The 72,089-nt window shown below is 42.2% G+C and overlaps 2 protein-coding genes and 1 pseudogene across 2 annotated transcripts; all 3 read right to left on the minus strand.

The window, feature by feature from the left end:
• Window positions 1-6,392: 6,392 nt before the first annotated feature.
• Window positions 6,393-8,834, minus strand: LOC139379395 (cerebellin 11). Its single transcript, XM_071122202.1, has 3 exons — window positions 8,498-8,834; window positions 7,364-7,498; window positions 6,393-7,083 (listed from the first exon to the last, which is right to left on the minus strand). The coding sequence occupies exons 1-3, from the start codon at window positions 8,718-8,720 to the stop codon at window positions 6,797-6,799; spliced, it is 645 nt and encodes a 214-aa protein (XP_070978303.1). The 5' UTR covers window positions 8,721-8,834; the 3' UTR covers window positions 6,393-6,796.
• A 2,791-nt stretch (window positions 8,835-11,625) lies between these two features.
• On the minus strand, window positions 11,626-14,707 carry LOC139379184 (kelch-like protein 33). The gene is given in 6 exon segments (XM_071122006.1): window positions 11,626-12,148; window positions 12,284-12,404; window positions 12,407-12,453; window positions 12,578-13,517; window positions 13,998-14,326; window positions 14,328-14,707. Coding segments are annotated over 6 exon segments (2,340 nt in total).
• Window positions 14,708-35,997: 21,290 nt separating this feature from the next.
• LOC139379185 (gastrula zinc finger protein XlCGF57.1-like) lies at window positions 35,998-37,376 on the minus strand (annotated as a pseudogene).
• Window positions 37,377-72,089: the final 34,713 nt, after the last annotated feature.

The following is a 72,089-nucleotide window of genomic DNA, read 5'->3' on the forward strand; positions in this document are numbered from 1 at the left end:
TGGTGCGGCTGGCTTCTGGGTTGGATGCGCGCTGTGTTAAGAAACAGTGCGGCTTGGTTGGGTTGTGTATCAGAGGACACATGACTTTCAACCTTCGTCTCTCCTGAGCCCGTACGGGAGTTGTAGCGATGAGACAAGATAGTAGCTACTAACAATTGGACACCACGAAATTGGGGAGAAAAAGGGGGTAACATTTTTAAAAATATATCTTATATATATATATATATGTATATATGGTATATATCAATGGTATCTCCTAGCATACTAGCATTTACCATAGACTTCCAGTCATTGCACTAATACTAGCTAGCAATTGCGCTAACGCTAGTTAGCAACTTCCTTCAAACTGCATGCAGAGACATAAGAATGGTATCCACAAGTTAATCTGACTCTGGGGATGTAAATATAGGGCTTCATCTGTTCTGGAAACATTGTCTCTTTGTCAGATCGAGCGTGTGCAAAATGTATTTCTGTGGCAGGCGTATGCATTGAGTGAACTCCGGGCCAAGAGTGGACCAGGTGAGATGGAGAAAAGAAACTACCACGGGACAGCAGCAACTACCTGTGATGCCATTGAAAGGAATTCATTCAACAGGAGACTCGCTAATTAGTGGTATTGCTATTACAATACATTATTTTCCAATGCCATGCGCTGTGTGTTGGTTATGGTGATGAACAGAGTAATGTCTGTTTTTTTTAAATAATTTATAGCACAAGGTTTACATTTTATATTGACCTTTATTAATTTATTAACACACTCTGGCTCAACACTTTTTCTTGCTTTGTTTAGCAGCAACATATGTACTGGGTGTGTATTTTTCTGTGAATGCAAGCTATTCAGTCAATCCCACATATCCCTACTGATGGTGCTGGCCACAGTTGTTATGTACGTGGCACGTGTCCTGAGTTACCCAGGGCGCTATACCCTGGGTAACTCCACCATGATGTTTACCCCTCCTCGCTCCACCACAGACCCCACTGACTGCTATGACAGTCTAGTGAACAACCAGCAGACATGATGACCAAACCATAGTACCTCATCATATTCAGCTAATAGTGACCCTTTATTATCATTTACAAACATTTATAAGCTTTTTTAGAGGCCTAGTTATAAACAAGTGTTACCATGTGCCAAATTTTATGTGAGTATAATTCTCACTTCTATTGTTATCATCAGCTGTCAAAATCATTATCATCAGTGCTTTCAGAAAGCATTAACTTTTTCTACACTTTGTTGTGTTAGAAAGTGGGATTAAAATTGATTTAATTGTCATTTTTGTCAACAAGCTACACAAAACTTTAATGTCAAATTGAAAGAAAAATGCTATTATTAATGGAAAATAAAACAATCTTGATTAGAGAAGTATTCAACTCCCTGAGTCAATGCATATTAAAATCACATTTGGCAACGATTACAGTCTTTCTGAATAAATCTCTTAAAAGCTTTGCACACCTGGATTGTACAATAATTGCCCACTATTCTTTAAACACTTCTCCAAACTCTATCAAGTTGGTTGTTGATAATTTTTAAAGTGCCAATATATAACTTTTTTGGGCGAACCGACCAAATTCACATACAAGAGTTATAGATCGATCATTCTACTTTAAAGCAAGTCTAAGAAGCGGCAGATCTGTTCTATGTGTGCTGTTTCTATGCATACCCTTCTTAATGTTTGTTTTTGCATCTTTTACTTTCGGTTTTGTACACCAGCTTCAAACACCTGAAACAACAACATTTTTTGGTTATGAAAATACTTTTCACAGCGGTTTAGATGGTTCAATGATTCTCTATACTATACTAGCACATGTTTTCACATAAACTTAAATTAGGCAAACTATTAGAGTTTTAGCAACCAGGAAATGGCAGAGTGATTTCTGCATAGTGCAACTTTAAGCCTTGCCATAAATGTTCAAGCCGATTTAAGTCAAAACTGTAACTAGGCCACTCAGGAGCATTTATTGTCATCTTGGTGAGCAACTCCAGTGTATATTTGGCCTTGTGTTTTAGGTTATTGTCCGGCTGAAAGGTGAATTTGTCTCCCAGTGTCTGTTGGAAAGCAGATACAACCAAATTTTCCCAGAGGACCTTAACAACACTGTCATCTCAGATTTTCAAAATATGCTTTTGAACCATAGCTAAACAAGCATTTGTGTAAGGGTATTGATAGCTAGCATACCATTAAGCCTGGCATTCAGCATGCAACATTTTCACAAAAACAAGAAAAGCATTCAAATAAAATCATTTACCTTTGAAGAACTTCAGATGTTTTCAATGAGGAGACTCTCAGTTAGATAGCAAATGTTCAGTTTTTCCAAAAATATTATTTGTGTAGGAGAAATCGCTCCGTTTTGTTCTTCACGTTTGGCTGAGAAAAAAACCCCAAAATTTTCCAAATTAACTCCATAATATCGACAGAAACATGGCAAACGTTGTTTAGAATCAATCCTCAAGGTGTTTTTCACATATCTATTCGATGATAAGTCACTCCTGGCAGTTTGGTTTCTCCTCTGTTCAAAATGGATAAATGCGCGCACCTGGAGATTGCGCAATAGTTTCGACGGAGGACACCCAGCGGACACCTGGTAAATGTAGTCTCTTATGGTCAATTTTCCAATGATATGCCTACAAATACGTCACAATGCTGCAAACACCTTGGGGAAACGACAGAAAGTGTAGGCTCTCTCCTTGCGCATTCACAGCCATATAAGGAGACATTGGTACACAGCGCATCAAAAATCTGGCTCACTTCCTGTATGAAATTTCATCTTGGTTTCGCCTGTAGCATTAGCTCTGTGGCACTCACAGACAATATCTTTGCAGTTTTGGAAACGTCAGAGTGTTTTCTTTCCAAAGCTGTCAATTATATGCATAGTCGAGCATCTTTTCGTGACAAAATATCTTGTTTAAAATGGGAACGTTTTTCATCCAAAAATGAAATACTGCCCCCAGAGTTTCATGAGGTTAACTGTGCTTAACTGTCCATAAGTATTATTTTTAACTCCCTAGTCTTGCCAATGACAAGCATAACCATAACATGATGCATGTTTGAAAACATGAAGAGCTTGTACTCAGTGATGTGTGTTGGATTTTCCCCAAACATAACGCTTCGTATTCAGGACAAAGAGTTAATTTATTTTGCAACATTTTTTACAGTATTACTTCAGTACCTTACGGACACATCAAATAAATGTTTATTTGTCACATGCGCCGAATACAACATGTGTAGATGTTATAGGAATTTTTATCAATGATGACTAATTATGTATACATTTCAATCAGGACTGACTAATCAGAATACTATTATGTTACTGTATATGTACTAATCAGAATACTATTATGTTACTGTATATGTATGACTTTTCTTTTTAATCTTAGTATTGAATATAATGTGTGTAAATATAATCAAGAATTAGAACAATGACTGTCTGTTCCTTGGTAGAAATGAATGAACTATATCGCCAGACTGGGTAGAATGCTTATCTACACTGGCTGACCTTGGCTCTAGGCGAGGTGGGAAGGCTTGAGAACTATAGAGCCTTTCTACCAGCGTCAAGAAGAGACGGAACATTTAGAAAATGCTGACGTCATTTTCAGTTTATAACCTGTGGTAAAATGTGTAAGGAGCAGTACTCTCGTGAATAAAGGCTGCTGTTTGACTTTAAGACTGGGCTCTGTCCATTTTTATACTAATAACGGTCATACACATCCTTATGAATTGACAGAGTGTTTCATTTTAATTGGGTGTTAAAACATAGAGGAATTTAATTCCTACAACAGTAGACCTAACAGTGAAATGCTTACTTACAAGCCCTTAATAAAATACTGCCAAAAAAGAAAATAATTAAAGAGCAGCAGTAAAATAACAATAGAAGGTTATGCACAGGGTACATTTTCGGGGGAACCAGTTAGTCGATGTAATTGAGGTAATATGTACATGTAGGTAGAGTTATTAAAGTGACTATGCATAGATAATAAACAGAGAGCAGCAGCAGTGTAGAAGAGGGGGGGGGGGGGGGGGGGTAATGCAATTGTCTGGGTAGCCATTTGATTAGATGTCCAGGAGTCTTATGGCTTGGGGGTAGAAGCTGTTTAGAAGCCTCTTGGACCTAGACTTGGCGCACCGGTACCGCTTGCCATGCGGTAGCAGAGAGAACCGTCTATGACTAGTGTGGCTGGAGTCTGACAATTTTTAGGGTCTTCTTCTGACATGCCATACCAGGCAGTTGCCATACCAAGCAGTGATGCAACCAGTCAGGATGCTCTTGATGGTGCAGCTGTAGAACCTTTTGAGGATCTGAGGACCCATGCCAAATATTTTCAGTCTCCTGAGGGGGAATAGGTTTTGTCGTGCCCTTTTCACGACTGTCTTGGTGTGCTTGGACCATGTAGTTGGTTGGTGATGTGGAAACCAAGGAACTTGTAGCACTCAACCTGCTCCACTACAGCCCTGTCGATGAGAATGGGGGCGTGCTCGGTCCTCCTTTTCTTGTAGTCCACAATCATCTCCTTTGTCTTGATCATGTTGAGGGAGAGGTTGTTGTCCTGGCACCACACGGCCAGGTCTCTGACCTCCTCCCTATAGGCTGTCTCGTGGTTTTTGGTTGATCAGGCCTATCACTGTTGTGTCATCATCATACTTAATGGTGTTTTTGGAGTCGTGTCTGGCCATGCAGTCATGAGTGAGCAGGGAGTACAGGAGGGTACTAAGTACGCACCCCTGAGAAGCCCCCGTGTTGAGGATCAGCGTGGCAGATATGTTGTTACCTACCCTCTCCACCTGGGGGCGGCCCGTCAGGCAGTCCAGGATCCAGTTGCAGAGGGAGGTGTTAAGTCCCAGGGTCCATAGCTTAGTGATCAGCTTTGAGGGCACTATGTTGTTGAACGCTGAGCTGTAGTCAATAAATAGTATTCTCACATAGGTGTTCCTTTTGTCCAGGTATGAAAGGGCAGTGTGGAGTGCAATAGAGATTGCATCATCTGTGGATCTGTTGGTATGCAAATTGGAGTGGGTCTAGCGTTTCTGGGATAATGATGTTGATGTGAGCCATGACCAGCCTTTCAAAGCATTTCATGGCTACAGACATGATTGCTACGGGTCGGTAGTCATTTAGGCTGGTTACCTTAGTGTTCTTGGGCACAAGGACTAAGGTGGTCTGCTTGAAACATGTTAGTATTACAGGCTCAGACCGGGAGAGGTTGAAAATGTGAGTGAAGACATTTGCTAGTTGGTCAGCGCATACTCTATTGTACATAGGCTGGTCATCTAGGCATGTAGAATTTCAATCACCATGAAGAAAAACAATGCACAATATGATAATTGAGTACATTGAGACATCAAGTGGTTTGTGATTATGCAATGTGATGATGTGGCTCAGTTGGTAGAGCATGGTGCTTGCAATGCTAGGGCTGTGGGTTCAATTCCAAAGTGGGACCAGTATGAAGAAAATGTATGCACTCACTACTTACTGTAAGTTGCTCTGGATATAAGTGTCTACTGAAAAGGAATGAATAGACCATTTCAGTTTTCCCACAGAAATGAATGGTCCATTTCAGTTTTCACTTAGAAATAAGTTGCAAAAAGTATTTCAAGAAACTGGAAAACATATATCAAGCAAGTATTATCAGATAATCTGTTTTGTACAGATACTTATCAGACTTAAAACTTCTCTAGGATAGGGGGCAGCATTTGGAATTTTGGATGAAAAGCATGCCCAAATTCAACTGCCTGCTACTCATCCCCAGATGATAATATATGCATATTATTGGTATATTTGGATAGAAAACACTCTGAAGTTTTTCTAAAACTGTTTGAATCATGTCTGTGAGTATAACAGAACTTATGTAGCAGGCGAAACCCCGAGGACAAACCATTCAGATTTTTTTTTTAGGTCACTCGCTTTTCAATGGATTTTCATTGGGAAACCAGGACTTGCTTGCAGTTCCTACCACTTCCACTGGATGTCACCAGTCTTTAGAAATTGGTTGAGGTTTTTCCTTTGTGTAATGAAGAAGCACAGCCATCTTGAATGAGGGTCACTTGAAGTGGACTGTTTGATAGATGCGCGTGACCAGAAAAGCAGCGTCAGTTTGTTTTCTTTTTGTATTGAACACAGATCATTCCGTTTTCAATTGTATCGATTATTTACTTTAAAAATACCTAAAGTTGTATTACAAAAGTCGTTTGAAATGTTTTGGCAAAGTTTACAGGTAACTTTTGAGATATTTTGTAGTAACTTTGCGCAAGTTGGAACCGGCGTTTTTCTGGATCAAACGAGCCAAATAAATGGACATTTTGGATATACATGGACGGAATTAATTGAACAAAAGGACCATTTCTGATGTTTATGGGTCATATTGAAGTGCCAACAAAAGAAGCTCGTCAAAGGTAAGGCATGATTTATATTTTTATTTCTGCTTTTTGTGTCGCGCCTGCAGGGTTGAAATATGTTCTCTCACATTGTATACTGAGGTGCTACCCTCAGATAATAGCATAGTTTGCTTTCTCAGAAAAGCCTTTTTGAAATGTGACATGTTGGCTGGATTCACAATAAGTGTAGCTTTAATTGAGTATCTTACATGTGTGATTTCATGACAGTTAGTTTTTTATAGTATTTTATTTGAATTTGGCGCTCTGCATTTTCCCTGGCTATCGGCCAGGTGGGACGATTGCATCTTTACTAGTCCTGTATTATCAGACCGATATAAACATCTTCAAAACAGGATATATACATATATATTTTCTGCATCTGGGTTTTATCTCATGACAGAGGAAAATTTGACATTGTGCTGTCTGCTTCACATAGGAAAGAGCAGGAAGCCACTGAAGGAGCAGTAGTCATATCGCCCATCGATGAAGACCCATGTGTTGATCCAGAGGCGCATATAGACCACTTCGCCCTTCTCCAACTGCAGTGTGACTCCATTGGACGCATGGTCATTCTGTTCTCCACTGGATTGGTATTCGTACACAGACATCATCCTTTGGCCATCCTTGAATATGCTCAGACCCATGTCATGGCCTGCAAAGCCATTTCCAGAAAATCTGAAGTAGTAGACCCCTCTCACTGGCGCTGTGAAGACACCTGAGGCATAGAAGGAGTCGATAAATAGTGGTGGCATTTGGCCATTGCTACTAGAGGCTTAAATCAGGTGGACCAGTCGTACGCACAAAGGAACCCTAATGGTGCAGGCTTTTGTTCTAGCCAAGCAGTAACACACCTGATTCAACAAATCAAAAGTATTTAGTATTAGTTGAATGAGATGTGTCATGACTGGCTGGGGACAAAGCCTGCACCTCACTGGCCCTTTTTGACCATCCCTGCTATACATAATGATGTAGATACAGTATGTTCAGTGCGAGACCTGTGATTGGGTTGTATGCACTGCCAATGTTGGTCAGGACCTTTCCGAAAATGAGGTTAGTCTCTGCGTCGATGGGCCCGTGGTGTTTACTTTCTGATGACAGCAAGGCTGCTGAGAAGGCTACCTTTGGTTGCTCTGCCAGCAAAGATAGTAGCAACAACAACAACATCAATCAACAACAACACAGCAATGAGAACATCATCATCCCTAACAACGGACAAGTTCGTTTTGCATGGCCTGGTGCCCCAGGTGGGTGGAGATTTCACTTTAGGACTAATGGGATGGTCTAGAATGAGCAAACTCCGCCCACCCGATGCAAAACAAACTTGCGCATTGGTAGAAAAAAGGAGTAAGGGGGAGCAAGAAGAGGACTTTCTTATTTGTGAGCATTATTGATCTGTTAAGCATTGGGTAACACTTTATATACACATTTATATACACTTATATACATTTATATATACTTATATACATTTATATATGTTGACCTGTAAAGTATTGGGTAACACTTTATGTGCATTTTCATGATAATAAGCCAATCCTGAGGACTTGAGCCCTAGGATCATGTCTCCGGACTACATGGCCTGATGACTCCTGGCTGTCCCCAGTCCACTTGGTTGTGCTGCTGCTCCAGTTTCAACTGTTCTGCCTGCGGCTAGGGAACCCTGACCTTTTCACCTGACGTGCTGTTTTCAACTCTCTCGCTCTCTCTACCGCACCCGCTGTCTCGACATCTGAATGCTCGGCTATGAAAAGCCAACTGACATTTACTCCTGAGGTACGGACCTGTTGCACCCTCTATAACCACTGATAATTATTTGACCCTGCTGGTCATCTATGAACATATGAACATCTTGAAGAACAATCTGGCCTTAAATGGCCATGTACTCTTATAATCTCCACCCGGCACAGCCAGAAGAGGACTGGCCACTCCTCAGAGCCTCTAGGTTTCATCCTAAATTCCTGCCTTTCTAGGGATTTTAGGCTGGGTTTCTGTATTGTACTTTGATGACATCTGCTGATGTAAAAAGGGCTTTAGCAATAAATTGGATTGATTTGATTGAGTACATGTTTATAAATGCTTTAGAAATAACTGCTTATAAATACTCATTCATTTATATTTACAATTTACTGTACCTTCTCTCTCTTTATTCAGCTTATCCACCATAGCTCTCTGCTCTTTCAGGTCTGCCTCTGCTGTATGGAGCTTAGTGCTCAGCTCTCCCACCAAAGACCTAAGCTCCTTCAGTTCAGTGTAGATATTCACCACAGAACCCAAAACCTCCTCTTCTTGAGCCAGACACACGTAGCCCAGCAAGACCAGCCAGCCAGTAGCCGTCCTCTTCATCATCATTTTCATTATCCTCTCGGGAGAGTGGAGTAGCTCTCAGCGTTTCCTTAGTAATCTTATTCGCTATGATCTAAGAGGGAAAACCAACCCTTGCTCAGTACTTCTACTCTGAGAAGCTTTGTAAATACTGAGTGAATAGGGCTACAGTTGATCATTAACGCCAGACACATGGATATTGGTGCTCATTGGCTGGCTGACTTGAACTTGCTCTTTTGCTCTCGTTGTCTCTCTCTTTCCTATTGGACTTTCATTTGTTTCCAAATTTAGGCTTTTCCAAATTCTGTTCATGATTTCATCACTGTAAGAACGAGTTTAAGAACTAGTAAATGCCTACAATTACATAAGCAGAATAATATTACAGTGTACAGTATTTACTTCTGAACGCAAATCAGGCTATTTGTAACGTCATAAGGTATTTAATAATATCATCACACATCTTTACATTTTTCAGTCAAAAAATTATATCAGTGATAAAGAATGAGACTAATTTCTGGCATACAATACATTTTCTCTCACCTGTAGATTAATGGCAGCCAAGCTCCTTCTCTGTGTTGTTGTGTTGTATAGTCATAACAAGGGTTGAGATCAATTCCACAAATTCCAATTCCATTCCAAGGATGATTTTCTTCTTCAATGTCAATTAAATTCCAGTTCAGACAGCCTAAATTCCAAATCAATAGCAATTACGTTTTCTGAAAGTTGCTGCAATATCAATTAAATTCCAAGTAAATTCTCCACTTCCTGCTTGATTTCCGGAATCTAATTTGGAATTATAAATTAAATTGGACCCCAACCTCTTTCTCACCCTCTAAAGTTCCCTTTCTCATTGTCTTAAGTGGTTGGACAGGCGGAGCAGACAGGCTCGTATGTCTGTGTTGTGTCCGGGCATCTTGCCCAAATTCTCCCAATGTTGGGTAATGAGTTCATAACAGTTAAGATTTTCTGGGCTAACAATGTAAGAAATAATACATTAAAAAACAAAATACTGCAAAGTTTCCTAAGGACTAGAAGCAAGGCGTTCGTCTCTGTAAGCACCATCTGGCAGTGAACATAGTACTGAGAGAGGTGAGCTTGGACAATCTAATCTATCAAAAAGAGATGAAAATATTTTTTTTAATTCAAAATTAACAAAAGCCCCTGTTGAGGGTACTCCTAGAGCGAGGTTTTCCTTAAGAGGGCCACAGCTGAGGTAACTAGCAGGACTGAGTTGAGTTGATAAGAGTGTTCTTAAGTGAGGTATCCTTGGACATAATTGCTAATTAGCCAGTTGCGGGCAATCAAAAGTCCAGATCCGTGGTACTGGGTTGATTATATTAGGACTGGTGAGGTTAATGTGTAGAACCGGGGGATGGGAGCGCAGGTGATGCCTTGTGAGGGCCTCTGGCTTGGTGTAGTTCAATTATAATTACACTTATTGGCATTGGGCGAAACATATACACAATTACAAATACCACTCAATTGGGGGGCAATTGGTCCAAAACATATTGCAAGTGGAACATGGCAAATGTCGGGTGTAATTAACCAAAAATTCCAAAGGGGGCAAGCGTGCAGGATTCTATATGGGAAATGGTCAGAAAGTCAGGTCTCAAGGGTGTAATCTTCTAAATCTGTTTTTTTTCAAACTTTAAAACCCCGTAAAAAGTGCGTTTTGGACAAAAAAAATAAATTGAATGCTAGTTTGTCCATAAGGCCAATGTTTTGTCCATTTGCCATATATGAACATAGCAAGTCGGTTACTGGCCCAATGCTCTAACCACTAGGCTACCTGCCGCCCCCAAGTGACATATATTGAAAGTACTAAATCAGGATTTTATGTCCATTTGCCATATATGCCCAATAGGAAGTTGGCTACCGAACCCAAAGTAAGTGAACCATGTCCAAATGGCATAGGAAATGTCCAAATGGCATACATAAGAATTGAAAGTACTAAATCAGGAGGTTATGTCCATTTGCCATATATGATCATAGGAAGTTGGCTTCCAAACCCAAAAGTCAGTGAACCATGTGCAAGTAGCATATATAATGTTGAGATGGCCTATATACATACCAAATGAGATATATCACTATGTTAAGCCCTGAATCGACCTAGAAGGTCTATTTGTCAAGTTTGATCATAGGAAGTCATAAGAAGTTAGAATTTCTCGTTGGTGTTGATTCAGCATGTCCATTTCGTAATGGGAAGTCCTTATGAATAGATATTGGCAATGGACACTGTCAACTTGCTAAAGAGCATGTTCACACTGACAATATAGCATATGTGTAATGGACACTGTCCAATTGCTATATATTAGCAATGGACACTGTCCAACTGCAGTATAACATGTTAAGACTAGCAATGTATTATGTGTATTGGACACTGTCCATTAGCAATACATTAGTGGGCATTTACCATCACAAATTGGACATGCTGTTATATATTGCTGAAATGCCCAATTGTCTGGCTTGTTGAACTCGGGATGGCATAGCAGTGATAGTGGTTCCTCTCCATCGCTCGTTGGTGTTGATTTCAGCCTGTCCATTTGGTGATGGTAAATCACAAGTTGTCTGCCACAGTTCCTTGCCTGCTAACAGTCCCTCTTTCTTATGGACAAACATTATTTATCATTATACAGAGACAGGGTAGAATTCTGTTAGTTATAGTTCTACGTTAAATGTATACATAATTTAGTAATTATTCATAAAATTCATACACTAGCTAACAAGCTTCTGTGTTCACAGCGGCACAAGGATTCAAAACATGCTTTGTTGCATATTTTTGTGGGACAATACCCGGAACATAAAAAACGTTAAATACCAGCCCCATGCGTTTAAAATAACGGTTCTGTTCCAGAACACTATGACTCACTTTCATTCCCGGTTCCGTTTCTGTTCCCTGACAAATGTAGTGTAGTCTTATGGGATTTATAGTGATGTGTCATTGTCTTAAGTGGTTGGGTAGGTGCAGCAAACAGGCTCGTATGTCAGTGTTGGGTCCTGGCATCTCACCCATATTCTCCCAAAATTGGATGGTGGGATCATAATGATGAACCAGTCTGGTCTCCCTGTAGTCCTCTTGGCAGTATCCTCCCAGCACATAGAGCATCCCCTCCAGAACCACAGAGGCTGCTCCAACATGGGGGACGGCCAGGGGTGTGAGAGCACTCCAAAAGTCACTAGCCGAGTCATAGACCTCACAGGCCAGCTGGTCGATAGACGTCATGTTTTCATCAACAGTGACACCTCCTGCCACGTAAAGATTGCCGTTTAAAGTCTCCATGCAGTGACGGGCTCGAGGTTGGCTCATCTCGGCCAGGTAGGTGGTTCCTCTCTCAGGGTGGTACAGAAACATGGATACTCGACACTGGTGCCTGCAGTCCAACCCCCCTGAGATGAAAATCTTTCCATCCAACATTGTGGCAGCATGGCAGCTCAATGTCATATCCAAGGGTTGTGAAAAGCTAACAGGGAAGGCCAAAGTTGGTAATGATAGCAACAAAGAAACAACGTTTTACTTAAATATCCAATGGAACATGAACTACTGCAAGCAATTCTGTGTTACCCTTCTCTTTTGAGTTACCAAAAAAAAAACCTACCTCCAGGTATCTGTGTTTGGACAGTAGCGCTCCACACTATCCAGGTTAGTTTCTGGATCAATGTCCCCTCCAATGGCATATATCATCCTGTCCAGCACAACCATGGAAAAGTTGCACCTGTCTTATGCAAGTCAGCCAACCTCTCCCAGAGGTTCTGAAGCGGATCATATCTGAAAGACAATAAAGAATGAGAGATGAAGGAAGGAAATCATGTAAAAACATAAAAATATAAATCATGTCATACCTAAAAGACTCATTGGTTAGTAGATACAAACCCAAAGCGTCTTATCTCACCTGTATGTCGAGTTGAAAACGTCAAGTGTGCCTTCATAACTCTGTCCCCCGACCACGTACAACTTCCCTGTGAGTACCGCCACCTCGTGACTTAGCCTTGGTGGCTTTGGCATCTCTCCAAGCAACCTCCATTCCACATTCTTTACAATGCCTGTGTAGTTCCTCAGAGAGTTTCCGAACCACAGTTCTCGGCTGGGAGATCGGCGGCTAAAGTCGGCAGAGATCTGATCTCCACCCACCAAGACTAGACTGTCCTTTGGCAAGTAAACCCTGCACAGGGTTTGAGGTGCAACGTGATGGGAGTGAAAGTCCACTAGTATAGTCAGGTAGAGACCTTCCGTGTTGTGTTCAGACCACAGTTTTGTGGTTATAACTTCATTGAACTCCTTGACGTTCATGAGGGGAAAGTGGACTTTCTTCATCAGCTCTTTGGTGAGTTTAAGCCTTTTGCTGGGACACGCCTCGATCCAAGCCACCACAGCCTTGAAGACGACAAGCTCAGAGGGCACAAAGAGGGAATCGCTTTTCAGATATCTTCTAAGCTTCTTGGCTGGCAGGTCTTGAAATTTAGGGGTGGCTGCCACGTTTTGGAAGTGTCTCAGGACAAAACTGTTTGCCACTTCGAGGAGTTCCGGCATCCCATAAGCCTCAGCGAAGGAGGCCACGTCCAGGCAGGAGTGAGCATCGATTTCCTGTTCCAGGAAGTTGAGGCACAGCGAGAGGGCGGGCTGGAACTGGAGCTGGAGGGCGGTGCAGGTAATCTCAAAGACACGCCCCCAGCTGAGGGGGAGGGACCCACTGTAGGAGCAGCCAATCATGGCCTCCAGCTCAGCAGCCTCCAGGAAGGGAAGGGCCACACAGGGCTGCTGGGATTCCTTCATCCCGCTGGTGAACATTCCCCGGAAGAAGTCACTACTGGCAGCCATGAGCACTTTGTGGACTTGGAGGAGACAGGAGAGAGAAGAGAAAATGGATTATTGATGTTATCATCCTTATTATAATCAGGTAGCTCATAAATAGACTACTTCCCCATCTGGTTTATCATGACTCTTCTGAATTCAGATTTAAGACAGAAAGTAGGAATATTTGAAGTCAACATCATTTTATTTTGTTGATCCCGGACGAGCCCCCAACAATTATTACAAAAATATAAACAATTTATTTTTCATTTATATATTTTCTCATTATAATATCATGTTGTAATATATTAATATATTAGTAATATTAATATATTATATATCATCCTATTATTATTTCAAATCATATTATTATATGCTAAAAATCAATATTATTACCATTATAAGCATGCATGGGTTATTTAGCTTGATCTCGGACGCTCCCACCTACAAAATAAATGAATTGTCTTCTCTATCATTGTACAGTACATAGTCATGATGTGTTTTGACACCAGTTTACTAACCATGGAATGATGTCCCATCAACCTCCAGCTCCACATCACAGCCCACTCCCTCTTTCCACAGCTGTCTGATTGACTGAAGAGTGAGCTTCATCTGTTCTCCAGCAAATACCTTCTTTTCTTCAGCCCTCTTCTCTACTCCCTTCTTCATCTTCCCCTCCTCTTTCCTGCAGAGTTCTAGAACTCTGGGGACCCCTAGTGTTTTAGCTGCAGTCTGTTTCTGGGCCAGTGAATCTCTGTTCAGAGCTGATATGGCACCAGTGTAGGCAAACTCGGTCACCCCTGCCAGCCCTACACACCTCATCTCAGAACCCAGACTGATGAATATCTCTGTCTGTATCTCTCCTCTCCCTCATCTTCTCCATCTCTTCATCCCACTTAGGCAGCCTCTGGTGTGTTAGGGAGTGATGTACCAGGGAGCTGACAGCAGCCAGGACAAGGGAGTGTGCGTGGAGACGCTGTCCATTCTCAGTGCTCAGAGTCAGGTCAGTGAGGAGAGACGAGTCCCTGAGCTGCTCCAGGGCTTTGAACGTATCTCTGGCATATGAGTCTCTGCTGTATACCCTTGTTGTATCCACATCATCTATTACCCCTTTCTGCTCTCCATCAACTGCCCGCTCTTCTTTCACTTCTTTCACTTCTTGAACCTTATTATCATCTTTTTCAGCTAGCCCTCTCTCTAGAGCTATCTTACTGTACTGACTCCCTTGCATGCCCTTTTCCCTCTCGATCTGCCTCTATATTGTGCCCTTCCCCCATCAATTCTTTATCTTGTCTCCATAGAGTCTCCAAGCCCCCTTGGAAGCTTGATCCAGCTAAAGCCATCGCTTATGTCAACAAATGTCCAACAGTCTCCCTACCTACAGCTTACCAATAAATCTAGGAAAAAATACCACAAAGAAAAAACAGTAAAATCTGTTGTCACACAAAAAAAATCAGAAAGTCACTTACTTGACACAGGTTTTTGTGGAGAAATACAACAGAACAGTATAGTCGTATCAGTGTTCAAGCATCTGTAGTGGCTCTTAGCTATAGAATGTGTGTGATCTTTATACTGCAGTCTTCTCTTCCACCCCCCATACAGGGTCAGTTATCTCTGTTGTTTCCTCTTCCCCTTCCTTCTACTCGTGTGTACTGACCCCTATTTGACAGAACCCTTTATAAACCCCCCGAACAAGCAGCTATATATATACTCATAGTCATACAGAGCAGATCTCACAGTAAACTATTGTCTCTGTTTCTGGTCCAGGTTCTCATTCCTCAAAGTCTTTCCACAGTACGAACTAAACAATAATAGATAATAAAGGGTTTGGGTTTCAGAGTGGCAATGTCCACAATTTTACCATGTGATAGATAGATTGTTGTGTTAGTGATGGAGAGATGTCTTACAGTAGAATACACAAGACTGCATCTTGCCATTCTCCCATTTTCTCTTCATCATTTCCCCACACACTCCTCCATCATTATTTCCTGTTTTCTCAATACATTTCTCACAGTTTTTAATAATTTTCCTGCCGTTTTTACTATGTATAACATGTGAAGCATAGAAGATCAAAACCCTAGAACCGTAAAAAAGGGGATTGTTTTAGGCTGAGCTCCCCCAATCCCAAGGCTTCTCCTAGACATCCCAAGGCCTTGGCCGCCACCTCCCAATGCATTCTGGGGCATGTTACTAGGGGATCAGTAGGGGTATGGCATGCGTAGAGGGTCAGCGGGATTGTGTTGCTCCTCCACAGCCAAACACTGGGGAATCTGGGTCAAGGAGGTAGGAAAAAGGAGTGTGAAGGGCAGAGAATAGGACATTTACCCTTCAGCCTATTGAGTCTATACATAAAAAAATATATAAAAAAAACAGTTGACCCCTATTTTAACCCTGGCCCTTTACAGCACAGCCTGGTCATTACTGTCAGTTACTCCTTGATAATGCTCACTCCAATTATTACATTACCACCATATGTGTAGTTCATGTTGCTTTGCTCTTTTGATTGCTCTTGGTTGGTTGGGGATAACATTTTCATGACCTTGTGTAACAGGTTGAAGTTCGTAGCCGCTACGTCACTTTGTTTAACGAGGCGAGGTACTCGGATACCTATTAAATACAACGAAACATGAACAAAACACAGGTTCTTCACATCAAAGGTGAAGCATGGACGTGATAAGACCTTATTATTATTATTTTCTGTTGCAGCAATGAGATCAATATCACCATAAATAGTCAACAATAGGAGCGGTCTGCACATATCAAACATGATCTTCAGCGCTGACACTTGAACAACAGGCTATCCAATAGTTAGATTCAATATCAGCTTTCAATAACAATTACAAAAGTGCATAGTTGAGGAAGGCCTGCTCAGGAAGACAGAGAGTGGATCTGGAGGGAGAGGGGCACTCACGGATAAAAAGGGATCTGCCGAACACAGGGAATCACTGGGCATTTATACACAAAACCCCATCACTGGGCATTTATACACAAAACCCCATCACTGGGCATTTATACACAAAACCCCATCACTGGGCATTTATACACAAAACCCCATCACTGGGCATTTATACACAAACCCCCATCACTGGGCATTTATACACAAAACCCCATCACTGGGCATTTATACACAAACCCCATCACTGGGCATTTATACACAAAACCCCATCACTGGGCATGTATACACAAAACCCCATCACTGGGCATGTATACACAAAACCCCATCACTGGGCATTTATACACAAAACCCCATCACTGGGCATTTATACACAAAACCCCATCACTGGGCATTTATACACAAACCCCCATCACTGGGCATTTATACACAAACCCCATCACTGGGCATTTATACACAAAACCCCATCACTGGGCATTTATACACAAAACCCCATCACTGGGCATTTATACACAAAACCCCATCACTGGGCATTTATACACAAAACCCCATCACTGGGCATTTATACACAAAACCCCATCACTGGGCATTTATACACAAAACCCCATCACTGGGCATTTATACACAAAACCCCATCACTGGGCATTTATACACAAAACCCCATCACTGGGCATTTATACACAAACCCCCATCACTGGGCATTTATACACAAAACCCCATCACTGGGCATTTATACACAAACCCCATCACTGGGCATTTATACACAAAACCCCATCACTGGGCATGTATACACAAAACCCCATCACTGGGCATGTATACACAAAACCCCATCACTGGGCATTTATACACAAAACCCCATCACTGGGCATTTATACACAAAACCCCATCACTGGGCATTTATACACAAACCCCCATCACTGGGCATTTATACACAAACCCCCATCACTGGGCATTTATACACAAACCCCATCACTGGGCATTTATACACAAAACCCCATCACTGGGCATTTATACACAAAACCCCATCACTGGGCATTTATACACAAAACCCCATCACTGGGCATTTATACACAAAACCCCATCACTGGGCATTTATACACAAAACCCCATCACTGGGCATTTATACACAAAACCCCATCACTGGGCATTTATACACAAACCCCATCACTGGGCATTTATACACAAACCCCATCACTGGGCATTTATACACAAAACCCCATCACTGGGCATTTATACACAAAACCCCATCACTGGGCATTTATACACAAAACCCCATCACTGGGCATGTATACACAAAACCCCATCACTGGGCATGTATACACAAAACCCCATCACTGGGCATTTATACACAAACCCCATCACTGGGCATTTATACACAAAACCCCATCACTGGGCATTTATACACAAAACCCCATCACTGGGCATTTATACACAAAACCCCATCACTGGGCATTTATACACAAAACCCCATCACTGGGCATTTATACACAAAACCCCATCACTGGGCATTTATACACAAAACCCCATCACTGGGCATTTATACACAAAACCCCATCACTGGGCATTTATACACAAAACTCCATCACTGGGCATTTATACACAAAACCCCATCACTGGGCATTTATACACAAACCCCCATCACTGGGCATTTATACACAAAACCCCATCACTGGGCATTTATACACAAACCCCATCACTGGGCATTTATACACAAAACCCCATCACTGGGCATTTATACACAAAACCCCATCACTGGGCATTTATACACAAACCCCCATCACTGGGCATTTATACAAAAAAAAACATCACTGGGCATTTATACACAAAACCCCATCACTGGGCATTTATACACAAACCCCATCACTGGGAATACACAAAACCCCATCACTGGGCATTTATACACAAACCCCATCACTGGGCATTTATACACAAAACCCGGGCATTTATTTATTTTTTATTTTATTATTTTTTTTACCTTTATTTAACTAGGCAAGTCAGTTAAGAACAAATTCTTATTTTCAATGATGGCCTAGGAACAGTGGGTTAAGTGCCTGTTCAGGGGCAGAACGACAGCTGGGGGGTTTGAACTTGCAACCTTCCGGTTACTAGTCCAACACTCTAACCACTAGGCTACCCTGCCGCCCCATCACTTATTTATACACAAACCCCATCACTGGGCATTTATACACAAAATCCCATCACTGGGCATGTATACACAAAACCCCATCACTGGGCATTTATACACAAAACCCCATCACTGGGCATTTATACACAAAACCCCATCACTGGGAATACACAAAACCCCATCACTGGGCATTTATACACAAAACCCCATCACTGGGCATTTATACACAAAACCCCATCACTGGGCATTTATACACAAAACCCCATCACTGGGCATTTATACACAAAACCCCATCACTGGGCATTTATACACAAACCCCATCACTGGGAATACACAAAACCCCATCACTGGGCATTTATACACAAAACCCCATCACTGGGCATTTATACACAAAACCCCATCACTGGGAATACACAAAACCCCATCACTGGGCATTTATACACAAAACCCCATCACTGGGCATTTATACACAAAACCCCATCACTGGGCATTTATACACAAAACCCCATCACTGGGCATTTATACACAAACCCCATCACTGGGCATTTATACACAAACCCCATCACTGGGAATACACAAAACCCCATCACTGGAAATACACAAAACCCCATCACTGGAAATACACAAAACCCCATCACTGGAAATACACAAAACCCCATCACTGGAAATACACAAAACCCCACACTCACAGGCAACACCTGGAACTAATCACAATTACGTGACGCATGTCACACTTATCTTGATGTCATGATCTTGGTTACACTTTACATGAAGGTGCCATCTAAGTGTTTCAATACTGCGCTTATTTGCTTTATTAAATACTTTATAAGTTGTGAATGAACATGAATGAATTCATGGCTTAAGTCATGAGATCATTGTCTGGAGTTTGTCAAATAGCGGAGAGTGTATATGGCTACTAATAATGAATGAATAAGTGCTTATTGGTTGCACCACAATGTGCTGTGATAAACAACATCTTTAGATGAAACGGTCTGTCTCAGCGATAACAGAGCCAAGTTGCAAAAGAATGCCTCCATGCATGTCTCCTTGCATGTTTTAGGTACTGCAATGTATTGACTTTGCAGCAATGTGCATATGTAACAGATATAGAAGAATTCAACAAGATTCTTATATATTCTACATGGAACGTCGATTCTTGTAACACAGTATCTGATTTACATGGGTGGTTAATATTCAGACATAACAGAAATGTTGCATGTATTGTGTAAAAAAAACATACAAGAGACATGGAAGCTAAGCTTTCTAATGTCTCTTACATGGGACATAAGAATGTCAAAGCACTTGCACCCCACTGTCTGACATGCTTGACACATGCAATGGGACACCTATTGAAAAAATAAGCAAAGTCCTCCACGAGGAGGAGCAGATGGAGGAGGAAGGGGGAAAGAAGAAAGAGGGGGAGAAGAGTAGGAGGGGAAGGAGGACAAGAGAAGCGAAGTAGAGGAGGAGGACAGGAGGAGGAGGAGGACTGATCGCAGCAGGGAATCTATTTAGTTATTAAGTGGAGATCTCACAACAACTCATTGATACTCGTCAGCGGCAAATATCAAAGCTGAGCTTGGTTAAAGCCTTGGATGGGATACCAAAGGCATAGCTGTATATAAATCAACTGTTCAGTAGGTGGTGCTGCATAGCCTTAACCATGGAAACTCATACCTGAAAATGTACAGTGCCTTGCGAAAGTATTCGGCCCCCTTGAACTTTGCGACCTTTTGCCACATTTCAGGCTTCAAACATAAAGATATAAAACTGTATTTTTTTGTGAAGAATCAACAACAAGTGGGACACAATCATGAAGTGGAACGACATTTATTGGATATTTCAAACTTTTTTAACAAATCAAAAAAAAACTGAAAAATTGGGCGTGCAAAATTATTCAGCCCCCTTAAGTTAATACTTTGTAGCGCCACCTTTTGCTGCGATTACAGCTGCAAGTCGCTTGGGGTATGTCTCTATCAGTTTTGCACATCGAGAGACTGACATTTTTTTCCCATTCCTCCTTGCAAAACAGCTCGAGCTCAGTGAGGTTGGATGGAGAGCATTTGTGAACAGCAGTTTTCAGTTCTTTCCACAGATTCTCGATTGGATTCAGGTCTGGACTTTGACTTGGCCATTCTAACACCTGGATATGTTTATTTTTGAACCATTCCATTGTAGATTTTGCTTTATGTTTTGGATCATTGTCTTGTTGGAAGACAAATCTCCGTCCCAGTCTCAGGTCTTTTGCAGACTCCATCAGGTTTTCTTCCAGAATGGTCCTGTATTTGGCTCCATCCATCTTCCCATCAATTTTAACCATCTTCCCTGTCCCTGCTGAAGAAAAGCAGACCCAAACCATGATGCTGCCACCACCATGTTTGACAGTGGGGATGGTGTGTTCAGGGTGATGAGCTGTGTTGCTTTTACGCAAAACATAACGTTTTGCATTGTTGCCAAAAAGTTCAATTTTGGTTTCATCTGACCAGAGCACCTTCTTCCACATGTTTGGTGTGTCTCCCAGGTGGCTTGTGGCAAACTTTAAACAACACTTTTTATGGATATCTTTAAGAAATGGCTTTCTTCTTGCCACTCTTCCATAAAGGCCAGATTTGTGCAATATACGACTGATTGTTGTCCTATGGACAGAGTCTCCCACCTCAGCTGTAGATCTCTGCAGTTCATCCAGAGTGATCATGGGCCTCTTGGCTGCATCTCTGATCAGTCTTCTCCTTGTATGAGCTGAAAGTTTAGAGGGACGGCCAGGTCTTGGTAGATTTGCAGTGGTCTGATACTCCTTCCATTTCAATATTATCGCTTGCACAGTGCTCCTTGGGATGTTTAAAGCTTGGGAAATCTTTTTGTATCCAAATCCGGCTTTAAACTTCTTCACAACAGTATCTCGGTCCTGCCTGGTGTGTTCCTTGTTCTTCATGATGCTCTCTGCGCTTTTAACGGACCTCTGAGACTATCACAGTGCAGGTGCATTTATACGGAGACTTGATTACACACAGGTGGATTGTATTTATCATCATTAGTCATTTAGGTCAACATTGGATCATTCAGAGATCCTCACTGAACTTCTGGAGAGAGTTTGCTGCAATGAAAGTAAAGGGGCTGAATAATTTTGCACGCCCAATTTTTCAGTTTTTGATTTGTTAAAAAAGTTTGAAATATCCAATAAATGTCGTTCCACTTCATGATTGTGTCCCACTTATTGTTGATTCTTCACAAAAAAATACAGTTTTATATCTTTATGTTTGAAGCCTGAAATGTGGCAAAAGGTCGCAAAGTTCAAGGGGGCCGAATACTTTCGCAAGGCACTGTATATACAAATATAGTAGCAGTGAAGCTGTTTGTTGACATTCATTATTGTTATTATTATTATTACGGTTCTGACAATTTGGCAAACAATTCAAATAATAAGGCCAAGGAGGATAAAACGTTGCATAAGAGGACCCATAAGATCCTCCATGATGGGTTTTCTGCCTTTTAGAATTTTGTGAAAACCACTCAAAACTCTACTCCCTCAAATGCTACTGCTCAAAACAATATGTGGCATCTACTGTATGGACAAAGGTCTCTCAATGCAATATTTTCCAAACTAGTCCCTAAAACAACATGGCCACTATTAATCAATAAGCATTAATGGAAGTGGTCTGGAACATAAATGCATAGAAATCAGTCACGGATATTCGTATTGTAACAAAACTTGGTACATATGTTGCAAACACTGTCAAGACTAAACTCATGCGAGCACCTTCATATCGACCACACGATATGACTCCCCTCCTGTACTCCCTGTTCACTCATGACTGCACGGCCAACAAACAAAATGGTCCAAACAAACCAAGACAGTCGTGAAGAGGGCACGACAAAGCCTATTCCCCCTCAGGAAACTAAAAAGATTTGGCATGGGTCCTGAGATCCTCAAAAAATTCTACAGCTGCAACATCGAGAGCATCCTGACTGGTTGCGTCACTGCCTGGTACGGCAATTGCTCGGCCTCCGACCGCAAGGCACTACAGAGGGTAGTGTGTACGGTCCAGTACATCACTGGCGCTAAGCTGCCTACCATCCAGCACCTCTACACCAGGCGGTGTCAGGCCCTAAAAATGGTCAAAGACCCCAGCCACCCCAGTCATAGACTGTTCTCACTACTACCGCATGGCAAGCGGTACCGGAGTGCCAAGTCTAGGACAAAAATGCTTCTCAACAGTTTTTACCCCCAAGCCATAAGACTCCTGAACAGGTAATCAAATGGCTACCCGGACTATTTGCATTGTGTGCCCCCCTCCAACCCCCCTTTTACGCTGCTGTTACTCTCTGTTTATCATATATGCATAGTCACTTTACCTATACATTCATGTACATACTACCTCAATTGGGCCGACCAACCAGTGCTCCCGTACATTGGCTAACCGGGCTATCTGCATTGTGTCTTGCCACCCACCAACCCCTCTTTTACGCTACTGCTACTCTCTGTTCATCATATACACATAGTCACTTTAGCATATCTACATGTACATACTAGCTCAATCAGCCTGACTAACCGGTGTCTGTATGTAGCCTCGCTACTTTTATAGCCTCTCTACTGTATATATAGCCTGTCTTTTTACTGTTGTTTTTATTTCTTTACATACCTATTGTTCACCTAATACTTTTTTTCCACTATTGGTTAGAGCCTGTAAGTAAGCATTTCACTGTAAGGTGTATTCGGTGCACGTGTGTAACGGTTTTCTTGGTGAGAAGGAGAGTCGGACCAAAATGCAGCGTGTAGATTGCGATCCATGTTTATTCAACAAACGAAATACGAATCTAAATACAAACACTACAAAAACAATAAACGTAACGAAAACCGAAACAGCCTATACTTGTGTAAACTAACTCCGAACAAGGACATCAGGACACTAAGGACAATCACCCACGACAAACTCAAAGAATATGGCTGCCTAAATATGGTTCCCAATCAGAGACAACGATAAACACCTGCCTCTGATTGAGAACCACTTCAGACAGCCATAGACTTAGCTAGAACACCCCACTAGCTACAATCCCCATACATACACACCACATACAAAAACCCATGCCACACCCTGGCCTGACCCAATACATGAAGAAAAACACAAAATACTTAGACCAGGGCTTGACAGAACCCCCCCCCCCTAAGGTGCGGACTCCCGAACGCACCTCAAAACAATAGGGAGGGTCCGGGTGGGCGTCTGTCCATGGTGGCGGCTCCGGCGCGGGACGTGGACCCCACTCAGTCAATGTCTTAGTCCCCTCGCGTCTCTGGATAGTCCACCCTCGCCGCCGACCATGGCCTAGTAGTCCTCACCCAAAACCCCACTGGACTGAGGAGCAGATCGGGACTGAGGCAGCTCGGGACTGAGGGGAAGCTCGGGAGTGAGAGGAAGCTCGGGAGTGAGAGGAAGCTCGGGAGTGAGAGGAAGCTCGGGAGTGAGAGGAAGCTCGGGAGTGAGAGGAAGCTCGGGAGTGAGAGGAAGCTCGGGAGTGAGAGGAAGCTCAGAAGTGAGAGGAGGCTCAGGAGTGAGAGGAAGCTCAGTTGATGAATCTACCAGATCCTGGCTGGCTGGCAGATCCTGGCTGACTGGCAGATCCTGGCTGACTGGCGGTTCTGGCAGATCCCGGCTGACTGGCGGATCTGGAAGAGTCTGGTTGACTGGCAGATCTGGAAGAGTTTGGTTGACTGGCAGATCTGGAAGAGTCTGGTTGACTGGCAGATCTGGAAGAGTCTGGTTGACTGGCAGATCTGGAAGAGTCTGGTTGACTGGCAGATCTGGAAGTGTCTGGCTGACTGGCAGATCTGGAAGAGTCTGGCTGACTGGCAGATCTGGAAGAGTCTGGCTGACTGGCAGTTCTGGCTGCTCCATGCTGACTGGCTGCTCTGGCTGCTCCATGCTGACTGGCTGCTCCATGCTGACTGGCAGCTCTGGCGGCTCCTTGCAGACTGGCAGCTCTGGCGGCTCCTTGCAGACTGGCAGCTCTATGCAGACTGGCAGCTCTATGCAGACTGACAGCTCCGTGCAGACTGGCAGCTCCGTGCAGACTGGCAGCTCCGTGCAGACTGGCAGCTCATTGCAGACTGGCAGCTCGGGCTGCTTCATGCAGACTGACAGCTCTGGCTGCTCCATGCAGACTGGCAGCTCTGGCTGCTCCATGCAGACTGACAGCTCTGGCTGCTTCATGCAGACTGACAGCTCTGGCTGCTTCATACAGACTGACAGCTCTGGCTGCTTCATTCAGACTGACAGCTCTGGCTGCTCCATGCAGGCTGGCAGCTCTGGCTGCTCCATGCAGGCTGGCAGCTCTGGCTTCTCCATGCAGGCTGGCAGCTCTGGCTTCTCCATGCAGGCTGGCAGCTCTGGCTTCTCCATGCAGGCTGGCAGCTCTGGCTGCTCTATGCAGGCTGGCAGCTCTGGCTGCGCTGAACAGGCGGGAGACTCCGGCAGCGCAGGAGAGGAGAGAGGCTCTGGCTGCGCTAAACAGGCGGGAGACTCCGGCAGCGCAGGAGAGGAGAAAAGCTCTGGCTGCGCTAAACAGGCGGGAGGCTCCGGCAGCGCTGTAGAGGAGAAAGGCTCTGGCTGCGCTAAACAGGCAAGGCGCACTGAAGGCCTGGTGCGTGGTGCTGGAACTGGTGGTACTGGATCGAGGACACGCACAGGAAGCCTGGTGCGGGGAGCTGCTTCCGGAGGACTGGAGTGTGGAGGTGGCACAGGATGGGCTAGACCGTGAAGGCGTACTGGAGATCTTGAGAGCAGTGTTGGCACAGGACGTGCAAGTCTAGGGATGTGCACAGGAGGCCTGGTGCGTGAGGCTGGCACCGACTTCACCAGCCGACTAACACGCACCTCAGGACGAGTATGGAGCGCTAACCCAGGTGCCATCAAATCCCCGACACGTTCCGTCGGGCGAATTCCATGCAAAAAGCACCAACACAGCAACTCCCTCATTTCTCTCTCCTCCAATTTCCCCATTAACTCCTTCACAGTCTCTGTTTCGCTCACCTCCAACACCGGCTCTGGTTCTGGTCTCCTCCTTGGCTCCTCACGATAAACAGGGGGAGTTGGCTCAGGTCTGAACCCTGACTCTGCCACACTCTCCCTGAGCCCCCCCCCCAATAAATTTTTGGGGCTGACTCTCGGGCCTCCGTCCGCGCCGCCTTGCTTGCTTCGCAAACTCCATTCTCCTATATCCTTCCGCGCACTGCTCCATCAAATCCCAGGCGGGCTCCGGCACTCTCCCTGGGTCGACCGCCCACCTGTCTATCTACTCCCAAGAAGTATAGTCCATACTGTACTCCTCTTTGGGCTGCTCCTGTTGCCTCTTCTCCTGCTGCACCTTTGGGCGGCTACACTCCCCTGGTTTAGCCCAGGGTCCTCTCCCGTCGAGGATTTCCTCCCATGTCCAGAAATCCTTATTGCGCATCTCCTCTTTGGGCTGCTCCTGCCTGTTGACACGCTGCTTGGTCCTTTTGTGGTGGGTGATTCTGTAACGGATTTTCTGTATGAGAAGGAGAGTCGGACCCAAATGCAGCGTGTAGATTGCGATCCATGTTTATTCAACAAACGAAATACGAATCTAAATACAAACACTACAAAAACAATAAACGTAATGAACGAAAACCGAAACAGCCTATACTTGTGTAAACTAACTCCGAACAAGGACATCAGGACACTAAGGACAATCACCCACGACAAACTCAAAGAATATGGCTGCCTAAATATGGTTCCCAATCAGAGACAACGATAAACACCTGCCTCTGATTGAGAACCACTTCAGACAGCCATAGACTTAGCTAGAACACCCCACTAGCTACAATCCCCATACATACACAACACATACAAAAACCCATGCCACACCCTGGCCTGACCCAATACATGAAGAAAAACACAAAATACTTAGACCAGGGCGTGACAACGTGACAAATAAACGTTGATTTGATTTGACAAAATGTTAATCTAAAACTTAAAAAATGTATGTTCACTAACAAGAGAGGCAGCTAAAAATTGTGGTGAGAGGGGGGTACTTTATATGAGTCATCATCCCATCCCGTTCCAGGAATTTTGCAACCCTAGTCCTGTCACTGGTTCATAATGATAGTTAAGTGGTGCCCTCACTTTTCTTTCCATTCTCCTCCTCACCTTCGTGCCTTTCTTTCTATCTCGCTCATTCACTAGTCTATTACCTTAAACTCCAATTCAAATTCCCCAATAATCTACTGAGTGAACATCATGTTTCAGTTCTCATTTCCCATCATCAAAACGTGAACATATGTTGTCAAAATACAATGTAGCTGGATTTGATTAATCTGTCTGGCCCCATTGAAACAAAGACACACATACATTGTTGGAAGAATACAGAAAAAATGGCAGAGAAAGACATTTAAGCATAAGCAGTTGTCAAAGTGGTATACAGACACCTAGCCTAAAACCCAGAAGAGCAAGTAATGCAGATGTAGAAGCACAGTGTCTTGGAAAAACTCCCTAGAAAAGCAGGAACATAGGAAGAAACCTAGAGTGGAACCAGACTCTGAAGGGTGACCAGTCCTATTCTGGCTGAGATTATAGGAGTACACAGCCATTAAGGCCAGATCGTTCTTCAAGATGTTCATAGATGACCAACATGGTCAAATAATAATCACAGTGGTTATAGAGGATGCAACAGGTCCGCACCTCAGGAGTTAATATCAGCTGGCTTTTCATAGCCGAGCATCTAATTTTTATTTATTTTTTAAACTAGGCAAGTCACTTAACAACAAATTCTTATTTTCAATGACAGCCTAGGAACAGTGGGTTAACTGCCTGTTCAGGGGCAGAACAACAGGTTTGTACCTTGTCAGCTCTGAGATTTGAATTTACAACCTTCCAGTTACTAGCCCAACGCTCACTAGCCCAACCCTCTAACCACTAGTCTACCCTGCCGCATTGCGGTTGAGACAGCAGGTACGGTAGAGAGAGAAAGAGAGAGAGGGAGGAAGAGAGAGGGTGGAAACAGCAGGTCCGGTACAAGGTAGCATGTCCTGTAAACAGGTCAGGGTTCCATAGCTGCAGACAGAACAGCAGAAACTGGATCTGCAGCACGATCAGCTGGACTGGGGAAGGGGACAGCCAGGAGTCGTCAGGCCAGGTACTCCTGAGGCATGGTCCTAAGATCACACAGGACACCAGATAAGACAGGATAATTACACCAGATAGGACAGACTGACCATAGCCCACCGGCACGTAGACTATTGCAGCATAGATACCGGAGACTGAGACGGGGGGGTCACCCCAGAAAGGCCAACCAGGTAGGACATAACCCCAACCACAGCCCGCACACCACCAAAGGGATATCAACAGACCACAAACGTACTATTCTGAGACAAGGCATAGAATTTCCCACGAAGATCTCCCTAACCACACAAGCCCGAGGGGGCGTAAACCCAGACAGGAAGATCACGTCAGTGGCTCTAAAGAAAAGCTTGGCACAACGTGATGCACCCCTCCTATGGACGGCGTTGGAGAGCATGAGCATGCCAGTGACTAGGGTCAGAGGCAGAGAATCCCAGTGGAGAAAGGGGAACCGGGCAGGCAGAGACAGCATTGGTGGTTCGCCACTCCAGTGCCTTGCCATTCACCTTCGCACCCCTGGGCCAGAGTACACTCAATCATAGGACCTACTGAAGAGATGAGTCAAGTCATGGATGAATTGGAAACATTTTCCAGAAAACAATTGGTCATAAACCAATATACTCACATACAGTGGATAACAGCAGTGAATTTCACACATACTGTACAAGCAGGGGGTGAAAATATACTTCACACCATCACAGCTTATTGAGAAATCGACACGAATTAGCCTACTTATTCAAAATTCATGACAGGCACACAAAGAAGTATAACACGATTCTATACACCATGCATTTCATGTGTATTGTAGGATTTTCATTCTTCATAATGCATTCGTGTACATTACAGTACATTTGTTGTGGCTAACGTTAGCTAGTCTAGCTAGGTGGGTAACGTTAGCTATGCTAGGGGTTAGGGTTAGATTTAGGGGTTAAGGTTAGGGTTAGGTAACATGCTAGCAAAGTAGTTAAAGGTTTAAAAAGTATGGATTTCAGCAAACAAAGAAAGGCCAGACTTTACACAGGACAAACATAGGTACGTGATAAGGGTTTAAAATTGTACATTTTTACAAGCATTGACTGATAGCAACTTGATGTAGTCAGAGATCCAGTCCACCCACAATCGTTGCCACTCAACTCCCTTGACCAGTGTGTTGTGAGCAACATTAGCATGAGCAACAATAGTGGAATCGGCGGTGCGCCTTCGAAATAAGTCCCCTATTGAAACTGCTGCAAACGGATACAATTTGTGGAATCATATAACAATTGGACTAGATAATGCTAAACAAGGTCAGAATGTTGTTATATAAATTCAGCAAGACAATAATTAGTTAATTTGACACAAAGTAAAAATCTGTTTAAATTACACTGTGGATGTATAGACTTCAGAATTGCAATGGAAGCATACTTATATTGCAATGTACAGCCTTACCTATGGATCATATCTCCATTAAATGGGGTATCAGCCTACTCAGTAACACCAACAATACACAACTGTAAAGAGTTTTCAGAAATATTACTGCCTTGCCTATGGATCTTAAGTCAATGCAATGGGGTATCAGCCTACTCGGTGACACCTGCATATTACAATTCTAAAGAGTTTACACAAATATTAGCTTTGTGGCTCTTAATGCAGGACTCTGAAACCACTACGAAATGAGCAACATTAAGCTCACCAGTCAACCTATGTCTATTGAACATTCATATTTATATGCACAGCCTTACCTATGGATCTTGGGTCCATGAAATGGGGGTACTCAGCCTACTCAGTGACACCCACAGATTACAATTCTAAAGAGTTTTCACAAATACTGGCATCGTAGCTCTTATTGTGGGATTTTAACTGTGGAAAAATCACCTCACAATTCAGTCTAATGTGCCTTGAAATGCATTCCAGGTGACTACCTCATGAAGCTGGTTGATACAATAAATATGTTGAAATGACGATATCACTGGAGCCATTGCAAATCAATTTGTGCCACATGTGTAGCCTACCTGGAGCTGGCAAACAGATTGAGTAAAGAGCCTATAACTCAAGTTTGTTGTTGTAGCCTGGTGTTATTATGCAATTTTTCATGGTCATGTTCAGTTAATTAAATTGGAAGTTATCAATTGTGATCATGGTTACAGCTCTATCGCAAATGTATCATTCTCCACAGTTAATGTCAGTTTCATTGTGGACTTTTCTCTGAAATTCGATGTTGCCCTATCAGGGGCTATAGGCTACCTTTATCTAGCTCAGCAAACCATGGCAAAGTTGAATGACAATTATAAACCCAGATTTTAGTCAATAGCCTATGCCTATTGGAATAACAAGTAAATCTTGCCAATAGGCAATATATAAGGGTTTGTAGTCTTAACATCTGGCACATAATAGTGGCACAATTGCCAGAAAATTGCCGAACATTCATGTTTGAAGTTCATCCAAGTGTTTCTTGCGCAAAGATTTTGAGATCCTCGGTCCAACTTTCATCACGCACACTCTCCTGTTGGATTTATCTATAGTTATGCACATGAGCAAATACAAATTGGGTGGTTTGAGCCCTGAATGCTGATTGGCTGACAGCCGTGGTATATAAGACCCTATACCACGGATATGTCAAAACAGTTCAAATTACGTTGGTAACCAGTTTATAATAGCAATAAGGCACCTCAGGGGTTTGTGGTAAATTGGCAATATATCACACTTCCTCTGGCCTTATTGCTTAATCATAGAAGTCAAAACAATTTAGAATGACATCCGTTGATCGAAAATCATATGGAGAGTTTAATAAGGGGGATTTATGTTTTCTCTTTCTACATTATTAAACTCACAATAATTATTATTTTGATGGAAAACAGGATTTTGCTTCTTAGCCTACGTTGTAAAAAATGACGTTGATATACCTAACATTATGGGAAAAGTGTTTACTGGATAAATGTGGCAAGTCCTCTCTTGCTGCCAAATTTTTGGGGGGCTAGTTTTCAGGCCTTGTGGATGGGTTTTCAGAGGTCATTGGGCTAGAAATTTTAGCTAGGCCTGGCAACCCTGTCTATGACGTTAATATTTGTGTAAACTCTTCAGAATGTAAATCGGTGGGTGTCACAGAGTAGGCTGACATGCCATTTCATGGACCCAAGCGCCATAGGTTAGGCTGTACACTGCAATATGCAGTGTCTTCAGAAAGTATTCATACCATTTGACTTTGTTCACATTTTATTGTGTTACAAAGTGGGATTCTAATGGATTTGTCTTTTTTTAATCAACAAAATACTCTGTCAAACAGAAAGAAAGATTTTAACATCTGTAAAAAAATTAAAACACTAATATATCTTGATTAAGGTAAGTATTCAACCCCTTTAGTCAATGCATGTTAGAATCACCTTTGGCAGTGATTACAGCAGTGAGTATTTCTGGGTCTCTAAGAGATTTTCACACCTGTATTGTGTAACATTTGCCAAATTTTTTTTTCAAAATTCTTCAAGCTGTCAAATTGGTTGTTGATCATTGCTGGACAACCATTTTCAGGTCTTAACATAGATTCTCAAGCAGATTTATGTCAAAACTGTAACTGAGGAACATTCACTGTCTTTTTGGTCAGCAACTCCAATGTAGATTTGGCTTTGTGTTTTAGGTTATTGTCCTGCTGAAAGGTGAATTCATCTTCCAGTGTCTGGTGGAAAGCAAACTGAATTTTGCGTGTGCTTAGCTCCATTCCATAAATGTTTTATCCTGAAAAACTCCCCAGTCCTTAATGATTACAAGCATACACATAACATGATGCAGCCACCACTATGCTTGAAAATATGTAGAATGGTACTCAGTAAGGTGTTGTATTGGATTTGCCCCAAACATATTACTTTGTATTCAGGACATGAAGTAAATTGCTTTACCAATTTTCTTTTTCAGTACAACTTTAGTGCCTTGTTACAAACAGGATGCATATTTTGGAATATTTGTATTCTATACAGGCTACCTTCTTTTCACTCTGTTCATTAGGTTAGTATTGTGGAGTAAGTGCAATGTATCTTTGTAGTGACTGGGTGTATTGATACACCATCCAAAGTGTAATTAATAACTTCCATTCTCAAAAGGCATATTCAGTGTGTGCTTTTTTTCTTCATCTACCAGTAGGTTCCATTCTTTGCAAGGCATTGGAAAACTGCCCTGGTCTTTGTGGTTGAATCTGTGTTTGAAATTCACTGATCGACTTAGTGATCTTTCAGATAATTGTACAGTGAGGGAAAGAAGTATTTGATCCCCTGCTGATTTTGTACGTTTGCCCACTGACAAAGAAATTATCAGTCTATAATTTTAATGGTAAAATCATTGCAACTCCACGAGGTGAGATCTTGCATGGAGCCCGAGGGAGAGTGACAGTTATTTTGTGTTTCTTCCATTTGCACCAACTGTGTCACCTTCTCACCAAGCTGCTTGGCGATGGTCTTGTAGCCCATTCCAGCCTTGTGTAGGTCTACAATCTTGTCCCTGACATCCTTGGAGAGCTCTTTGGTCTTGGCCATGGTGGAGACTTTGGAATCTGATTGATTGATTGCTTCTGTGGACAGGTGTATTTTACACAGGTAACAAATTGAGATTAGGAGCACTCCCTTTAAGAGTGTGCTCCTATTCTCAGCTCGTTACCTGTATAAAAGACACCTGGGAGCCAGAAATCTTTCTGATTGAGAGGGGATCAAATACTTATTTCCCTCATTAAAATGCAAATCAACATGCGTTCTTCTGGATTTTTGTTGTTATTCTGTCTCTCACTGTTCAAATAAGCCTACCATTAAAATTATAGACTGATCATTTCTTTGTCAGTGGGCAAACGTACAAAATCAGAAAGGGATCAAAAACGTTTTTCCCTCACTGTATGTGTGGGATACAGTGATGATGTAGTCATTAAAAATAAATAATGTTAAATACTATTATTGCACACAGAGTCAGTCCATGCAACTTCTGTGACTTCTTAAGCAAATTTTTACCCTAAGTCGATCAGTGAATTGCCATAACAAATGGATTGAGTACTTATTGACTCAGGACATTTCAGCTTTTAATATTTTATTAATTTGTAAACATTTCTAAAAACATAATTCCACTTTGACATTATGGGGTATTGTGTGTAGGTCAATTTTTTTTTAAATTCAGGCTGTAACACAACAAAATGTGGAAAAGGTCAAGGGGTGTGAATACTTTCTGAAGGCACTGTAAGTATGCCCCCAATGCAATTCTGAAGTCTATACATCCACAGTGCGATTTCAACAGATTACATTTTTTTGTCAATTAACTAATGGTCTTTTATTGATTTTATGTAACATTCCAACCTTGTCCAATTGTGGCATGATTCCACTATTTTCCACTATCAAATCGGGGACTTTAATTTTGAAGATGAACCGTTGATTCCACTAGTGTTGTTCACGACACACACGTTCTCTATTGTATGTGTGGAGCTGAGATTTCTCAGCAAGCCAGCGTATATTCCATTTCAAATCGTTTTGTGACATTTAAATGTTATTAAAAAAAACAGTTCTGTAAAATGGATGAATTAGTGATCACTGTTAGCCTGAACAGTTTATTAATAGAGTAGAACTATAGCTAGCGATCAGTAGATGTACATACACACCTATTCCGCAGTTCTCTCTGGTGTAGTCCGCAGCAGTCTCTATAGCACCTCCGTTCCGCCAGCAAGAATAAGCAAGACCAATCAAGAATAAGACCATGACCTCAGCGATTTTCCTCCAAAATAAAAGTCCCGCAATGGTGAAAAATACAAATGGTCGAAATGTATAACATTTAGGGAAGATTTTCTTTTCATATGGTTGAATAATGATAGATTAATCTCCTTTAAAGCACAAATAATATAGCATTGACATTCTTGTTAGGACTAACAACATTAAAAGTAATGATTTCTATTGTAGATAATTATCATGGTAATATAAATAACAAAACATTTAATGCTACTATTAATAATAGTAATAACAATATTATAATAATCAACTTTGGAAAACACTTAAATCCTATTGTTAATTAGCCCATTCGCATTGTACGATGTTCAGTAAGTTTTTCATATTGGACATACTACTCCGTAGCACACAGTTTCCTGTACATCGTGTTGCAGTAAAAGGGGGGCCCATTCTACTCAGGGGCACCGCTAGTTTCCAAATCCACAGTGTATAACCCAAGGAGCATCACTGCTCATTCTGCGGCCCTTAGCTTAAATGAAGTAGGTTTTTCATAATAGACATACATATTGCGTCGTACACAATTTCCTGTACATTGTGCCATTCTACTTAGAACCTCAGCTTTCCACATCGAGTTAATATTTTATTTTCTATTAAAAAAAAGACATGCACACAAAACAACCAATTATAAACCATTATTATTGATCTGCTCACAGAGGTCAAATAAGAAAATGAAAAAAATAAATAAAAACATGATAAACAATGTTAATCCTACCAACAATGGCCTCTAGTCTTATGTCGAGGGCCTCCTTCGCAACAGGTCAAAATAGGTAAGTAGAATGTGTAAGAAAACTTATGAGCTTACTGTACATTTGCATACAAAACACATACTTATTAGCTAGCCAGCGTAACGAAAACAGAGGCTGCATTTCTACATTTCAATGGGGCTAGCAAACAGCTAGACTAAACACAATACATCTGACAACGGCTAACAGCTAAGACCGTTTGGACATGCATGAAAGGGATGTCATCAATAGAACTACCTAGTATTAAGCCATCGGGTTACATCTGAGCCGCTGCAATATTTGTAACTATTAGGCCGACAGTGTCCTGTTATCTAAAAGCTCACACATTTCACTGTAGCTTAACCAAGAACCTATTAGGTCTTATGACAACGTCGCTTTAGACCTACTTGAAGCCCAATTACTGCCTGCCATTAAGGCTACAATGGTTTGTTGAGCAATTACAAGAACCATTGTTATCATATCCTACTTTTAGGTCACCTTGATATTTTCTAAAATGGCAACCGAGGGGAACGAGCGAGCGACTGACTTCACTCATTCTTGTTCAGTTACACAAACTGAAGAAATGCAGATTTGACATAAATCAAACATGGTATACAAAATAGCACGAGAAAACACTTATACATAAACACATGGAAAGCTCTTCAGCCTATATTCTGGAATCATTTTCAGCACGGGAAAGCTCCTGTACACTGCATGGCGTTTTGGGAAACGGGTGTGACATCTGTCGTTAAGCCTAAGTTCCAACGCTAATCGGGAAACCGGGCCCTGATGACTACTGAAAAGACGGCGTAGTCTGGCTGAAGATTCGTAACTACTTATTCACTATACAAACAAGCACTAGAAGCTCTGACTATTGAACAGATGTTGTAGTGAATCTATAGTATTTTGACTACTTATTTACTAAATCTGCAAGTTGTAAAATCTCTACCTGATTACTACAGGAAACACTAGTGTTTTCCTATTGAACCCTTCTTTTGTATCTTGAATAGTGCATAAACTACACAATTCCTACAAGTCTCTACATAGTCACTACTGCACAAATATGTTTTGTGTGGTGATTAAGTAGTACTTTTTTTTCACAACGGTCAACACCACCACTCTGGTCTAGAAGGCCCAGTCCATCATTGGGACCGTGGTCCCACCCATACAGGGCGTTTTCCCCAAGCAGTGCCCGAGAAAGGCCCGTAATATTATCAAGGACCCCACACATCCCAGCCACTGACTGTTCACTCCCTTAAATGTCGGGCAGACGGTATCAGAGCGTTGTGTCTCAGACAGCCAGGCTCAGAGACAGTTTCTACCCAAAAGCCATCAGACTGCTGAACACCTGAACTGGCACTGACCACCAACAGCTCCTTTGCACCGACTCGCCACACGGTGGCACACATGCACGTACACCATGACTGCTGCTACTACTAAACATCAACTTATTATTGCTTAACTATTGCACAATGCAACACTTTGCTCTCCACATTCCCCTCCCTTAACACACGTGTAAATATTCTACTGTAAATTTGTTTGAGTGGCCTCCTTGTATTTATATTTATTTTATTGTTATTCAATTGAGCCTTTATTTGTATTATTGGTTATACTTGTATTCTATTGTTGTTGCATTGTCAAGGAGGTGAACCTGCAAGTAAGCATTTTATTGTACACCATGTAGATCCTGTGCATTTACATTTTTAAAAAAGGCACTCGCACATCTGCGCCATCTTTGTTGCAGGTGCATGGTAACAGTTGAATAAGATAAGATCAAAGAAGAAACCCGCACACTGCTCTTGCTAGCATCACCGCTCCTTATTAAAGCTTTATGGATCGGCCTCAAAGCTCTAACAAAGGCCTTGAGGCCGATACGTAAAGCTTAATAAAGAGAAATGATACTAGCAAGAGCAGTGTGCGGGTTTTCTTTTTTCTTATCCTGTGGACATGACAAAAACGTAAAACTTGAACTTTTATTCCCATCTGACAGAAGACGCTATGTCCTAATTTTCTTTCTTTCCCCCTTTATCCCGATTTCTTTCTTCGTGGATGTGATTCACGTGTTTCAGCAGATGAGCCTTACGAATGAATGTTCACCCACAAACTGAGCAACCGTGTGCTTATCACCTGTGTGAGTCAATATATGCCTCCACCCTTAAACCGTTTAGCTGTGACGACTGCTCCCCTGTATGAGTCCGTAACTGATCAGGTAGTATGATTGCGACTGAAACATTTCCCACAGTCACCACAGCTAAATATTTTCTCTCCTGTGTGCGTCAACATATGCTTCCCTAGGTCACCCTTCTGCCGGAATCTTTTCCCACAGTCGCCACAGCTAAATGGTTTCTCTCCTGTGTGAGTCCGTATATGCCTCCCTAGGGCTCCCCTTTGACTGAAGGTTTTCCCACAGACGCCACAGCTAAATGGTTTCTCTCCTGTGTGAGTCCGTATATGTTCGGTTAGGTACTCTTTGCGATTGAAACTTTTCCCACAGTCACTACAGCTGAATGGTTTCTCTCCTTTGTGAGTCTTCATGTGCCTGGACAGATCTCCTTTGTATCTGAAGGTCTCGCCACAAACAAGGCAGGGTTTCCCACCCTGACAGAGTCGAACATGGGTCTTCAGTTCACAGGTGGAGTTGTAGTGTTTTTTGCACAAGCGGCATTCATTGGGTCTCTTCTTGGGGTTAGTCAAATGCCTCTGCAGGTCAGCTTTCAGAGCAAATGTTTCACCACAGTCATGGCAGCAGTGAATATGTATAGATGTGGTGCTGGGTTTAGAACGGCGTTCCCCCAATGGTGCGTTGGCATCCATTGGTGGGCTGCTGTAAAGTCCTACTGGGTGGCTGCTTACGGCTGAGCTGTGGCCGGAGGAATTGTTTTGATCACTTGGACGGTCACAAGGAATGTCAAGACCCTTCAGGTTGGTAACAGTGCCACAAGGTTTGAGATCCACTGGTGTAGAGTCACGCTCTCTGTTCTCCATAGTCTGGGTTAGGGGAAGAGTTAACGACTGAAGTGAGACCTCCTGATCACATTCACTTTTCACACAGGAAGGAGTAAATTTGAACTCTATGATATCAGGCTCCAGCCCTTGAAGCTGTTCTTCCTCCTGACTGGTCCAGAGTTCCTCCTGTTCCTCTTTAATCTGTGTGTGCCCTGTGTCCTCCTGCTCCAGACTGTGGCTCCACTCCTGCTCACAGTGCTGCTGCTCAGGGGGAACCGCCTCTTCAGAGACAGCAAGAGAGAGCTGCAGGGAGCCTGGAGGGAAGGAAAGGAAGAGCAGAATGAAATAGAACACTTGAATCATACAGGTGAATTATAGATCTCTATGATCTATACAGCCTTTAGACGTGCCTGAAGGCAGATAGCGGACTATTTGCTCTCATTTGCACAAGCCCTAGGCCTATAGCCACATGCCTACTATGAAATACACCATGGCTAATGTGTACCAAAAGTTCAGACACTAACTGTTAATAATCCTGACTTTCAATACAGTTTAGATACACTTTCTGCGTGTCGTTTTAACACGGATTCCCCATAGAGGTGCTTTGCGTTGCACCTTTACCTGAACTACGACACTTCCTGAGCTAATGGAAACAAGGTAGGGACACACAAACTTTGATTCAATCTTTGTAAAGTTATTTTATGATAATTAAGTTGCGCATTCAAAGTTTCCAAAACTGTTCCGCAGTCAAGGATAAATTGTTCTTAGATAGACCGTTTCCAGCCCTGACGTTGCTATGCTGTCCCTTGGTCAACATCGCCATATGCTCGGAGAAGATGGGAGAGGAGCGGATGGGCCGAGAACAGAGGAGAGAAAATGCAAGAAAATCAAGTTGTGCAGTGGCAGCAGTACAGATAATACATCCAAAGGGCTTTGATGGCAGAAAGCTAACACAATAACATGCCATCACCTTATTAATTCAGCCACTTACTTAGATAACTAGCAAGTTAAACTTAGGGGCCACGTTAACACAGAGCAAAACATAAGGAAATGGATGACACACAAATCAGATGCAAAAAAGACCTTGCTTTTTCATTGTAAGCTCATTTACTTGTGTGGCTGCCAGCCAAAGTGTTGCACTTCCGTTGTCATCTGATGACAATGAAGCTATTTTCTGCCGAATGTGTTGCACTAATGTATTTTCTATGAAGGAAAACTATAGTTGCACGTCCCTGATCACTCTATTGAAGAAGAAAATCACTTGTGACTTTCAGTATAAAAACGCAACCCCTGTCAATACACAGCTGTACTGTTCCGGCTTTCTCCCGTTGTGCTATTTACAAACAAACGCTTGACTGGCTCTATTCTGTGGGACTACTGTTCGTTAAACTAAATAATGTAAAATAATGTGACAGGTAAAATGAAAAACGCATCTAATGTATTGCACAAGTTGATTGCAGGTATTTACTTAAAAAGGAGCTGCAAATATAAAAATGTAGAGAAATAGTTAACAGTATTTGGCGGTATTGAAAAAAAACATCCCGTGGCTATTTCCAAATACCCCAGTATACGGTATACTGTCCAAGCCTAGCGTGTTCTACTGTCTTGTTAAGATAGGGGGTGACTGGGACAGGTAATCCATCAAATGTTTTGGATAAAGTTTTTGTAAAACATGCACCTTACATCAGATCATCATGAAACGTTCCCTGTGTAAAGCTAACTTTCATCAAGGTTTTGAAAGGTCTACAATTGGTCTCTCTCTTTTCATTGTCAGTATCCTTTTCCAGCGTTATGATATTCGTAACATCCAGGTAGGTAGCCTAGCGGTTAAGAGCGTTGGGCCAGTAACAAAAAGGTCGCTGTTTTGAATCCGAGCTGACGGAAAGTGACAAATCTTTTGATGTGCTCTTGAGCAAGGCACTTAACCCTAATTGCTCCTGTAAGTCGCTCTGGATAAGGGAGTCTGCTAAATGACTCAAATGTTAAAATGACATCTTGATGCATCATACCTTTGCTTCAGAAGTCTTTCACCAAATTTGTTGAACTTGTTCTGAGATGTATTCGTCAGACTTTTGCTGAAGCAATTGTTCATATCTTGAAAATGATGTGTTCTAGCTAAGATTCTCTTGGAAATATATGCTGAAATGCATCTCATACATGGCAGGTACAGTTGAAACCAGGATTCATCCGTGAAGGGCACAGAAACCAGCATGCCAGTGGCCATCAAAGTTATGACGCCGAACTGCAGTCAGGTTAAGACCCTGGTGTGGACGATGAGCACGCAGATGACCTTCGCTGAGACGGTTTCTGCAGAAATTCTTCAGTTGTGCCAACCTACAGTTTCATCAGGGGCGGCAGGTAGCGTAGTGGTTAGAGTGCTGGGCCACTAACTGAAAGGTTTCCGGATCAAATCCCCGAGCTGACAAGGTAAAAAGCTGTCGTTCTGCCCCTGAACAATGCAGTTAACCCACTGTTCCTAGGCCGTCATTGTAAATAAGAATTTGTTCTTAACTGACTTGCCTAGTTAAATAAAGGTCAAATACATTTTCTTTAAATCAGCTGTCCATGTGGCTGGTCTCGGACAATCCCGCAGGTGAAGAAGCCAGATGTGGAGGTCCTGGGCTGGTGTAGTTACACGTGGTCTGCAGCTGTGAGGCCTGGTTAAACATACTGTCAAATTCTCTAAAATGACGTTGGAGGCAGCTTATGGTAGAAAAAAAAACATTAAATTCTTTGGCAACAGCTCTTGAAAACATTCCTGCAGTCAGAATGGCAATTGCACACTCCCTCAAATCTTGGGACATCTGTGGCATTGTGTTGCGTGACAAAACGGCACATTTTAGAGTAGCTTTTTATTGTCCCCAGCGCAAAGTGCTGTTCATCTTGATATGCCACACCTGTCAGGTGTATGGATTATATTGGCAAAGGATAAAGGCTTACTAACAGAAATGTGAACAAATTTGTGGAGAAAATTTGAGAGAAAAGCTTTTTGTGGGTATGGATCATTTCTGGGGTCTTTTATTTCAGCTCATGAAACCAACACTTTACATGTTGCATTTATATTTGTTTAATAATATATATTTTTCCCTTGACGGAGTGATGCTGAATGTAAAAAAAAAAAAAAAATTCTACTTATCCCACTCTCCCCCACTATGTTTTAGATAGAAAGATGAGACGAGTGTTCATCAACAATCTGTGAATAGTCCTGGCAGAGGCATCATGTAAACAGGGGTATGTCCCCCCCATAATATGTCCTGTTTATGGTTTTAAACATTTTAAATAAATCAACAAATATTTCTCAATAATAATACTAGTCATGTAGCAATTTTATAAAGTTGGCTTTAGCTAGGTTCCCCAATCTGCCAAACTCATAACTATCTACCAAGAAGCCATTTCAGGCTATCAATCAAGTTAGAGTAGCTAGCTTGTCTAACTATCTGAGCTGGCATGCCTGCTGGCAAGGTTGATATACTTTAGAAAAGCAAGCAACAAAAAAAATACTGAAAAAATAACTTACAATCCTTTCAATCTTTTCCCCAGATTTGAGCAGCTATACAGAGAAGCATATTTAGTTTATTTTTGACATATAATTTAGCATAGTTATTATGGCTCTAGACTGCAGGAAAAAGCTGTTTCGGGTATTTGAAAAATGAAAAACTATTCTCCAACTTCTGGATAGGGGGGGGACCACCCCCCAGCCATCCTCATGTACTTTGATCCCCCTCAGATATTTGGGGTGATTGACACCCCTGAGTCCTAGAGTATCTTTTTCAAATGAAAGCCCTCCAAAATATACTGACTACATCCAGTGTCCAGAAAGATGGATTGGCAGTATAGGTACTAGGGTATAGGTACTTTTTTTATGACAAGACTGGGGAATTACACAAAAAAGCCCCAATGTCACACTAATTCAATTCCACAAAATACACAACATGCGCAGCAGCAGATTATATATTTTTTAAATAAATAGCACATTATCCAATTCTCACTTGGAAGCCTTCAGCCTAGTGTATTTACTTCACACAAAGTTACCAGGCAGTTAAGATGGCGAGGAATCTTGCTGTGCAGTAAGAAATAAACGTGGATTTAATACCTTTCAGAATTTTCTATTTCTTTTTTTACAATCTGCAACTGGACACATTTATAAGATCAACTTTTCCCTCGAAACGAGAATGAAGAAAGTATCGCCAAGACCAGGTTAGTTTAACCCATAAGGGTCTAAATCCTGCCTATGCCGGGGGAGGGGGGTTTCTACCAAAATATAGGAATTGTTTTAAGAAGGTCATACCAAGGACCACTTAGCTATTTGATTTGGAATATCCCAAAAAAATCTTGAGTAGTTGTAGATCTTCTTGGCGTCATCATTTTACAGGAACATGAAGGCTATCAAATGTGTACTGTAACAACTGTGTAGCCTCTCTGGATTAAAACCAAAATTATGATAAGTGTACTACGTATTGGATCACTAAAAAAAATTCAAATTTTACATTACCATGTAGTTTACCAATAAAATGGTCTGACGGAGATGTGGACATACTCGGTATACAAATCACCCAAAAAAGAAATGTTCTCATATTTTTATAGAAAGTTTGCAAAAATAGATAAGATCTTGCTTCCATGGAAAGGAAATACCTGTCTATTTGTGGAAAAATCACCCTGATTAACTCTTTAGTCATATCACAGTTTACCTATTTGCTTATGGTTTTGCCTACACCTAGTGACCTGCTTTTTAAATTATATGAACATAAAATATTACATTTGATTTGGAACGGCAAGCCAGATAAAAATAAAAGAGCCTATTTATATAACGAATATGAATTTGGTGGGCAGAAATGATTAAATATTAAAGCATTAGACCTCTCACTAAAGGCATCAGTCATACAAAAGTTATACTTAAATCCATACTGGTTCTCTAGTCAATTGGTACAAATGTCTCATCCTATGTTCAAGAAGGGCCTTTTCCCCTTTATTCAGATTACACCGGCCCACTTTCAATTGTTTGAAAAGGAAATAATCTCCAAAATATCTTTATTTTTTAAACAAGCCTTAGAACGTTGGTTGCAATTTCAGTTTAATCCACCTGAAAAGACAGAACAAATAATATAACAAATATTGTGGTTAAATTCAAATATACAGTGCCTTGCGAAAGTATTCGGCCCCCTTGAACTTTGCGACCTTTTGCCACATTTCAGGCTTAAAACATGAAGATATAAAACTGTATTTTTTTGTGAAGAATCAACAACAAGTGGGACACAATCATGAAGTGGAACGACATTTATTGGATATTTCAAACTTTTTTAACAAATCAAAAACTGAAAAATTGGGCGTGCAAAATTATTCAGCCCCTTTACTTTCAGTGCAGCAAACTCTCTCCAGAAGTTCAGTGAGGATCTCTGAATGATCCAATGTTGACCTAAATGACTAATGATGATAAATACAATCCACCTGTGTGTAATCAAGTCTCCGTATAAATGCACCTGCACTGTGATAGTCTCAGAGGTCTGTTAAAAGCGCAGAGAGCATCATGAAGAACAAGGAACACACCAGGCAGGTCCGAGATACTGTTGTGAAGAAGTTTAAAGCCGGATTTGGATACAAAAAGAATTTCCCAAGCTTTAAACATCCCAAGGAGCACTGTGCAAGCGATAATATTGAAATGGAAGGAGTATCAGACCACTGCAAATCTACACAGACCTGGCCGTCCCTCAACTTTCAGCTCATACAAGGAGAAGACTGATCAGAGATGCAGCCAAGAGGCCCATGATCACTCTGGATGAACTGCAGAGATCTACAGCTGAGGTGGGAGACTCTGTCCATAGGACAACAATCAGTTGTATATTGCACAAATCTGGCCTTTATGGAAGAGTGGCAAGAAGAAAGCCATTTCTTAAAGATATCCATAAAAAGTGTCATTTAAAGTTTGCCACAAGCCACCTGGGAGACACACCAAACATGTGGAAGAAGGTGCTCTGGTCAGATGAAACCAAAATTGAACTTTTTGGCAACATTGCAAAATGTTATGTTTGGCGTAAAAGCAACACAGCTGAACACACCATCCCCACTGTCAAACATGGTGGTGCCAGCATCATGGTTTGGGCCTGCTTTTCTTCAGCAGGGACAGGGAAGATGGTTAAAATTGATGGGAAGATACAGGACCATTCTGGAAGAAAACCTGATGGAGTCTGCAAAAGACCTGAGACTGGGACGGAGATTTGTCTTCCAACAAGACAATGATCCAAAACATAAAGCAAAATCTACAATGGAATGGTTAAAAAATAAACATATCCAGGTGTTAGAATGGCCAAGTCAAAGTCCAGACCTGAATCCAATCGAGAATCTGTGGAAAGAACTGAAAACTGCTGTTCACAAATGCTCTCCATCCAACCTCACTGAGCTCGAGCTGTTTTGCAAGGGGGAATGGGAAAAAATGTCAGTCTCTCGATGTGCAAAACTGATAGAGACATACCCCAAGCGACTTACAGCTGTAATTGCAGCAAAAGGTGGCGCTACAAAATATTAACTTAAGGGGGCTGAATAATTTTGCACGCTCAATTTTTCAGTTTTTGATTTGTTAAAAAAGTTTGAAATATCCAATAAATGTCGTTCCACTTCAGGATTGTGTCCCACTTGTTGTTGATTCTTCACAAAAAAATACAGTTTTATATCTTTATGTTTGAAGCCTGAAATGTGGCAAAAGGTCGCAAAGTTCAAGGGGGCCGAATACTTTCGCAAGGCACTGTACTTATTGATTAAAAAAAAACTATTTTTCGAAGAAATGTTTAAAAAAGGTATAATTTTTGTGAATGATATCATAAATAGGACTGGTGGAGTTATGTCACACATGCAGCTAACACAGACATATGGAAATGTCTGCTCTACCCAAAATTACAACCAATTAATTGCAGCATTACCACAAAAATGGAAGAGGCAAATAAAAGGGGAAAAAAGTAAGGAACTTGTATGTCGGCCATGTATTAAAGAACATAAATGGTTAAAGAAAAGTATGATAAATAAAAACATATACCAATTTCATTTAAGGACCAAAAAAACTGACAGCTGTGCCATATAAATAGCAAAATAGTTGGGAAGAGATTTGCGATGTGCCCATTCCATGGCACATGGTTTATGAATTGATATGCAAAATAACACCGGATGCAAAACTTTGAATTTTTCAATTTAAATTACTATACAGAATTCCTGCATCTAATATAATGTTATATATATGGGGGATACAATCTTCCCAGCTCTGCAGATTCTGCTGCGAGGAGGCAGAGTCATTAGATAATTTATTTCGGTATTGTCCATATGTAGCTCGTTTTTGGTCACAGGTCCAGGAATGGCAGAAGAATTGCAACATTTGCCTAGAACTAATGCTGCAGACAGCAATACTGGGTGATTTGAACAGCCATAGTCAATTTTAGCAAAAAAAAGTATTTTCAATTTACAATCTGTAGAAGCTATGAGAATAGAAAGGTTCAAGTCGTTTGCGAAGCATCACAGCACAGTTGAAAAATATATGGCAAATAGAAATCCAAAATGGATGCTGTTGAGAGACAGATGGGAGGGGTTGAATGGAGCTGAAGGGTGGGACTAATAGCAAGATAAAACATGTAGAACATACGGGGTCTGTAAAATGTATTTAGGTTCGGAACTTTTGTGAAATAGCACAATTACAAATAGAAATCATCAAACTGGATGGACAGAAATAGAGGAAGGACTAAAAACAAACAAAAAATAACTATTGTAAAATATATATAAATTGAAGGTAAAAGCAGAAGTGTTTATTAGTTTACTCCAATTGGGGGATCGGTGGTAGGGTTTGCGGGGAATAATAATAAAGGTATATTCTTTTAAAAATGTATGTCTATGTATGTCTATATAGGTATGTGTATGTATATGTGTATATGTGTGCATATTATATTATATTTTATATATATATATATATATATATATATATATATATTTACCCCAAAAATATATGGGGGATTGGAAATTATGCAGACAATTACATTGATGGAACCAATATTCTTTCTGCAATATTTAGCTGATCCACCGCTTTAAAAACAAAAACAAAACAACTGTGTAACCTACGCTTTACAAATACATCCTGCCATGTCACTTATGTGAGGCATATAATTACGTCTATATTGGTAGAATTTTCACATCATATGTATGTGAGAATATATATGTTATATGTACACTATATATACACACAAAAGTATGTGGACACGCCTTCAAATTAGTGGATTCAGCTATTTCAGCCACACCAGTTGCTGACACACCAGTTGCTGTGTATAAAATCGAGCACCCGGCCATGCATTCTCCATAGACAAACATTGACAGTAGAATGGCCTTACTGAAGAGCTCAGTGACTTTCAACGTGGCACCATCATAGGATGCCATCTTTCCATCAAGTTAGTTCATCAAATTTCTGCCCTGCTAAAGCTGCCCCGAACAACTGTTAGCGCCTTTATTGTGAAGTGGCAACGTCTAGGAACAACAACGGCTCAGTCGCAAAGTGATAGGCCACACAAGCTCACAGAACGGGAGTTCCAAGCAGAACGGGAGTTCCAAGCAGAACGGGAGTTCCAAGCAGAACGGGAGTTCCAAGCTGAACGGGAGTTCCAAGCTGAACGGGAGTTCCAAGCTGAACGGGAGTTCCAAGCCTACCGAGTTCCAAGCTGCCTCTGGAAGCAACGTCAGCACAAGAACTGTTCGTTCGGAGCGTCATAAAATGGGTTTCTATGGCCGAGAAGCCACACACAAGACTAGGATCACCATGCGCAATGCCAAGCTTCGGCATGGTGTAAAGTTCGCCGCCATTGGACTCTGGAACAGTGTAAACGCGGTCTCTGGAGTGATTAATCACGCTTCACCATCTGGCAGTCCGACGGACAAATCTGGTTTTGGCGGATGCCAGGAGTATGCTACCTGCCCCAATACATAGTGCCAAATGTAAAGTTTGGTGGAGGAGGAATAATGGCCTGGGCTAGGCCCTTTAGTTCCAGTGAAGGGAAATCTTAATCCTACAGCATACATTGACATTCTAGACAATTCTGTGCTTCCAAATTTGTGGCAACAGTTTGGGGAAGGCCCTTTCCTGTTCCAGCACGACAATTCTCCTATGCACATAGCGAGGTCCATACAGAATTGGTCTGTCGAGATCTTGACTTGACTGGCCTGCACAGCGCCCTGACCTCACTAATGCTCTTATGGCTGTATCGAAGCAAGTATCCGAAGCAATGTTCCAACATCTAGTGGAAAGCCTTCCCAGAATAGAAAAAGGCTGTTATAGCAGCAAATGGGGGACCAACTCCATATTAATGCCAATGATTTTGGAATGAGATGTTCAACAAGCAGGTGTCCACATACCTTTGATAATGCAGTGTATATATAGCTGCGTTTTCCATTAGCTAAGCCGTAAGTTGGGTATATTCCATTCCAATGATTAGCTTACTATTGACATTTTCCACAGGAAACCTGGTCTTATTTCTGGTGGAAAAAGGCATTCACGTGCTGTCGAACACTAATGATGTTTTCAAACAGCAAGACCAAGATCAACATGGCGGTGTTGCCATTGATTTATCAAAGTTGTTCTTTATAACGTCTAAATAAAACAGGCCTAGTGCAACCCCCATATCAAATCAAATTGTATTTGTCACATGCGCCGAATACAACAGGTGTAGTTATAGTGAAATGCTTACTTAACTGCATTGTTGGTTTAGGGCTTGTAAGAAAATAAAAAGTAAGAGATAAGAATAACAAATAATTAAAGAGCAGCAGTAAATAACAGTAGCGGGGCTATAAACAGGGGGTACCGGTACAGAGTCAACGTGCCAATGTGCGGGGGCTCCGGTGACGAGGTAATTATGTACATGTAGGTAGTTATTAAGGTGGCTATGCATAGATAACAGCAGAGAGTAGCAGCAGTGTGGGGAGGGGGGGCAACGCAAATAGTCACACACTCACTAAATGCAGGCGAAGGCTGCAAGATGAAGTTGGTGAAGAGCAACAGAAAAAAACTTGCAGTCAACTTCATGACCTTCGATCACGATTTTTGAAAAAGTTCACGCAGTCGACATGTAGGAGCAAATAGGACAATTTTCATCCCCATAACGCGACAAATTTTGAAAAGACTTGACAAAAGTGTTCCGCTCAAACGCACCCATTCACTTTGAATGTAAGGAAAGCGAGAGAAACAGAGTGGGTGGGGAACGTTGAGCGATACGAGCATGGGCGAGCAGGGCGGGACTAAAGTTGGGGAAAGCTGAACGTCGTGCAAATCCTGCCCGATATTGTGGTGCAAGTGACCAATCAAAGCTCACCATAGCCTCCAACCCCAAATGGATTGGCTGAAAATGGCTGTTGATAGGTAGCACTACCTAGTTTGCTTGCTAGCTTGTTAACGTTAGCAGCCACATGAGGTCACTAGGTGAGTGTTGATTGTATAGTGTATCTTATGCAAACGGAGCGCAACGGAGTACGTGAAGGTGGTTTTAAAATCACAAAATGGCTGTCCCTTTGCAGTACGTAGTCCTGCCTACATTGTTTGCATAGTCCTCCTACAGAGTTTTCTTTCTTTCAAATATTGAAAAAAGACCACGCAATTCCTTGTGCAGCGGTGGGGGCAGTGTTGAGTAGTATGAAGCTCTGTATTTTAGACCACACTCACTTTGGTTGAAAATGGAACCAGGAAAATTGATTTTGTTCTTCTTTTTGCACAAAGAAAATAATTCTAAATATATCAATTGGCCCATTGTCACTAATCAACTTCAAATTCACTTCAACTACAACATTGCTCTGTCTTGGTTTAGCTTAGCATTAAATAAACAGCCTATTTTGCATTGACAACCAAATATAATCTCAGCGACTGTTCAGAGGAAATGAAAACATTAGTGCTAGTCGGGATCCTTGGGACATATACCTACCCTAAACCCTAACCCTGAGGGGAGAGTTGGGTAAGTTAGGCATTTATTTTTATTTTTTTTACATTCAGCATTATCTACATACACTACCGTTCAAAAGTTTAGGGTCACTTAGAAATGTCCTTGTTTTTGAAAGAAAAGCACATGTTTGGTCAATTAAAAATAACATCAAAATGATCAGAAATACAGTGTAGACATTGTTAATGTTGTAAATTACTATTGTTGCTGGAAACATATTTTTTTATCTACATAGGCGTACAGAAGCCCATTATCAGCAACCATCACTCCCGTGTTCCAATGGCACATTGTATTAGCTAATCCAAGTTTATAATTTTATAAGGCTAATTGATCATTAGAAAACCCCTTTGCAATTATGTTAGCACAGCTGAAAACTGTTGTCATGATTAAAGAAGCAATAAAACTGGCCTTCTTTAGACTAGTTGAGTATCAGCATTTGTGGGTTCGAATACAGGCTCAAAATGCCCTTTCTTCGGAAACTCGTCATTCTATTCTTGAGAAGTGAAGGCTACTTCATGTGAGAAATTGCCAAGAAACTTTAGATCTCGTACAAGCCTGTGTACTACTCCATTCACAGAACAGCGCAAACTGGCTCTAACCAGAATAGAAAGAGGAGTGGGAGGCCCCGGTGAACAACTGAGCAATAGGACAAGTACATTAATGTCTAGTTTGAAAAACAGTCCTCAACTGGCAGCTTCATTAAATAGTACCCATAAAACACCAGTCTCAATGTCAACTTCTAGGCAGAGTTCCTCTGTCCAGTTTCTTTTGCCCAGCTTAATCTTTTATTTTTATTGGCCAGTCTGAGATATGGATTTTTCTTTGCAACTCTGCCTAGAAGGCCAGCATCCCAAAGTCGCCTCTTCACTGTTGACACTGAGACTGGTGTTGAGCGTGAAAAACCCAACAGCGCTGCAGGTCCTGACACACTCAAACCAGTGTGCCTGACACCTACTACTATACTCCTTTCAAAAGGCACTTGAATCTTTTGTCTTGCCCATTCACCCTCTGAATGGCACACATACACAATCCATGTCTCAATTGTCTCAAGGCTTAATAATCATCTTTTTTTTTTTTTACCTGTCTCCTCCCACCGCAGCTACACTGATTGAAGTGGATTTAAGTGACATCTATAAGGGATCATAGCTTTCACCTGGATTAACCTGGTCAGTCGGTCATGGAAAGAGCAGGTGTTCCTAATGTTTAGTACACAGTACCTGTATATCAACAGGACAGTATAATTACATAAACTTTTCAAAGCACTGGTATTGAGTTCAGATTTCTATCACCTGAAGCATGTGCACAAGATAAAAATACATGCACGAGGTGCATTCATTCTTGCCGAGCTCGTACACGTGTTTACATGGTTCTGTGCATGCTTCACGTGATAGAAATCTGAAGCACTACCAGAGCTTTGAAAAGTTAATTATACTTTCCTGTGGATATGTCTCACATTCCTACTATCATCGCCCGGACAACCGGTAAAGTAGGTTAAAATATAATTTAATCAACATTCCAGCTTGAAGAGGTTGTGAGAGAAACTTTCCTGATTCAAACGCTCATTTCATTTCAAGCTAGCTATACTACACTAAACAAAAATATAAAACGCAACATGTAAAGTGTTGGTTTCATGAGCTGAAATTTAAAACAAAATCTCAGAAATGATCCATACGCACATATTTCTCTCAAATGTTGTGTACAAATTTGTTTACATCCCTGTTACTGAGCATTTCTCCTTCGGCAAGATAATCCAGCCACCTGACAGGTGTGGCATATCAAGAAGCCAGTGGAGGCTGCTGAGGGGAGGACGGCTCATAATATCTGGAACAGAGTCAATGGAATGGCATCTAACACATGGAAACCATGTGTTTGATGTATTTGTTACCATTCCACGAACTCCGCTCCAGCCTTTACTGCAAGCCCGTTCTCTCCAATTAAGGTTGCACCAACCTGTGCAAGAAGCTGATTAAACAGTATGATCATTATACAGGTGCACCTTGTGCTAGTGACAATAAAAGGCCACTTTAAAAAATTTGCAGTTTTGCCATACAACACAATGCCACAGAGTTCTCAAGTTTTGAATAAGTGTGCAATTGGCTTGATGACTGCAAGAATGTGAGCTGTTGCCTGATAATTTAATGTTAATTTCTCTACCATAAGCTGCCTGCGAAATAGTTTTTGCGAATATGACAGTAAGTTCAAACGACCTCACAACAGCAGACCACCTGTAGCCACACCAGCCCAGGACCTCCACATCCGGCTTCTTCACCTGCAAGATCGTCCGAGGGAGGGTGCTGAGAAGTATTTCAGTCAGTAATAAAGCACTTTTGTGGGGGAAAACTAATTCTGATTAGCTGGGTCTGGCTCCTGAGTGCGCGGGCCTGGCTCCTGAGTGCGTGGGCCTGGCTGCCAAGTGGGTGGGCCTATGCCCTCCAAGGCCCACCTTGCCAGTCATGTGACATCCATTGATTTGAGCCCAATGAATTTATTTCAATCGATTTATTTCCTTAAATAATCTAACTCAGTAAAATCTTTTAAAATGGTTGCGTGTTGGATTTATATTTTTGTTCAGTTTAGCTATTTCAATAAGCTTTTCGTGAAAGACAATGAAACTTACATTAAAACTGTAATTTAAAATGGATTAAATAGTGCTCACTTTTAGCCTAAACATGTTATTAATTGAATAGGATTGTATCTAGTTATCATTAGATGTACATACGAACCTATTCCACATAGTTTTATCTCCGGTGTGATTCGCAGCATTCTTCGTAACCGATCATTCTCCTCCTGGTACTCCACTACCGCTTTCTCAACTGCACCGAAAATCTCCACAGCAGCCTCCGTTAAGCGCTCATTTAAAAACACACGAAACGACTGTAGTTTAGACATTTTCAGTCGAATGAGAGTTGGGGAGCCAATTTAGTTCAGGCTGTGGGTCTTTCTTTACTACACAAAAAACTGCTAATTTTCTCCTATAGTGTTATGGCTTCTTCTTCTTCTTTGATGTGGTTTAACGGCGTATGGCATCCAATGTAAATGGCGCATTACTGCCACCAGCTGGACAGGATATTGAATAAGAAAACACAACAAAAACATTGCGGGGAAAAAGGTAAAAAGACATAATACAAAGTTAAACACGTCAACTAACAAAATCCATCCCACTTCTTTAATCACAATCCACTAAAAAAATTCATCCCTACACAGGCTCAGGGATTTCTTGCACAAAGACCCAAACTTTCAACTGCATTTCACAATGATTCCAATTTTCTTAGACTTGTTCTGAGCTTGTGCTGTACAGTTTATGACCATTACAATAAATAATACAAATAACACCTTTTTAACATGTAGCATGTGGCTCTACTACCATTGTTTCTTCCCCACCACTTTTTCCTTCCAATCTTCTCCCACCTCCAGATAGGAGACAAGCTGGACACTCTTTACCCTTGCCAACTCATTCTCCTTCACCCTAACAGAGCACTCCAGGAATTCAGGTGCATGTTCACCTCCACAGTTGCACCATTTCACTTCATCTGGCATACAATACTCTTCCCTTCTGCACACACTTGACACATTAACAAATATTTTGTATTCATGACACTAAAGTGGCTTGTGCACAAAAGCTCTTACATGGTATCTCATGAATCCTAACTTTATATGTGAATTTATTTTCTCCATCCACCATACAGGTCAGTCGACATGCAAGTCTTGCTTCTTCTTCTTCTGTGGGTTTTATGACAGACTACAATCGAAATGGTATGTTACTGCCACCAACTGGACAGGGTTGAAAAAAACAATGTAACAAATAAAACCCATACATGATAGGAAAAACTAACTTAATCCACCCAAAATACGACAATTAAAAAAAACATTGTCAAAAACAAATCCACAAAACTCCCACTTCTTCCTTCCTTTAAATCTCCATATCTCCCTTCTCAAGCTCTATAACCTGAGAGGGTGTCATGGCTTGAGACAATAATCTATGCAACTCCTCCGCCGAGAAGACTTTCAGTCCCAGGAACCGTTCTGCTGCATCCACAATGATAACTGTTTTCCTGGAGTTCCTCTCCCCCAGGGGCCTTTAATCAGCATAGCTATAAAGGCCACAAAGTCCACCTTTTTAACCTATAACATATCTGGGTCCTGCTGTTAAATGAATACCCCTGCAGCCTTCGGTGAAGGCCTATCCACCACCATGGACTATTCAGGAGCACCAATCAAACCCTCAGCCCTTTTAACAGCTGCTGCATATGAAATGCTCTGGACAGCCCTGACTTTGGCCACCTCATTCTCTTTCACCATGGTTGGGAATTCCAAAGACGTGGCTTCATGGTTCCCAACACAATTGCAACATGTCACATTTTCATCACATGTTAAGATCTTTTCCACAACCTGTCTTCTTGATCTTGTCTTCTCCCTTCTGCAAACACTTGAAACATGTCAAAAAGCTTTACAATGATAACGCTGCATTGGTCTTGGAAAAACTACTTTGACTCTGTAGTCTACACTTGAGTAGGGCGAGACTCCATATTAAAAAAACAGAATAACAGACTTCACGTTTTCTTCATTCACCACACGATTCATCCAACAAGCATCAATCACTCCAATCCCTGCAACATCGACTTCCCACGAAACGGCAGATATTACCCCCATTGAGGGGATCCCTGTTCCGAAGAGACACACAGAACACATCAAACTTCTCAAATCTGATGAGACACAACACACCCTCCTTCTGGTACGGAAGTCTGCCCAGCACATTATCGATAGCATACTAACTGCCCTCCAGGACAGCTACAACACCCGATGTCACAGGAAGGCCAAAATGATCATCAAGGACATCAACCACCCAAGCCACTGCCTGTTCCCCCCGTTATCATCCAGAAGGTGAGGTCAGTACAGGTGCATCAAAGCTGGGACCGAAAGACTGGAAAACAGCTTCTATCTCAAGGTCATCAGACTGTTAAATAGCCATCACTTGGCGGCTTCCACCCAGTTACTCAACCCTGCACCTTAGAGGCTGCTGCCCCATGTACATAGACATGGAATCACTGGTAACTTTAATGATGGAACACTAGTCACTTTAATAATGTTTACATACTAGTCTTCTCACATCAACACCATTATCCCAGAAACCCTAGACCTACTACAATTTGCATACCACCCTAACAGATCCACAGATGATCCACAGACGAAGAGGCAAAAACAGACGTACCCCCATCGCGACGTCCCCCAAAGGCTAACTTGCTAGCCCCGGTCTTCTAACTGCTAGCTTGCCTGCCCCGGTCTGCTGACTGCTAGCCCCTGCTAACTGCTTGCTTGATAGCCCGGTCTGCTAACTGCTAGCTTACCAGCCCCGGTCTGCTAACTGCTAGCTTGTTTAGCCCCGGCCTACTAACTGTTAGCTTAGCCAACCAGCCCAACCACTCATTGGACCCATATGTTCACTTGGCTACGCATACCTCTCTCTAATATCAATATGCCTTGTCCATTACTGACCTGGTTAGTGATTACTGTCTTATTTCACTGTAGAGCCTCTAGCCCTGCTCAATATGCCTTAACCAACCATGTTGTTCCACCTCCTACATATGCGATGACATCACCTGGTTTAAACGTCTCTAGAGACTATACCCCTCTCATCATTACTCAATGCCTAGGTTTACCTCCAATGTACTCACATCCTACCTTACCTTTGTCTGTACACTATGCCTTGAATCTATGCTATCGTGCCCAGAAACCTGCTCCTTTCACTCTCTGTTCTGAACCTGCTAGACGGCCAGTTCTTATAGTCTTTAGCCGTACCCTTATCCTACTTCTCCTCTGTTCCTCTGGTGATGTAGAGGTTAATCCAGGTCCTGCAGTGCCTAGCTCCACTCCTACTCCCAGGTGCTTTCATTTTTTGACTTCTGTAACCGTAAAAGCCTTGGTTTCATGCATGTTAACATTAGAAGCCTACTCCCTAAGTTTGTTTTACTCACTGCTTTAGCACACTCTGATGATGCCTGGCTATTCTTAAATAAGCATGCCCCATTCAAAAAAATGTAGAACTAGGAATAGATATAGTCCTTGGTTCACTCCAGACCCATTTGCCCTTGACCAGCACAAAAACATCCTGTGGCGTTCTGCATTAGCATCGAATAGCCCCCATGATATGCAACTTTTCAGGGAAGTTAGGAACAAATATACACAGGCAGTTAGGAAAGCTAAGGCTAGCTTTTTCAAACAGAAATTTGCATCCTGTAGTACCAACTCAAAAAGGTTCTGGGACACTGTAAAGTCCATGGAGAATAAGAGCACCACCTCCCAGATGCCCACTGCTCTGAGGCTAGGAAACACGGTCACCACCAATAAATCCACTATAATTGAGAATTTCAATAAGCATTTTTCTACGGCTGGCCATGCTTTCCACCTGGCTACCCATGCTTTCCACCTGGCTACCCCTACCCGGTCAACTGCCCGGCACCCTCCACAGCAACCTGCCAAAGCCCCCACCATTTCTCCTCCAAATCCAGATGTCTGATGTTCTGAAAGAGCTGCAAAATCTGGACAACTACAAATCAGCAGGGCTAGACAATCTGGACCCTCTCTTTCTAAAATTATCTGACGAAATTGTTGCACCCCCTATTACTAGCCTGTTCAACCTCTCTTTCGTATCGTCTGAGATTCCCAAAGATTGGAAAGCTGTCGCGGTCATCCCCCTCTTCAAACGGGGTGTCACTCTAGACCCAATCTCCTACAGACCTATATCTATCCTACCTTCTCTTTCTAAGGTCTTCAAAAGTCAAGTTAACAAACAGATTTACCTACCATTTCGAATCCCACCGTACCTTCTCCGCTATGCAATCTGGTTTCAGAGCTGGTCACGGCCGCACCTCAGCCACGCTCAAGGTCCTAAACGATATCATAACTGCCATCGATAAGAGACATTACTGTGCATCCGTATTCATCGACCTGGCGAAGGCTTTCGACTTTGTCAATCACCACATTCTTATTGGCAGACTCGACAGCCTTAGTTACTCAAATGATTGCTTCGCCTGGTTTACCAACTACTTCTCTGATAGAGTTCAGTGTGTCAAATCCCTCCGACGGATGCACAGTAATGTCTCTTATCGATGGCAGTTATGATATCGTTTAGGACCTTGAGCGTGGCTGAGGTGCGGCCGTGACCAGCTCTGAAACCAGATTGCATAGCGGAGAAGGTACGGTGGGATTCGAAATGGTAGGTAAATCTGTTTGTTAACTTTACTTTTGAAGACCTTAGAAAGAGAAGGCCTGTTGTCCGAACCTCTGGCAGTCTCTATGGGGGTGCCACAGGGTTCAATTCTCGGGCCAACTCTCTTCTCTGTATACATCAATGATGTCGCTCTTGCTGCTGGTGATTCTCTGATCCACCTCTATGCAGACAACACCATTCTGTATACATCTGGCCCTTCTTTGGACACTGTGTTAACTAACCTCCAGACGAGCTTCAATGCCATACAACTCTCCTTCCGTGGCCTCCAACTGCTCTTTAATGCATTTAAAACTAAATGCATGCTTTTCAACCGATCACTGCCCGCAGTTGCAAATGAGAACTTGTTCTCAACTAGCCTACCTGGTTAAATAAAGGTGAAATAAATAAAAATATTTAAAAAATGATATAATCTCCATTGCACTGCCCAATCCCACATGGACAAAAGGAGCACCTATGTGAGAATGTGATTAATTGACTACAGCTCAGCGTTCAACACCATAGTGCCCTCAAAGCTCATCAATAAGCTAAGGACCCTTGGACTAAACACCACCCTTTGCAACTGGATCCTAGACTTTCTGACGGGCCGCCCCCCAGGTGGTAAAGGTAGGTAACAACACATCAGTCAGTCTGATCCTCAACACAGGGGGCCCATCAGGGGTGCGTGCTCAATCCCTTCCCTGTTCACTCATGACTGCACGGCCAGGCAAGACTCCAACACCATCATTAAGTTTGCTGATGACACAACAGTGGTAGGCCTGATCACCTACAACGACGAGACAGCCTATAGGGAGGAGGTCAGAGACCTGACTGTGTGGTGCCAGGACAACAACCTCTCCCTCAACGTGATCAAGACAAAGGAGATGATTGTGGACTACAGGAAAAAGAGGATCGAGCACGCCTCCACTCTCATCGATGGGGCTACAGTGTAGCAGGTTGAGAGATTCAAGTTCCTTGGTGTCCACATCACCAACAAACTAACATGGTCCAAGCACACCATGACAGTAATGAAGAGGGCACGACAAACCTATTCCCCCTCAAGAGACTGAAAATATTTGGCATGGGTCCTCAGTTCCTCAAAAGGTTCTACAGCTGCACCATCAAGAGCATGGTTGCATCACAGCCTGGTATGGCAACTGCTCGGCCTCCGACCGCAAGGCACTTCAGAGGGTAGTGCGAACGGCCCAGTACATCACTGGGGCCAAGCTTCCTGCCATCCAGGACCTTTATACCAGGCGGTGTCAGAGGAACCTAAAAATTGTTAAAGACTCCAGCCACCCTAGTCATAGACTGTTCTCTCTGCTACCGCACCGCAAGTGGTACTGGAGCACCAAGTCTAGGTCCAAGAGGCCTCTAAACAGCTTCTACCCCCAAGTCATAAGACTCCTGAACATCTAATTAAATGGCTACCCAGGCTATTTGCGTCCCCCCCTTTTAGACCTCTGCTACTTGGCTCTGTACCGGTAACCCCCTGTATATAGTCTCGCTATTGTCATTTATTGCTGCTCTGTCACAAATCTCTTCGTCGTCTGAGGAGGAGTAGGAAGGACCTGACCAATATGCAGCGTGGTAAGTGTCCGTGTTAATTTATTAGACTGAACACACGATTCAAAATAACAAAGTGAAAGGAAGAAACGAAACAGTTCTGTCAGGTGAATACACAAAACAGAAAACAACTACCCACCAATCATAGTGGGAACACAGGCTACCTAAGTATGGTTCTCAATCAGAGACAACGATTGACAGCTGCCTCTGATTGGGAACCATACCAGGCCGAAAGCAGAAATACAAAACATAGTCCACCCCAACTCACGCCCTGACCAACCTAAAACAGAGACATAAAAAAGGAACTAAGGTCAGGACGTGACAGTACCCCCCCCAAAGGTGCGGACTCCGGCCGCAAAACCTAACCCCATAGGGGAGGGTCTGGGTGGGCATCTGTCCGCGGTGGCGGCTCTGGCGCGGGACGTGGACCCCACTCCACCATAGTCTTGGCCCACTTAAGTGGCGCCTTTGGAGGACGTGACATGCTCGGTAATTACTTGTTACTTTTATTTCTTATTCTTATTTTTTCTTTTTTTAAACTGCATTGTTGGTTAGTAAGCATTTCACTGTTGTATTTGGCACATGTGACTAATAAAATTGTACTCTATTCTACTTCATTTTAGTCATTGCCACTCCAACATTGCTCGTCCTAATATTTCTATATTTCGTAATTCCATTCTTTTACTTTTACTTTTAGACTTGTGTGTATTGTTGTGAGTTGTTAGATACTACTGTACTGTTGGAGCTAGGAACACAGCTAGGAACACAAGCATTTCGCTACATAACATCAGCTAAATATGTGTATGTGACCAATATGTGATTTGATCCTCAACAACAATCGAAACAAGCCCGCCTCTCGTGATTCTCACAGCCTTCACTTTACCCAGCACTCTCTCCACCAGTTGAGATAGATCAAATGGATTCTTCAAAATTGATAATCCAATCAGGTGCTCCTCATTAACAAAACATACTTCTACAGGATAAGAAGGGAAATTCTCATCACTGTATGCTACTTTGCTCCGTTTTCTATTCTTTTGGACAATATTCCAATTCTGCTTGATTCCCCAGCCATGATATTCACGCTCCACATCATCTTCCGCTTCCACCATCTTGTCCTCACTCCGGGAGGGAATCTCCATCATCATGGTATTATAGCAGTCTGCAAACATTTGTTAGAACTGCATACCAACACTCACAATGTGGGCTGTGTCCCCCTACTGTTCTGGAGTGTGAATTCATTACAACTCGTGACACAAAGAGGGGAGGGGAAAAGGGAAGAAAAATTGCCATACCAACTAACCCTACAGCCATTAAAATCTCACCACTATTCCACTACTTGGCCCTATCTGATCCTACACCAGGTTTGCAGCCTGGGAGGACAGGACACTATTGGTCAACACACCTTGTAATTCCTCTGCAGTGAAATCTGTTATATTGTTATAATGCATATTATATTGGCATTAATCCACGTCACATATCAGTTTGCAAACAATGTAAAACGTACATATTATACATACAAGCATGGTCTCTATCTTGAGTAAGGCAGCTTCAAAATGCAGGTGTTTCAGCCTCACCCAGTGTTTTCTGTGATGGAGGGGCAGCAAGAGGAATATACTGTACATAGTGTAGGCTTTGGTAATCTTGTTTAGTTACACCGTGATTGGCTCAGTGTTCTGTCACTCATGGGGACACTACATCGCCGCATAATCTACAGGGAGAGCTAGCCAGTTCAAGCCCCTTTGGGTGCTGCCATAGATTTACATTAGAAGTGCCCATCTAAGAAGGCTGAAGGTCATTGGCCACAGATAAAATTAAGTCAAATCATGTTATATCTACCATAGCTTTGATTGGACTGATCATGTTACTTTCAAAATCTGAGCTAGCAAGCTAGACAAGCAGTCATCATCGTGAATCATGTCGACAATCTACTGGCAAATAGTTTTTAATCCTTTTCATATGAAGATAAATTATAGATTAAAGGTATCGGTGCTCATCAGCAATTGGACATAAACAAGTCGGAAACCGCAAATTCAACAATGAGTGGTTTGGAAGGAATCAGTGGCTAACTACAAGCGTTGCAAGGGAATCACTATTTTGCTTTGCCTGCCTGCTATTCACTGGAGATGGTTGTGTGGTCCAAGTCTGGGTTTAAGGATTTAAAACATCTGTCTGTCTCTTTTCCAAGCTTAAAATGATAACATTCACTTGCAACACCATGGGCCAAAAAAGGTTGAATTCATTACTTTTTACATGTTCAAAACAACTGGACACTCGGAACTGAGAAATCTCAGACTTCAGTTCAAGACAACTGGGAACTCGGGAAAAGAAAGGACTCTGACTGGGAAAATATATTTTGAACGGTCATCCAACTAGGAATTCCAAACAGGGAACCTGGGCCTTTTTCTGACGTCATGATTCAACCTTGTTTTTTCCCCAGTTGTCTTAAAAGGGAAAGGGAAAGAGGGATACCTAGTCAGTTGTCCAACTGAATGTATTCAACTGAAATGTGTCTTCCGCATTTAACCCAACCCCTCAAAAACACCTTTGATGACAAAATCTGCCCACAAGAAAGACCGCCACCTTCCTGTTCAAGTGAGCACAGCACAACACCGGCGAGTCCAAAAATGTCTTGTATGCATAAATTAGCTAATGTGCTTTTCTGTCATGTTGTTGGGTCTATAACCATGTTTGCCAATATCAGTCTCTTCCCATTCAAAATTGGTTTTCAACAAAAAGGTTAAGTAATAGACCCATGTAGTTCCAGTTGATCTTGCGAGGGTTGTTTTTTGTTGCTGTTGTCACCGTTAAAGTGCAATGAATGTATTGTTTAGTGTTGTGTTGTGTAGTGGCTTTGCTGGAATGCATCGTTTTTTTTGTTGTTGTTGAGTTTGCCCCACCAAGATTTAAATGCTAAAATCGCCACTGCTACCAAATATGGTGATGAGGAAGCCCAGTGGCCGGCAGTGGGAGACGAAAAGGGGAATGGAAACAGCCCTTCCGACTAACCCTACACTCATTTAAACCTCCCCATCCCAATTCCACTACATTGACCCTGTCTGCTCCAACACAAGGCAAATGGCCTTGTAACTCTTCTGCAGTAAAATATGGCCACCACAACACTTATTTTCTGTGACTTATGTTCCATACCTGTAGTACAGTTGATAACCATAGCAATGAACGCTAAAAAGCCAAAAATACTGAAGCACATTTATTTGTTTATTTATCACTCTGTACTGGCAAAATTCTACTTCTCACCATGAGCCTCTTAGGATCCTTAACCCTTGACCCCTCTTCCTCAACTTTCTTCATTGCCTCAGCACACAACACCTTCTCTACAACTCTGACCCTAGTAACCTTCACCTGTCTCTCTCGCACCACACACTTTGAATCCCCAGCAACATGGGCACCCTTACAGTTTACACACTCCACTTCTTTGACAGATATTACACACTCCTTTAACTCATGCACTCCTGTGCACTTCTCACATTTTTCCTACACACTGCAGCAACATGACCATATACTTGGCACCTGAAACACCGTACTGGGTTCAGCACAAAAGCTCATACAGGATAACTGATATATCCTAACATTACTTTGTAGGGTAAAGACTAAACATCAAAACTCAAAAGAACAGACAGTGACTTCTGTTTCACAACTCTCTCCGCCAGGTCTCTGTCACAATAGATGTCGGGTGTCACAGACAACGGGAATCTTCTTCAACTTATCCATCTTCACCCCTACCGATACCCCACTAATCACTCGTTTTAATGGCACCCTGTTCTTGAGAGCAAAGCAAGTAACATCTCTTGTCCCCATTTGCATGGTTCGGCTTGCCCTCTACCACTGGTCAGAAGAAACACAACAATTCCCCACAAGACCACTTCGGGTTACCGTCACAGATTCAACAGCACCTAGCACCAACCCTGAAACCACAAATGGGTTCTCCAAATATTTCACTCCTACTGGACCAAATGCATCTTTATCCTGACCATCATTGAGAAGCTTAGGCACCAAGATCTTCACCACACCTGCCACCTCCAGTAATTCTCCCTCATTCTCTTCCATTTCACCTCCAGGACTCGGTCTGGAGTATGGCTGATTTTGTTTGTACTTGACACCAATCTTCTTCGACACACCATCTAACTTTTTGTTGATAGCTTCATCCGATTCAAACTCAACATCTGCTTTCTTTGCTCTCTTTATCTTCTTCTTCTTTTTCAGCAGGGCCTCCAAGTTCCTCGGCAGCACTACCCAGCTATACCCCCTACAGTGTACATTCTGTCCGGATCTGACCCACTCTCATCCGCCATCTCCTTCCACTCATATGCCAATCTCCCTTCCATCTGACAAACTCTTTTCTCAGATGACTTTCACTTGTTTTGTTTCGATCGGCCGCTCTTTGATTCCCTACAGAAAAACGTCCAACTTGACAACAACTTCATTCAAGCTCTCGTCGTCCAGCTTTAATTTCTTCCTAACACAACACGGTAAATCCCTGAACCCATCTGAAGGACCACTGTGAAGCAGGCAAGAATAAATAAGTACTTCTGGGTCACATATTTTTGGAATCCTTCAGAATAAGAGCCCAGGGCCCACCTTTGAACTCAATGGTTCTAACGATGAACTTTGCCTTAAGATGCTTTTGCGAAACCGGGCCCTGACCTGTATACTTTGTAAATTATTAATTACTAATACACTGAACAAAATATTGAACACAACATGCAACAATTTCAAAGATTTTACTGAATTACGTTTCATATAAGGAAACCAGTCAACTAAAATGAATTAATTAGGCCCTAATCTATGGATTTCACATGACCGGGAATACAGATATGAATCTGTTGGTCACAGATACCTTAAAAAAAGGCAGGGGAATGGATCAGAAAACCAGGATCTAGTGTGACCACCAATTGCCTCATGCAGCTTGAGACATCTCCTTTGCATAGAGTTGATCAGGCTGTTGTTTGTGACTGTGTGAAGTTGCTGGATATTGGATATTGAACTGGGACACGCTGTCATACATGTCGATCCAGAACATCCCACCATGCTCAATAGGTGACATGTTTGGTGAGAATGCAGGCCATGGAAGAACTGGGACATTTTCAGCTTCCAGGAATTGTGTACAGATCCTTGCATCATGGGGCCGTGCATTATCATGCTGAAACATGAGGGGATGGCAGCGGATGAATGGCATGACAATGGGCCTTAGGATCTCATCACGGTATCTCTGTGTATTGAAATGACCATTGATAAAATGCAATTGTGTTTGTTGTTCGTAGCTTATGCCTGTCCACACCATAACCCCACCGCCACCATGGGGCACATTGATCACAACGTTGACATCAGCAAACCGCTCACCCACACAACGCGATACACGCTGTCTCCTATCTGTCCGCTACAGTTTAAACTGGGATTCATCTTTGAAGAGCACACATCTCCAGTGTGCCAGTGCCCATTGAAGGTGAGCATTTGCCAACTGAAGTCGGTTACGACGCCAAACAGCAGTCAGGTCAAGACCCTGGTGAGGACGGCGAGCATGCAGATGAGCTTCCCAGTTTGTGCAGAAATTCTTTGGTTGTACAAATCCACATTTCAATCAGCTGTCCAGTGGCTGGTCTCAGACGATCTTGCAGGTGAAGAAGCCAGACGTGGGAGCCCTGGGCTGGCGTGGTTATACGTGGTCTGCGATTGTGAGGCCGGTTGGACGTACTGCCAAATTCTCTAAAACGATGTTGGAGGTAGCTTATGGTAGAGAAATGAACATTCAATTCTCTGGCACCAGCTCTGGTGGACATTTCTGCAGTCAGCATGCCAATTGCACGCTACCTCAAATCTTGAGACATCTGTGGCATTTTAGAGTGAACTCAATGTCCACAGCATAAAGTACACCTGTATAATGATCATGCTGTTTAATCAGCTTCTTGATATGCCACACTTGTCAGATGGATAGATTATCTTGGCAAAGGAGAAATGCTCACTAATAAGGATGTAAACTAATTTGTGCACAAGATTTGAGAGAAATAAGCTTATTGTACATATGAAACATTTCTGGTATCTTTTATTTCAGCTCATGAAACATAAGACTTTAAATGTTGCATTTATATTTTTGTTCAGTATATTTTATAGTAGTTGTCATACAAAGAATAATTACAACTATTTCTATACTGAACAAAAATCCACAGTTTACACCCAGAGGAGCGTCACTGCTCATTTTGTGCCCCTTAAGGACGAAATCCGCAAGTTGTGGGCACCCCCATGCCTACCCATTTCTTGTGTTTTCACTTTGAAAGAAAACAAGGGGGTTGAACCTTGACCCGGGAGACTCTCTGGAAGGGCAATGATTCTTAGCATCATGCATGTCTGCGGTTGTTTCAAATGTTTGTTTGTAAAACACAAACAAGACGAGAAAGCAGACAATTTTTTTCCCGAGGGAGGACGGAGAAAATGGCATCCCTTGAGAGGGCAAGAAAGAGATGTAATTGGGACAAGAGATGTGACTTATTTTGCTCTCAAAAAAAGTGTGCCATTGAAAGGAGTGATTACTGGGGTAGCGGTGAATGTGAAAGTGAACCAACTGAAGGGTTTGTGATGCTTGTCATTTGGTGCGACGCAGACATGGTGGCGTGAGTGGTGAAACAGAATACTTTTTGGGATATAAAGAGGAGGGAGGTTCCTAGGTGTGAAAAGTGTGCGCAGAAGGGCATGAGACAAAGGAAGGTGTAGAAATTGGGGGAAAAAGTGGTATGTTTTAATTGTAGTGGTGCCCATGGGGCTGGGGATCAGACATGTCCGGTGCGAGAGAGGCCTGTTCAGGTTACCAGGGTTAGACTACAGCAGAGAGTGTCATATGCTGAGGAAATTAAGAATGTTGAGGAAGATAGGTCAAGGGGGAAGGGATCCTGAGAGGATTCTTGTGAGTAGTAGATCTGTATGAGTACAGCGGGATCGGCCAATGACTGATAGATGTTTCAGTAAGATTGGCTTTTTAGTGTTCATAGCAATGGTTATCAACTGTACTGCAGGGATGGAATGTGAGTCGCAGAAAATCGAGGTTGTGGTGGCTGCTACAGAGAAGTATTTGGGTGTATGGGATTTGATGTCAGAAGAGTTACTGGGTGTGTTGAGTGGTGGTGTGTCACGCGGGACTAGGTATGTGAGGAAGAATCAGGTGCAGAGAGTTCCACCAGGAAAAGTGCACTTTAATACGGCACAAAAAGCAATGCCAGCAATAAATAAATGGACCACCCAAAACACAGGGTACCAGGTCTAGAACACGAGCACACCTAAATAACGCACACACGTAACACAAGAATAATCCCGCACAAAACAAGCGCGGGTAAACGTACTTTAAATAAGGAAGCCCATCAAGCACACAAATAGACACAGGTGCAACTAATAAGACAAAACAAACAAACAACGAAAAAGGGATCGGTGGCGGCTAGTAGGCCAGTGACGACGACCGCCGAGCACCACCCGAACAGGCAGGGGACATGGTGTCCTATCCTTTCAAGCTGTTGGCCTGGTAGGACTGGATAGGTTTAAATAGTGGAGTAGGGTGGTGGGTTTTCAATGAGTGTAAGGTTAGATGGTAGGGTATTTGTTGATTTATTTTCCTTTTTTCAAGCAAAGTACAAGGGAGTTATAAACGAACACGGAGCAGACAAAGTCAAAAAGCTATCTAATTTGTTTGCAGATCAACTGTCCTGGTAGCAGGTATGTCGTCAGAAAATGTCGACAGAAACAAGCATCATTCTTGGTTCTTATAGCTGAATCAACTCAAACCAAAATAAAAGAAGATTGCTCATGACCAATCCAGAAACCGGAAAACATTGGAAGACTGACACCTAAATGACCACCGTTCTCATAGATTAACTTGCTAACATCTTCTGTATTCCGACTGAGCACCCTTTTAAACATTGGGTGTGCCTCTCTTAGTAGCCTACTGGAAAACTAGTTTGAATTTAGATACAGTTTGAGTATAACAGAAGGTTTAGGAGAAGTTTAGCCTTCCAAACTTTATACACATTTAACCATTAAACTTTATCTGGTTTGCCATTCAAAATAAAATGAAATATGTTTTGCTCACATGACTTTTGACAAAAGATTATCCTGGAGTCAGTAGAGCCATGAATAGATATGTAAACTGTGATATCAGGGTAATTATCCCATAGATAGACAGACTGTCCCTTTCTGTGGTTTCAAGATCCTTTCTATTTTGTTAAGGTTTCTATAAAAATTGATAGTTGCAATATCATTCAACTTTTCTGGAATATGTGCACCATCATTGGATCAGATTTTTTTTGCTAACATTAAATGGCCATAATAAACAAGTATGGTGATATAGCGCAACCTTGTTTTACACCTCTTGACAATTCAAAATTGTGTTATACAGTGTTATAGTGTTACACATTACTTTTATCAATTTTATGAGAGACTCTCCAAAATTGAAACAATCAGGCATTTAGGATCCAGGCACTAAATTCCAGCTGTACTACGCCAGGTTTCCTTGCATTCTCAATTAGTTTAATGATTTACATTGCATTCGGAAAGTATTCAGACCCCTTAACTATTTCAAACCCCTTGAACATTTAGTTACATTATAGCCTTATTGTCACGTTCGTCCTAACGAGGAGACCAAGGCGCAGCGTGATAAGAATACATACTTCTTTTAAGGAAGAATAAACACTGAACAAACTATACAAAACGACCGTGAAGCTATGCGACACGAGTACTGACAGGCAACTACACATAGACAAACAAGCCAGAAAATAACCAAGGAATATGGCTACCTAAATATGGTTCCCAATCAGAGACAACGATCAACAGCTGCCTCTGATTGAGAACCAATCTAGGCAACCATAGACATATAAACACCTAGACTAGAAAACACCTTGACAATACAAAACTAAACAAACCACCCTTGTCACACCCTGACCTAACCAAATAATAAAGAAAACAAAGATAACTTAGGTCAGGGTGTGACACTTATTCTAAAATGTATTTAAAAACTGCTTTTCCTCATCAATCTACACACAATACCCCATAATGACAAAGCAAAAACAGGTTTTTAGAAATATTTGCAAACGTATAAATACAATTTAAAAAAACAGAAATACCTTATTTACATAAGTATTCAGTCTCTTTGCTATGAGACTCGAAATTTTGCTCAGGTGCATCATCCTGTTTCCATTAATCATCCTTGAGGTGTTTCTAAAACTTGATTGGAGTTCAGCTGTGGTAAATTCAATTGATTGGACATGATTTGGAAAGTCACACATCTGTCTATATTTGGTCCCACCGTTGAAAGAGCATGTCAGAGCAAAAAATAAGCCACGAGGTTGAATGAATTGTCTGTAGAGCTCAGAGACAGGATTGTATCGAGGCACAGATCTGGGGAAGGCTACCAAAAAGAGAGATCGGGGGAGAAGGGCCTTGGTCAGGGAGGTGACCAAGAACCCGATGGTCACTGTGACAGAGCTCCAGCGTTTCTCTGTGGAAATGGGAGAACCTTTCAGAAGGACAACCATCTCTGCAGCACTCCACCAACCATGCCTTTATGGTAGAGTGGCCAGACGGAAGCCATTCCTCTTTAAAAGGCATATGACAGCCCGCATGGAGTTTGCCAAAAAGCACCCAAAGGACTCTCATACCATGAGAAACAAGATTCTCTGGTCTGATGAAACCAAGATTGAACTCTTTGGTCTGAATGTCAAGCGTCACATCTGGAGGGAATCTGGCACCATCCCTACGGTGCATCATGCTTTAGGAATGTTCTTCAGCTGCAGGGACTGAGAGACTAGCCAGGATCGAGGGAAAGATGAATGGAGCAAAGTACGGAGAGATCCTTGATGAAAACCTGCTCCAGAGCAGTCAGGACCTCAGACTGGGGCAAAGGTTTACCTTCCAACGGGACAACGACCCTAAGCCCACAGCCAAGACAATGCAGGAGTGGCATCAAGACAAGTCTCTGAATGTCCTTGAGTGGCCTTGAGTGGCAAAAGTAAATGTAATCGCTAAAGTATCAAAAGTAAAAGTATAAATAATTTAAGCAAACGAGACGGCACCATATTCCTATTTTTTAAATTTTATTTACGGACTCTAAGACATCCTTTACAAACTAATAATGTGTGTTTAGTGAGTTCAGTGAGGCAGTAGATCAGATCAGAGGCCATAGGGATGACCAGGGATATTCTGTTGATAAGTGTGTGAATTTGACCATTTTCCTGTCCTGCTAAGCATTCAAAATGTAACGAGTACTTTTGGGTGTCAAGGAAAATGTATGGAGTAAAAAGTACAATATTTTCTTAAGGAATGTATTGAAGTAAAAGCAGTCCAAAAAATAAATAGTAAAGTACAAATACCCACAAAAATGACTTCAAATCAAATGTTATTAGTCATATGCTAAGAATACAACAGTGAAATGCTTACTTACGAGCCCCTAACCAACAAAGCAGTTTCCAAAAAATACAGATTAGAATAAGAGATAAAAGTAACAAGTGATTCAAGAGCAGCAGTGTAATAACAATAGCGTGACTATATACAGGAGGGGTACCGATACAGAGTCAATGTGCGAGGGCACCGGTTATTTGAGGTAGTACGTACATGTAGGTAGAGTTATTAAAGTGGCTAGGCATAGATGACAACAGAGAGTAGCAGTGGTGTAAAGAGGGGGTGAGAGGGGTGGGAGTGGGGAACAGCAAATATTATGGATAGCCATTTGACTAGATGTTCAGGAGTCTTATGGCTTGGGGGTAGAAGCTGTTTAGAAGCCTCTTGGACCTATACTTGGCGCTCTGGTACCGCTTGCCGTGCGGTACCAGAGAGAACAATCTATGACTAGGGTGGCTGGAGTCTTTGACAATTTTTAGGGCCTTTCTCTGACACCGCCTGGTAATAGAGGTCCTAGATGACAGGAAGATTGGCCCCAGTGATGTACTGGGCCGTTTGTATTACCCTCTGTAGTGCCTTGCAGTCGGAGGCCGAGCAGTTTCCATACCAGGCTGTGATGCAACCAGTTGGTGCAGCTGTAGAACCTTTTGAGGATCTGAGGACCAATGCCACATCTTTTCAGTCTCTTGAGGGGGAATAGGTTTTGTCATGCCCTCTTCACGACTGTCTTAGTGTGTTTGGGCCATGTTAGCTTGTTGGTGATGTGGACACCAAGGAACTTGAAACTCTCAACCTGCAACACTGCAGCCCCATCGATGAGAATGGGGGCGTCCGCTGTCCTCTTTTTCCTGTAGTCCACAATCATCTCCTTTGTCTGGATCACGTTGAGGGAGAGGTTGTTGCCCTGGCACCACTCGACCAGGTCTCTGACCTCCTCCCTATAGGCTGTCTCGTCGTTGTCGGTGATCAGGCCTACCACTGTTGTGTCATCGGCGAATGTAATGATGGTGTTGGAGTTGTGCCTGGGCCGTCATGAGTGAACAGGGAGTACAGGAGGGGACTGAGCACGCAACCCTGAGGGGCCCCTGTGTTGAGGATCAGCGTGGCGGATGTGTTGTTACCTACCCTTACCACCTGGTAGCGGCCCGTCAGGAAGTCCAGGATCCAGTTGCAGAGGGAGGTGTTTAGTCCCAGCAGTTAAGTCCCAGCTTATTGATGAGCTTTGAGGGCACTATGTTGTTGAACGCTGAGCTGTAGTCAATGAATAGCATTCTCACATAGGTGTTCCTTTTGTCCAGGTGGGAAAGGGCAGTGTGGAGTGCAATGGAGATGGCATCATCTGTGGATCTGTTGGGGCGGTATGCATATTGGAGTGGGTCTAGGAGTGGGTCTAGGGTTTCTGGGTTGATGGTGTTGATGTGAGCCATGACCAGCATTTCAAGGCACTTCATGGCTACAGATGTGAGTGCTACGGGTTGGTAGTCGTTTAGGCAGGTTACCTTAGTGTTCTAGGGCACAGGGACTGTGGTGGTCTGCTTAAAACATGTTGGTATTACAGACTCAGACAGGCAGAGGTTGAAAATGACATGACGGCCTCCCGGGTGGCGCAGTGGTTAAGGGCGCTGTACTGCAGCGCCAGCTGTGCCATCAGAGTCCCTGGGTTTGCGCCCAGGCTCTGTCCGTGGGGCGACGCACAATTGGCCTAGCGTCGTCCGGGTTAGGGAGGGCTTGGACGGTAGGGATGTCCTTGTCTCATCGCGCACCAGCGACTCCTGTGGTGGGCCGGGCGCAGTGCGTGCTAACCAAGGTTGCCAGGTGCATGGTGCGGCTGGCTTCCGGGTTGGATGCGCGCTGTGTTAAGAAGCAGTGCGGATGGTTGGGTTGTGTATCGGAGTACCCATGACTTTCAACCTTCGGCTCTCCCGAGCCCGTACGGGAGTTGTAGTGATGAGACAAGATAGTAGCTACTACAACAATTGGATACCACGAAATTGGGGAGTAAAAGGGGGTAAAAAAAAATTTAAAAAATTAAATGACATGACGATCACGCCAGTGACAATCAATAACAAAACTTTTTTTCTCAATTTTATAAAACCCTCAACAATTATATTAAAAAATAATTATTTGCATTTTATTACTGTTTCAATATTGTAATCACATAATATGGCTTTCCTTTTGATAGATATGGTAAAATTAGGTGTACAGACAGGTGTACAGACAGAGCAGGGATTCTGACCCAGACCTATGATTGTCTGATCCATATAGACTTCAGTGAGAACTTCACTTGCAAGTATGCTTCAGAGATCCAGTCAGTTCACTTCGGGGGAGTCAAACAAGCAAGTGACACTCCACACTGGTGTCCTCTATGTGGCAGAGGAGCCCCCAATATCCTTCTGCACCATCTCACTCAGCAGAAGGCATGATTCAGCAGCCATATGGGCTCACCTGGATCCTATCCTGGACATGATAAAACACCAGTACCCTTCCGTGCAACACCTTAATTTCTTCAGTGATGGCCCATGCCACACAATATAAACAGAAGGGCAACTTTTACATGGATTGCACAGAACCTTACAAGAAGTTCTTCCAGGGGACCACGTGGAGCTTTTTTTTGAGGCCAGCCACGGAAAAGGTGCTCCCGATGGAGTGGGGGGTTCATTCAAGAGGTCAGCCGACCTTTTGGTCCGCTACGGGAGAAACATAACGGATGCAATGTCTTTCTACCAGGAGATGAGGGACTCTGGCTGTCAAATACAGTTGCATCAAGTCATCGAGGAAGAGGTGGAAAGAAAGGCACAGTAAACATTTTAAGGATATGATCATTCAATTCCGATGACTCAACCTCAATTATTTCCAATGTTACAACAACAAAAAACAATAGTATAAATGTTAAAATGTCAGACAATAGAACTTTACACACACGTTTAAGGTAATTATTACTAATCCAAACAATTTCTTAGTATTATCATGAACTATTTCTGTCTTGGATTATATATGCAAATTAAAGACTGAAATGACATTCTAGAAAGCCTGAATTGTCATCTAAAATATAAGTAACACCACTGACAAAAAGGCAGCACAAGCATTTTTTTTAATGTAATGTAGCAAAAAGATAAAAAGATATTAAGCTGTCATTTATGTTTTATAATGTTATGGGGTTAACTATTATCTGACTAAGTTTAGATTTTTTTCAAAAGTATAAAAATGTGTAAAAGTTGGCTGTTCAAAAAGCCACCATTTTCATAGAATGACCCAAGTAAAGGATGACGTGGGTGAATCCATTCTTCATTAAGAGTCGAATGTATTGCATTACTCTATACAGGATTAAATCATTATCATGAATAAGCAAAATAAGTGATTTTATTTAAACTAAACGCAGGTAGGCTTAGCTATATTGCAGTTAAAACCATCTCACCTCACTGCACATAATTCAAAACAACACTGTAGGCTACATCGAAACTGTAGCTTATGACTCAAGAAGATCTAAATGCATATCCCTATGAAACTGATTGAGATCAAATGGTTGTATGCATATCATTCACTATTGACAGGAGGTCATCTACACTTAGAGCTTAGATTTTGCGCAAAGTAGCGAATCCTGCACATGCACAGAAGCCCCCGGACCCCCAGACGGCAGGATTCGGAGTCCATATGCATTTATTGTAACCGTAACCTATTTCCATTATCAGTGGTCTCAGTGGTCTCTGTACCTTGAAGTAAAACCCCAGGTTTGATACAGTAAACATATTGATACATTTCAAATGTACTGTATGTTCAAGAAAACATGCATTTGTACTATAGTAGTTCTCGTCAATGTTGACCTAATGCTGCCTAGTGTGGCGCGCTGATGAGTTTTGGCCACTTGAGAGATAAATGCTACCATTCACACAATGATCTGAAAACATCATACAAAACGAGGTGGTGTTTTTGTCTTGCAGTAACGTTATACTATGCTATTATATTTAGTTGTGTTATGTAGAATACTATCATTATGTGATCTTGCAGACATTGACTCAGCTTTGATCTAACTTGATTAAACAAGCACCATTCGCCAGAGTAACCTGTTCTCTACTAAATTTAAAGACAAGACATTGTACCACAAGTGACTCCTGGTAACTGCAGCGGTTTAGGACTGGCGTAAAAGCGTGAACTAAACCAAATAATACAGTTATCAAGAGCGATTACAAATAATGTTATTGAATTGGGAATAGAAAAGCCTTTGTAGTTCACATAAAACCGAGTTTTCACTTCTACAACATGCACTGATCAGGCGTCGACTGCATATAATTACTTACTCAAAACAAGATAAGGTATCAAGAACAAGATAAAACTAACTGAAAAGAGCCACCTACGATTCCCCACATGGCAGCTTCTTGTCATTGTTGCTATTTATCTGACCGTTCAGAATCGTAACACATGGCCTTCAGCCTCATCACCGCGCATCATTTTCAAGATGTTGTCAGCGAACTTGTCTATAAATACGTTTCACACTAAATTATTCTGTTGCGCTGTCGTTCGCTACATACTTTGGTCGTTTGTGTGATAAAGGAAAAGACGGGCATTGTACAAAACAAATACAGTGGGGCAAAAAAGTATTTAGTCAGCCACCAATTGTGCAAGTTCTCCCACTTAAAAAGATGAGAGAGGCCTGTAATTTGCATCATAGGTACACTTCAACTATGACAGACAAAATGAGAAAAAAAAATCCAGAAAATCACATTGTAGGATTTTTAATGAATTTATTTGCAAATTATGGTGGAAAATAAGTATTTGGTCAATAACAAAAGTTTATCTCAATACTTTGTTATATACCCTTTGTTGGCAATGACATAGGTCAAACTTACTTTTCTGTAAGTCTTCACAAGGTTTTCACACACTGTTGCTGGTATTTTGGCCCATTCCTCCATGCAGATCTCCTCTAGAGCAGTGATGTTTTGGGGCTGTTGCTGGGCGACACGGACTTACAACTCCCTC

This window comes from Oncorhynchus clarkii, chromosome 21 (assembly GCF_045791955.1).
Source record: "Oncorhynchus clarkii lewisi isolate Uvic-CL-2024 chromosome 21, UVic_Ocla_1.0, whole genome shotgun sequence".
Taxonomy (NCBI): domain Eukaryota; kingdom Metazoa; phylum Chordata; class Actinopteri; order Salmoniformes; family Salmonidae; genus Oncorhynchus; species Oncorhynchus clarkii.

Excerpts from the sequence above, each read along its gene's own strand:
- LOC139379395 (XM_071122202.1), bottom strand. The coding sequence starts at position 8,720 with ATGAAAATGATGATGAAGAGGACGGCTACTGGCTGGCTGGTCTTGCTG. Across the intron at positions 7,499-8,497 it reads GCTGAATAAAGAGAGAGAAG|AGCAACCAAAGGTAGCCTTC; the intron begins GTACAGTAAATT and ends CTTTGCTGGCAG. Across the intron at positions 7,084-7,363 it reads TGCATACAACCCAATCACAG|GTGTCTTCACAGCGCCAGTG; the intron begins GTCTCGCACTGA and ends TCTATGCCTCAG.